Below are 72089 nucleotides of genomic sequence, written 5' to 3' on the forward strand. Positions count from 1 at the left end.
TGGAAACACAGGGAGGTTCTGCGATAAAGAAAAACGGCTACAGAGCGTTTTTTGCGGATCGTTTTTAGACGGTTGGTCACCTGGGTTGGGTTGGAGGAAGTCGGTGGTTCTGGACAGCAGCTCGTGAAGCATGTGGTGAATGACGGCGACGTTCTGCGTGAGGGAAACGAGAGTGAGATGGTAAAAGTGGGAGTCCAAATGTCTGTGTAATCCCCTCCCCCCCCTCAAGACGTACCGGTGGGAAACAGAACAAAAAAAGTATAAATACATAAATAAAGTTTAAGATGAGACAAACTGCCCTGTTGACCTTTTGTTTCTCTATTATTTTTTTCTGTCATCCAAATATGTTCTTGAAATACAACAGTAAAAATATACCTTAGTTTTGTCATGTTACTAAATTTTGAACTTTTTGGGGGGAGAATACAATGTAATTATCTAACAATTACTTCCTTGCCTGACTAATTTTGATTTAAATTCAGTTCTAAGAGAGCCCACATCTGTGAGAGAGATACTGACATTTTGGTCTGAATTGTCTGTTATTCTTTGACGTGTGGGATTCCCCAAGGGTCAGTCCTGGGACCTCTTCTGTTCAACCTCTACATGCTGCCGTTAGGTAACTCTAAACGCAGCAAAAATGTGTCCTACCTAAAAAAAAAAAAAAATCTAGAAAATGACTTGGTGGTCCAACAATTTTGATTTAAAGTCAGTTCTAAAACTATTCAGAAAAGGTCAAATGTTGTCCTTTTAATGCATTTTCCCCCTGTATCGACGCCAGTTTCAACACTAGATTTAGTATTTGGATATCAATACTTCTGACAGCTCAGTACTAAAAAAAATACAAACTCAAATGTGATATAAAGGGAGGGGCTCAAAACCCAATTTTGACACCACAATGCTAATTAAAATACTTGTTTGCAGCATAGAATAACAGCACTTTCTTAACGTCACCATGTTGTCATATACTGGAGCTTATACTGCAACTCTTCTCGTTGGGCTTTCCCTGTATAAATATATAAAATGAATGAATACCTATCCGTATAACGCTCAATATTATTCAAAATCTGTTTAGGAAAGGTCAAATTTTGTCTCGTCGTTGTGATTTTTTGTGTATCTGATTCACGAACTTACCCAGACCTTTTTGCATATCGGTAAAATACAAAGCGTGGAATGATTTGCTCACCAGGCTGAGTTCAAAGGTCATGAATAAACCCGACAGGCTTTTACCAGACACTTGCACTCAGAAGGTTTCGACCGCTCGTGTTTACCGTTTTCATTTGCAGGAAGTCTTGGTCCAGCTTGGTTCCCTCGGCTCCCATCAAGCGCTCGTTCAGCATCTGCAAAGTTTACGACGAGTTCAGAGCGACTTTTGAGACCGGGAAAATGTTTAAATACATCGTAAAAAAACACACAAAAGAAATCAACATTCAGTTCACCCTCTGTTTAAGGTCTTTGCAGGTTTTATAAACAGTAAGAAGACGACGCACATTCGACTGGATTTTTTTGTTCTCCGCAAAAGGAGCCAGTTGGACAAGACGGATTACATGTATAAACGCAAAGCAAACACTGCATCTGTGTACTGTACGGCGACGCTTTAAGGTCAAATTCTTTAAGACGATCTCACCCAATATGGACAGGCAAGAACAGACGTCTGCGTCACTGTAAATTTAAACAAAACTATAGAAAAACGCCATACTTTCCATATTCACTCCACTTTATTGATGTCGTATTGCGGATTTTGCAAACAAAACACGACAGAGTGCTGCAAAATATTGTCTATTTCTGTGTTTTTACTGTCTTTCTTTGTAATTATAAATGTTTATTTGTATATTGCCAATTCTAACTTGTTATTTCTTCTTGTTTTATTTGCGCAAAATTATCCTACAGAAACATTTTTAAGGATGTATAATGCAGTAGAATGGTCCGCTAAGGTCTTATTTAATAGTAATTTGTGTATTGTGTTGTGTTCAATGGCAAAGATTAATGGTCTGTCGTGTTTATGTTCAGGAAATATACATACTTTCAATATTATCCAATCAAATCCACTATTTATGTTATTATATAGTACATTTTCTGAACAAATCATGCTGCAAAATTATGACTTACTACTGTGCTATTACTAAGAGCAAATACATATTATAGAATATTTCAATTTCCATCCATTTCTAAACAGCAAAATCATCACTGCATTGTCTTTTCAAGTAACTAAATATGTCCATTTCAGAATAGAAAGCAATTCCTTTCCCACAAATGTCAATTTTGGAGATATAGTTTCATTTTCAGTTCATTTCAACTTAATTTACTGACATTCTTTGGCAAATTACGTACAAATAAAAACACACACGAATGAAAACATGGCAAATCGATCGCGTTATTGATCTTTCGAGTTCTTTTTAATCGATATAATGGCACAAAAACACAAAACTAGGCCATGTGTCGCAGTCAAACCTCAGAGAAAGAGGAAACGAGCTGTAAAATATTGACAAAACGACACGAAACTCCAAAAAAAGAACCCGCATCTTTGCACCGACCTGGCTGGCTTTGTGGAACTGCTTCTTCATCCCGGACACGGACATGGTTTCTACCCGGAGAAGGTGCGCGGTCGGCCGGGGAGGAGCAGCAGGACGAGGGGGGAGGACCGGGACCGGGACCAGGAGCGCTTCCACCGGGGCCAAAGGCGAACGAGACGCCTCCGCTGGACTATGGACGCCACAAACACATCGTAAATCACTATTATCTCAGTATTATCTCAGTATGTCGGGATTATCCAAGCAACGCGAGAGGAGGGAAGTAAACAAGGGGGGAAACGGGAGCGACGAGACTGTCAAAATAAGACTAAATGTGATGTTACGCGCTGTCAAAGTGCTCTAATATGTGCATAAAAAAAGCTCTAAAGTCTCGCCTCCTTCCTCCCGTCCCTCCCAAAAAGAATGCTAGAGAAGTGTTCGCCATGGCAACCTACGTACAATTCAATTCCCGCCGCCGCCATGTTGTGACTGCCAAATTACACTTTGTTTTAAATTATACATTTCGCTTACGTGACTATAAATTATGTACTTTCATAATTGGGCTTTGTAAACATGGACATATGCCGTAATACTAATAAATCTATGTTTTAACAGTAAGTAATGCAGTGGTATTTTATATTGATTTAAAAATTTCCAGATTTTTTCATTGATTTCAGCAAAAAATTGTCATACTTTTTATACCCATTCATAAAATATAATATTTGGTTTTAAAATGGTTAACCACTTAAAACCCGTGGATATGTGATATCTGAGGACGTTTTTTTCCCATTCAAAAACCTCTGAAATCCGTAGATTGGCAAGAATATTAATTTTCATAATTTGCAGAAAAAAGGCCTTATAAAGACAAGTAGAGTTCCCTGCATCAAAGAGACCACAAATATACCAATTAAATAAATGCAATGTCAACAACCGGCCCAATTATGATTGCATGTTTAAACGTACAAAACAGACCGAATTATGAGGATGAAATCGTCAAAAAGCGCCAAAATATTCCCCAAAACATGCTAAATGTTGCCTCTTTCCCGCATGTAATCCAAACCAGCCCGAAGCGGGACACGCGGGTTGCCAGATCAGAGAAGGGATTATCTGTATTTGTCACGCGTTTGGGTTTGATTTAATGTTAAAATGGCCTTGGATTCGAGTTCTTATCAATAAAATACGATGTAAAATCACTTTCAAGGCTTCTTAAATGGCATCAATACCAAACAGGCGCCAGTGGAAAGGTTTTATCAAACTGTTAACCTTGACATTTTCTGTTATTTGTGAGTGTCATGAACCTAAAATGAACAAAAAGTTGTGTAAATTACAATATATTGGAGCAAGGGATATAGTTGTATAGTTGGATATTTAAAGTGTCAATTCTAAGTACAATCTAATGTGGATAACAACTTGATCAAAGTATTTACGAGGTCCTCTGCACACGCTGTCATGGCAACACAATCACGCCTGCTTCAGCCGTTGGATTCAAATTTAACGTTACTTTGTGTACAGTTTGACACGAAAACACGATTTTAAAAAAATGAATATAATATATAATAAAATGAATGCCCGTGTGGAATAAAAAAAAAGACCGCAGCATTAGTTTGTACTGCAAACCGTTTAATCTTTTTCTGCCTTGGTTTCTTTTTGTCCGAGGCGACAGTCATCGCACTGCCCCTAAAAAACCGCCTTTGCTCTGCATCCCAGAAAATAGGTGGAGAAACTTCGCCATTGTCATTTTCCTCTACGTACGTCTCAATTTGTCATCATTTTTTCTACTTGTTGAATTTAACATCATTGAGAAAACTCGCATTAAATCTCCAAAGTGTGTTTTTTGTTTCTGCTCCAGCTCTAGAGTGATGCAAGTCTATTGTACTATATTATTGATCTGTTGTACCCATGTCTGCCTCTGTAATATTGGACCTATGTTTGTTGAAAATAAAAAAAAAAGTATTCTAGTATCGATCTTATGTGGGTTTGGAAAAAATGGTGTATTTTGGAGGACATTAGGATTCATCTCTCTCCAGATATCGATCATGTATGATTGATAGATTTACCAGTACTTTATGAGCTCGAGACGTCCAATGTCGGCCGAACATGTAAGTTACATTCTCCGCCACAGACAAGGGTTCCCTCAGAGTGGTTTGCGATCAGATCCACGACATCAGCATCGAAAGTGAGGTTGTTTCCCGGTGGAGCAAACCCCCCTCCTTTAGCTCACTTGGTTCATTCCGTGTGCGCGGTACATTTGATCTTTACCTGATTTCTGGCGTTATCGGATCATTAAAACGTTATGTAAACCGTTCCGAATAATCAAACAAGCCAATAATATCAAGTGGATTTTTAGAGTAACCATTGTATTTAGAAGACAATATAAAATCTATGGGTACATTTTTAACATTTTCTCTTTCATTTTTTTTGTCTTTGTCACATGAATTGGTCTTCTTTTTTATTGCATCTTTTCCTTGTCAAAACCAGCACAAATGGCGCTTTAAGAAGCCGACACAACTTTTGGACAGTAATTTGTTGGATTTTTGACAATTCCCTTTTCAAAGCTGAAGCCAATTTCACTAAAGATGAGGTTTAAGGACTTGTGGAGAACAAACTGACCCCAATTCATCCCAGAACGGTCGATTTGACTGAAAATAAGTTGCGTTATAGCTTTCTTTTTACGTTTTTAGTCCATTAATCGAACTTACAACAGGGAGAAAAAGAAGAACACGAAAAATCTTCAACTGTTGGTAATTATATCGTTTTAATTAAAAAAAAACATCACACTCATTTACAATGAGATAAATACTATTAAAACAGTGATTAAAACCCACAACATTAAAGACGAGACAAAAAGCAGACGAACAATCAAATGTCGTTAAAATAAACTTTGAACAACAAGTGCGTTAAATAGCAGGAAAAAAAACAAACAACAAACACATTTCCTCTGATCTGAAAAGTGTAAACAAATGCTTAGTAAATACCACAGTGATATAATACCCACGTTTAAAATGTATAAAACTTGAATGGTAAGCTGCTGGTCTCGAGTAGTCACCATTGTCGAGCGTTTAACCCGTCGCCGTTATTGTCCAATGGAGCGCAGCCGTGGACAGAAACTTAGTGTGTGAGAAATGTTATTTAATTGTGACTTATTTTGGCGGTACAGAACCTGTGGTAAATATGTATCATAGTTTTACTTCCGTTAAGTCGCAGTTTGTGAAGAAATGTCTTAAAATAAAAGCTTAAAATTGTAGGAAGTAGTGCCAAGATCGAAATCCCTCTGATGTCATCAATGTGCGACACTTTACGCTTAACTGACACACATTTCTGTCAGTTTAAATGATCATTCAATAAAATAAAGGTTTTATATTATATTATTGTTTGTCAAATCATAACTGTTGTCATTTATATGGATTTTGGCTCTTGTTTACAGTCTGGTTGCTAGGTAACAGTTGTGGAATTACTTCTACATATGGTCATATTTGCTGCCCGTGTCAAACCAGGAAGTACAATTATAAACTTTGTGAAAATTTTCACACAAAAATTGTGAAAATCTAGAAAAATGTTCGGTAAAATCTGAAATATAATTGTGTTCACGACGTTTTAGTGAAATGTGTCGTCTAAACTGTCAAAGACTTTAAGTTTCCCCCGAAAAACAAAATAAAACAGTTTGAATCATGACATCTTGACCATAAAACACACATTTTAAGTTAAAATACAAATCGCCATATTTTCAAGTGTTCGTAAGATTGTAGTTTAATTGTCATTATCATCATTACTTTGGTGCCAATTGAATATTACTATTATTATTATTATTAGGCCCGAGCGCCACAAGCTGGCGAGAGGCCTATTAATCTCGTAAGGCCGTGCGAAACACGGCTGCGAAAGTGCGCACGTAGTGCGCACGAAATCGAGCGCGAAGCGCTCGCCCACTTCCAAACACTCACTAACGCACTCCTTCACTCATGCACGCCCCGTGCATACTAATTAGTAGTAGGAAAATGGAACATTACCGTTGTAAACGGGCGAAGCCCGTGCAAAAGTGCACACTAAACGAGCACTTTACATTGAGATGACGACTGCGAAGCGGTCGTCATCCCCATATAAAGCACTCATTTGCGCTAAGTAGCTCACGAATACGTTCCCCATCTCTTGCATGTTCCGTGCATATAAGCAGGTAATGCAAAAATTGAACATTATTACTGTATAGAGGGCCAAAAACACAAAGTGGGCGGAGCCCACTCAAAATTAACGAAAGTACCCGTCAGTGACCAGGGACCCACACCATGAGGTAGGAAAGCGCGAGCGCTTTCCTACCTCATGGTGACCCTTTTTGGGTCATTTCCTGGGAAATGACCCAAAAAAAATCTGATCGTAGAATCATGAAATTTGGCGCAGAGGTAGATGGTGACAAGAGAAGTAAAAAATATTATTACGGCAACGCCGTCCGCCCAACCAAATGTCGGCCATATTGCTTCAAAAATGGCTAAACATGACTTCGGAGTTTTTCCAAACGTCGTACTTTTACGAACTCCTCCCAGGGCGTTGGGCCTAAAAAGCTGAAATTTGGTGAAAATGCTACTGAGGAGTGGGACATCAAAAGTTATCCAAATTACATTGATACCTCTCACGGTCTCTGTGCGGCGAAGCCGCAAACTGTAGCAAGAATTTCAGAAATCTCCCATATTTAAAATTTCTGCCGTTTGCGCAGATAAAGTCCGAATTGCGTCAAATTAGAATCAGTTGTTAAACTCTTTGCCCTAAACCTACTTGAAGTGAAATAAATTCATTTGGCGCCACAGCGCCCCCTACAGATTTTATATGGAGGTTAAATGTTTAGTTTTGCGAAATTATATGAAATTTGACACACAACTCAATTTTAGCATCCCCATCAAAAAAGTCAATGAGACCCATGTCATAATTGTTATGGCGTTGCCGTAACGATGACCGAAACCTTTCATGTTATTCCAATGGGGAAATCGCCAGAACATGTTTACACTTTAGACTTTCACAAACTCCTCCCAGGGCGTCAGCCCTATTAACCTGAAATTTGGTGAGACTCATCTTCAGGGGTGGACCATCAAAAGTTATCCACATTTTCATTCAAAGAGTCACGGTGTCTGTGCGGCAAAGCCGCACATTTTGCCAAGAATTCAAAATAAAATAGCTTTTTGATGGTAAAACAAAGGGGAGAAGATGTGACAGCGTCACAGATTCAGCAGTAGGCGTAATAAAAGGACAATTGGGGCGCGTTAGCGCCCCCTCCTCTTGCGGCGTGGCGGCGGTGTGGCGAGGGCCGATCATTGCCGCTTGCGGCTATATTTATTATTATTATTATTATTCACGATTATTTGAAAAAAAAAGTGCCTAAAGTGACGTAGACTCTGGCCTGTCACAATGACACATTTTGAAGTTTGAAAATTTCATGCAACACAAATAAAACTATTATAAACACGAGTTGCAATAAATAAACAGAAGGAAATACTTTAGTAAGTCATTTTGAATCATACACAATATTGCAACAGCTCAAATTTGATCATAAAACAATCCCCCACAAGTGCAAAGAAAAACATAGGTACAATAATATAATATAACTTAATAAAATGACAGTTCTTTTAATCATTTATTGAACGATGTATTGTAATTATTGTGACAGGCCTAATTAGAGGAAGTAGTATAATTGTTTTAAAAGCCGAGTAGATTCTACAAGTTGCAGAGCGACTGCACAAATTGTACAGAACTTACGGTAATTTAATCAGCCGTTCCGTTTATGCACATTTCTGAAATCAATTGGAGATATAGTTGTGAAGTAAAAGTACGATTTGATCAATCACACAATCTTACTCTTGTCGTGTCTTTAAACCCTCCATTTTGAAAAGTTACTGTGGTAAATAAAAGTGAATTGTTCGTACAAAACCTGAAGTCCCGTGTCCACAGCTGAGCTCCGTTAGCATGTAGCATTAGCCCGTTAGCTCGCAGTAAAAGGGAACTTGCTGTATCACTAGTGTTAAGACCGTTTGAAAAAGAGAGCAACGTTGTTATAAAGTGTCTATTACATCGCTACATTTGTAAATCGATAGATTAAAATAAAAACAAGATTTAAAGGACACGTTATGCATTCTTTGTGTTCTTATTGTCCTTTAAACATGCTCTTGTGCCTGTACTTTGGCATTTTTGGCATGTTTGAGAACTTACATTGAAGTATACATTGAAAACCACACATTACTTTCCATCAGTTAGGCGTTCCCTCATCAGATTTTGGTGTTAGCGCGCCGTCTACTGGCAACAGAGGGAATTACAGAGGAAAAATAAATAAATAAAAGCTAGCCATTTTATTGTGATTTGACGCAGAAATGCTCAGAACAAGTCCGGAGATGATTTATGGACTAAAAAACAGCTCAGCAGACCTTTGGGACTGAGTGTTTTCTGAGGCTCGGCGGGAGAGGTCCTCGTCATCAAGCGTGAATTAAGTTACCGTATTTTCCGGACTATAAGTCGCACCAGAGAATAAGTCGCACCAGCCAAAAAATGCATAATAGAGAAGAAAAAAACATATATAAGTCGCACTGGAGTATGAAATGTGTGAAAATAACAAATAATATCACATATAAGTCGCACCCCGGCCAAAACTATGAAAAAAGGTGCGATTTATAATCCGGAAAATACGGTAAATACAACCGCAGGTAAGATTCTGATGAGGGAATAACATTATACCATGGTTAAAAGCTCAAAAGAACAGTTCCATTTGCATAACGTGTGTCCTTAAAATGACTCGTTTTAGATAAACTGGATGATTTTCTCGAGTCACACGGACCGTAATGTAGTCGCTCGTCTTGTGCAAAAGAGTAAATGAGGTTTACTCGTCTCAGTGAGCACTTTAAATGAACCTTCTTCTGTTTTTAAAGTCCATTCACCTTCACTGGTCTCAGTACGATCGTTTTAGTGCTTCTTCTACAACAAACGGCGAATAAACCTGACTTTGACACCAGCAGCTAATACTCGTGTCGTGTCGCGCTCCCCGGTGTCGCCAGCAGAGGGCGCAGGAGCACAGGATCTTTCTAGTATTTGAAGTTAAAAGTGTCAATACTCCCACTCGTTTTGTGAATGTCGGTGGTGAAAATCCGGTCACGTTTTTAAGGCAGTTGCAGCTGTTTAAGATTATTATTATTTTATTCTTTTTTTAATCGTGATTGTTCAAAGCTTGATCACTTGTTCCCTAGAAAACACAATACGTACACTCGAGCCCTAAATTAAGTTGGTCTCCTCGTCTGTGTCCGTCGTCGTGGTAACCTTGGCCCGCTGAAACAAGATGGCGTCAAAGGCCTCGTCCCTGTGCGTCATCCCCCCGAAAACCAGCGGCTGAAAACAGGAAATGAATAAAGTACATTTTGTTTGATTTTTTGCACTATTTGGAAGCGATTGTGAAATATTTCTGATTACACCACTAAAGTTAGTTTTTGTAAAACCCGTGTGCAGTTTTCATGTCTTTGAGTTGCTTTTCAACAGCGCCACCGAGCGGCGTTTGTATTACAGCGTTTTCGTGCCTTTTAGAGAAACGGTTCCGCGTTTACAGAAAACGTTTTGTCTCGGCGTCGACGTGACCTCCTTCGTGACATGAATTAGTCGTGCTTTAAATACACACAATTTGCCATAATGTTGCCATAAAGAAATCAAAATTAATAATTAATAATAATAGTAATAATAATAATATTAAGAAGACGAATAAAAAAAGAAAAATAGTTAACAATAATAAGAGGAAGAGGAAGAAGAAAAAGATTAAAAAATAACAGTAATAACAGTTATAATAATATTAAGAATAAAATAATAATAATTGATACTAATAATATTATAAAGAAGAAAAAAATAAATGATATTATAAAGAAGAAGAAAAGAAAAAATAATAATATTATGAAGAGGAAGAAGAAAAAAAAATCAAATAATTAATAATATTAAGAGAAAGAAGAGACGAAGAAGAAAAAGAAGAAGAATTGAATGTGGAGGAGTTGCTCTCTCTCGTCCAAAGTTCAACAACTACAAATGTCGACTTTAGGAGTAATATTGCACCAAATACAGACATGACGACACAGAGGGGAATAAAGTGATCAAATAACCCACACTCTCGACCTTTAAATGTAAAAACCTGTTTAAATTAGAGCGTAAAAGCCTCACCTTCTGTGTGGTGGGCGTGGCTATCGAGATGCCCATCCCAGAACCAGGAAGAACAGACAAAACCTTGTACTGAGGAGAAGAGGAAACACACTTTAAAAAATCTAATCCAGCACACCGAAATATTACAATAAGTGAATAAGAATGCAACGTACTCCGTCTACCTTCTGGACTTCCGTGATTTCGTTCAACCTGATGACCTTGTTTCTTTTGGAGGGGCCCGATCGGGAAGTGGACACCTCAAAACACAAGTAGCTGCAACACAGAGAATGCACGTTATTGTCGCCGACACGTGCAAAAAACAGGGAAAAATAAAGGAAATGAAGACGAAAACAGTCGAGCTGGTGAAAATTAAACACAGAAACCTTCAGTGTAATTGTTCAGCATTTCTGAGCTTTTATTTTGTCGCCATTTCACTTCTGCCGTGGCTCTTAAGTCATTTACAGGCACGTTTTGGCACATTTTTGGGTCGATATCGTGCCTTACCTTGACCGAACGTCGGGCGACCGTACAATTTTGGGACGGTGCAATCACAGCTGCCGAGTAATAAAAAGTACGCATTGCTGCGGTCACAACATACCGTATTTTCCGGACTATAAGTCACACTTTTTTTTTCATAGTTTTGGCCAGGGTGCCACTTATACTTATATTTATAATTTTTTGTTTTTATTCTGTTTGTATTCATTTATTTATTTTTCATTGTATTTATGTTTTATTTATTTATTTTTTAACATATTTTACTTGTGCTTGTTTTGTACTCCGTGCAGCACTTTGGAGACTTTGTGTTGGTAAAATGTGCTGTACAAATAAAGTTGGATTGGATTATACTTATACTTATATACTTATACTCCGGAGCGACTTATGTGATATTATTTGTTATTTTCACACTTGCAACCGCATCTCATACTCCAGTGCAACTTATTTATGTTTTTTTCTTCTCTATTATGCATTTTTTTGGCTGGTGCGACTTATACTCCGGTGCGACTTATAGTCCGGAAAATACGGTAATAGTAAGAATGAGAACATTTTAAATCGTGCCCATTTTTGAACCAAAGTGAAATAAGTTTAAATGTATGTAAACAGACTTAACTTTAAATCTATTGTCCCAGAAAATAGACCCGAATATTAAGTACGTTTTTATCTGTCCGTTTTTGACACATTTAGATAGTTATTACTCGTTATGAACATATAACTGACCATGTGTCTGCGCCGTCCACAAATACAGACAACGTGACGGTTTTTATTTGCCGCCCCGTTAAATTGAATGGTTTGGAGTGTAAACACGAGTACCAGGCTGCGCACAGAACTCTAGAGGGTGAAATGTGGTGTGAAGCCGCTCACTTCTCCGTGATGAAGAGGACGCCGTTCCGGATGTAGTCTGTGGGCGTTTTCTTGTCTCGGTTGATGAGGCAGCAGCGCCAGCCGTTCTCACAAGCTAAAAAGAAAGGAAAACAACAACAAAAAGCAGACAAAGTACATCAGCATTTACCACAAAAGAAAAGATCACGACCGGCTAATTTGGTAAGTAAAAAGCAGGGCTGTTCAACAGAAGGCCCAGGGGCAAAACCCGGCCCTCCGAGCGATTTAATCCTGGCCGCGACCAATCATCCAAATATTGAGAAAGTAAAATGAATGTTAACTGGTTTATTTCTGGTTTAGCACGAGTTTAGACCTGGATTGGTCTTGGTTTAATCCCTGTTTGATTCTGCTTTGGACCAGTTTTGATTCTGGGTCAGTCCTGGGTCAGACTTGATTGGTTCTAGTCCTAGTTTACTTCAGGTTCAGTCCCGGATGAGCAGTTGTGTAATGTTAGTAAAGCATTTTGTACGTTATCTCTCACAAAAATCAAATCAGTATTTATTTTTCTGCATTAACTCAAATTGATTGAAATAGTGACGGGGATTTTTAGTGCAACTCAAAATGTAATGGTTTTTATTGACGCGATATTTAGCTCAAAATCACAATGAGAAAAAGGTTTATTGCCATTGTCAGTGAATGAAAACACAATTTACAAACTAGTAACTTTCAATAATATAATAGCAATAAATAAATAAATAAATAGCAAAAAAGTAAATGAAGTCACTGGCATATATTTTTATTTGTGAAATTCCTAAATGTGATTTTTGCCCAGTGGTTTAATGGGTAATTTCCTTGTGTGATGTCATCATATACAAACAGGAAGTGACATTAAAAAAAAGATGTGCTATTTTGACATTACATTTAAAGATAATCAAAATTAAAAATTATATTATCTTAACTGCATCTTAGTTCAACGAGTCGTCCGACAAATCAAGGCTAATTTAGACTGAATAAGGAAAATTATGAGTAAAACATTTTGTGATATCAATTATGGTATCAAGCCATTCAAATTTGTTTGTTTTTTTTGCGATAGGTTTCCCCAAACCGCAGTCCCCCTCCTCACCTGTCAGGGGGCGCTCCGTCTCCGGCAGGTGGAACACGTCGTGGAAAGGGCCCCGCTTGGTGCTGTGCGTTCGTCCCCGCTCGTCCTCGTCCCGGCTCAGTCCCGCAGGAGCCACCGCGACGTTATTGGCCCGACCCGAGCCGTACGTCACCTGAGGAAAGTCGTGTCGAATGAGCCGCAGTGGCAAAGTTTTACATTCAGAGTTTTGATTCGGTTTGGATTTATTTACCTGAAAAACCCATTTAATTATTTGACTTGTTTCTAGAACATTAATCATGTTTTTTACTATTTTTGAACTAGTTAAAGTGACGTATGACAATTTTGACTTTATTTGGTGTGTTTATACTTGTTGTACATATAAATTATAGTTTTATACCGATCGAGCAGGTATTTGTGGAGAAAAGTAGAAAAATCTGTAGAAAATGACAGGAAGTGACATCACAGCTGGGACACTCATTCCAGTCAAAGTTTATGCAGAATTTACACAAAGAAACAGCTTTTTTGACTCTCTAAACATTAACTCAACAAAATAAAGTTGTTTTCATATATTTTTAATTGTCAAATAAAAATATTACAATAGATGAAAAATATACTATTTCACTTCACAAAGAATATAATTAATTCATGGTCAAGTCTAAACTATTGTAGGCTCAACATTTCTGTAAGTCTTTGTTCAGTAAAACATTAATGCGAAATGCTAAGTGTGTATAATAAAGTTCCTGTTGAATAAACAAATTATGTAATATAAATAAAAAGTGAATGTGTTTAAACCAGAATCTGAGGTCACTCACATGTGTCGGGGCGATTTTAATTTTGAAAAAAAAATATTTAAATAAACATCTTGATTTTTCATATTTTGTGATATTCTGAGTTTAATTCCCAGTTTCTCCAGTGAAATCACATTATGTTCCACTTCACTTTAGTCTTCTGTTCATGAATTTAGAATGTTTCTGTTTACAAACTCTTAAAGACTCATTTAATTAATAAAAATACATTTGTTTGAAATGAATTATTTTTGTTATTGTTATTTTTGGAAATAAAAATAAATAAACAAAAAAAACCTGAAACCAGTGTCAATCACAAATATCTGAAAAAATAAAAAAATAAATATATCATTGGTTCAAACTAAATTATTTGACGAGTCAGACGCTTTGGGAAACAAGTTAAATAATTAATAAATCCAGCCCGGTCAAAACTATTCTGAATGTTCGTCTTTTCTGAAAAGTAGGAGTGAAAACAGCAGCAGCACAAATACAATCTGAGGTTTTTAGGGTTTGGCTCGTTCGTCTAGAGGGGCTAAAACGGCCGGGACGGGGGGTAAACACAGACATATCTCTAAGGTTAGAGTTTCAGTCCTACCTGTTCACACTCAGAGAGCTGAGAGGGGGAAACAGCAGCGTCCAATCAAAACAGGCTCCCAAGAATAAACAAATAGACATAAAAGCTGTGCGCGTCATCTTTGTTCCTCTACAAACGTCAGGGCTGTTCACATCTGTACACGACGCCTCCACTACACAAGATGTTTATGTCTCTGAAATACTTTAGAAACACAGTATTTGTCCTGAAATATGACGATGGATATGAAGTAAGATCCATCTAGATTACGGGAGGATTTAAACGTTAAAACTATGACTGCATTTAATCTCTGTTTGGGTTGAAAACAGTCAGCTTTAGTGGATAACGCTGGAATTGGGACATCAAAATAGTGATATCTGATGTCAAGAGTTACGATTATTGTGAGAGAGAAAAAAAAAAATCACAATTTAACGACGATTCGGCAGTGAAATCTTGAATTTTCGGTCATTCCCGCGATCTGACGTGCGACTGTTCCTCGAGTTTGAGAGCGGCTTCATGAAAAAATAAAGTTAAATGTGACAGAAACAGCAAGATAAAACGGTTACTTACGTTTAGATCGACTTTTTGGACGATAGAATGAACTAAAAACACTTTCATTTTGCTTCCGATTATTATTTTTTACGACCTTACGATTACGTTGTGACCTGAACAATCACGATTATCGATTAGCTTGATAATCTTCACATCCCTACTTCAAAACAACAGCCACCTCATGCTGATAACCAACGATTGGAGATGACCGACCGCGTCATATCAGCGGACGGGTGCCGTCTCTGTGTTTGTTCTGTGTGCGGGACTGACCCGGCGGCTGAGCATGCTGCTGCTGCGATCCTTCAGCTGCAGGTCCGTGGGCAGGTTCGTCCAGATCACGTACGGCGTGTCGAAGCGGCACCGGAGCTTGTGGCAGCGCTTGAAGAAGAAGTCGATGATGAAGAACTTGATCCCCGCGTACACGCCTGAGGAAGAGGAAGAAGAAGAGAGTGTTCAGAGAGAGTGTAGACGCCTGAGGAAGAGGAAGGAGAAGAGAGTGTTCAGAGAAAGTGTAGACGCCTGAGGAAGAGGAAGGAGAAGAGAGTGTTCAGAGAGAGTGTAGACGCCTGAGGAAGAGGAAGGAGAAGAGAGTGTTCAGAGAGAGTGTAGACGCCTGAGGAAGAGGAAGGAGAAGAGAGTGTTCAGAGAGAGTGTAGACGCCTGAGGAAGAGGAAGGAGAAGAGAGTGTTCAGAGAGAGTGTAGACGCCTGAGGAAGAGGAAGAAGAAGAAGAGAGTGTTCAGAGAGAGTGTAGACGCCTGAGGAAGAGGAAGAAGAAGAAGAGAGTGTTCAGAGAGAGTGTAGACGCCTGAGGAAGAAGGAGAAGAAGAAGAGAGTGTTCAGAGAGAGTGTAGACGCCTGAGGAAGAAGAGGAAGAAGAAGAGGAAGAAGAAGAAGAGAGCGTTCAGAGAGAGTGTAGACGCCTGAGGAGGAAGAAGAAGAAAGCGTTCAGAGAGTGTAGACACCTGAGGAAGAGGAAGAAGAAGAAGAAGAAGAAGAGGAAGAAGAGGAAGAAGAAGAAGAAGAAGAAGAGCGTTCAGAGCGCAAGTGTCTTGCGTTCTTCTGCGTCGCTTAGAGCCTAGAGCGCCCTCTTGTGGTTGTCAGTGTGAAAATAACTAATAATATCACATATAAGTCGCTCTGGAGTATAAGTCGCACCCCGGCCAAAACTATGAAAAAAGGTGCAATTTATAATCCGGAAAATACGGTACAAAGAAAATAATTGTTTGTTGGACTAATTGAAAAACATAATGGCTGTGATGAGACTCCACTCTGGCCCTGGGAGTGTAAAACATTTGACATCACGTGGAAAAGACATCATCTGTGACTCACCCACGATGAAGCCCAGGAGTTTGAACGGGAGGAAACACGTGGCGAGGAAGGCCACCCACAGGCCCACGTAGAGCTTCTGCGTCAACTCCGGCTGAACCCACATGAACAAACTGAACACAGAGAAGCGTCATCGCACACAAGTTTAGTTTACTTTTTTTCATTTTGGTGTAATCCCTCATTCATCCAGGAGTGTTCCATTGTAGAAAAAGATTGTCGTTTCATCTGGACTCTGTTTTAAAAAAAAAAACGATACGTTTCGACTCTCATCCAAGAGTCATTCTCAATCTGCGAATCAGGACCAGGAACTCAGATATTTATCCTACTCTGGGTAGGCCCTGCTCACCGGGCAGTATCACCTGATGAAAAGGTGTTATTGGTTTCGCTAGAAACTAAACCTCTTTGTTTTCTATCAAACTACCCTCTGTCTTTACTATCAGTCCTTTAATGGGCCATCAGCCTCCTAGTGTACCTGGCTCACTCTCTCTCTCTCCTCCCTGATTAACATCAGAAATTAAAAAAATAATAATAATATTTTTGCACACACACACACACACACTTATATAATTAAAAAAAAAAGTTTCATTTACTTGTTTTTTTAATCGAGGGCAATGCACATTACACAAAAGAACAAATATCAAAGTTGCTCTTTTCCGCCTGCGTACTGCGCTTTATTTTTTGATTTTTTTTTTCAACTTCAAGAAATTAGATATTCAAATTTTATTAAAGGCGCAATGGACGATTTTTCGGCGATTTGAGAACGCAGGTGGAAGTGCGCATGCCACTCCCCCGTGTGGACTGATACAACACACACGTGCGTTTGTTTATTAGCGAAACGGATCGCATCGCATCGCTCGTCTCCCGTAGATTTCAGTCTCTTCTGCGTCAGCTCGAACTGTCTTTCTCCGTCTTCATTTTGCCCCGTACTCTGAGGGAACTATATTATGATAGATCAATGCGCTTAGACACGCGGAACCGTGGGACGAGCCGCACGCGGCTGCAGGTGAGCGATAGGTGCGTTTTATGATCGATACGTGAGGAAATAAGACTCCATTCAACCTTTAAGATGATATATTAACGCTTTTTTATTTCACAGTGTCAGTGTTTTGCAGCTTATGTCCGTCATGTTTAGGTGGTTGTTTTTGACGTTTTTACTGTGCACTCTGAGGTGATTTTCAAACTACAAATGTCAAATAAACTAAACTAAAAGGAATTTACTGGGATTAAGAGTAAATTTATATTATAGATTATTGCAACGTTTTCTGTTCTTCAAAATGTGTTATTGTGACAAACTGAGCAATATTTGAGAATAGGAACTCACTTCTTAATCTTCTCCAGGACGTTGGCCATTTTCCCAAAGATATTCTGTAAAAGAAAGACATTATTTTGTTATTTTTTGTATTCGTGCACTATTTTCTGACCATATTTTAGCACCAATAAATAGATGACATGTTTTAAAGTCGACACAAATAACTGAATTTATCCTTTAAAAAGAACGTAAACACTTGAATTAACTCAACATTGTTTTGAATATTATTGTACGTATGAAAGTAAGGGCAGAATTGTTACCAAAAATATCTGTTTTTGGAGTGTTATTTTACTTAAAGTTCATATAAAAGGTTCTTATTTTGGCGGTACAGAACCTGTGGTAAATATCTTAGTTTTACTTCAGTTAAATTGCAATTTCTGAAGAAATTTAGAAAAATAAAAGTTTAAAATTACAGGAAGTAGAGTTCTAAAACAGAATCCCTCTGTGATGTCATCAACGTGCGACGTGCCGTTGAAAACACTTAACTGACACTATTCTGACAGTTTAAACCATCATTCAACAAAATAAAGGTGTTATATGGTATTATTGTTGGTCGAATCATACTTTAAATGTATTTTGCTCTTGTTTACACTCTGGTTGCTAGGTAACAGTCGTGGAATTACCTCCACTTATGTCATATTTGCTGCTCGTGACAACCAGAAAGTACAATAATGGTCAAACTGGGGATAAACCGGCAAAAGGTTTAGTAAAAGCTGAAATATAATTGTGTTCACAGCGTTTTAAAGAAAAGTGTTGTCTAACCCGTCATAAAGACTTTAAATTAATAAACATTTGTGGTCGTTAAACATTACATGAATTAAAAACTCAGCGTAGGTCTGACCTGAGCCCTCTGAGCGACATCCAGGACCAACTGGAACTTCTCTGAAACGGTTAAGTCTTCTTTGGGCGGCTCCTGGCAGAGAAAAGGGAAAACAAACACGACATTTGAATAAATAATAGAATTCTGTGGTTTGAAATGTGTCGATCGACCGCGACCAGTTCGATTCCTCACCACAGGTTCATAGATTTCAGGAACGATGGTCCACTGGATCCTCCACCCTCTGAGCGACAAGAAAACACACAAAAAAAAAAACAATCTTGCATCATTATGAAATGCTTTATCTGATTGGTCACTTGGCAAAACAGACTTCGACCGTATTTTCCGGACTATAAGTCGCACCTTTTTTCATAGTTTTGGCCAGGGTGCGACATATACTTATATACTTATACTCCAGAGAAACTTATATGTGATATTATTTGTTATTTTCACACTTGCAACTGTATTTCATACTCCAGTGCGACTTCTTCTTCTCAATCATGCATTTTATGGCTGGTGCGACTTATACTGCGGTGCGTCTTATAGTCCGGAAAATACGGTACTTCTTTTTTACGGATGCTTTTGCGGCGATTTACGCAAGTGGCACATGACAACACCACACAAAATTTAAACATTTAGTATCATTTTGAAGCAGAATGTTTGAGTTTAATGTTCATTTGTTGTTCATGTGTTGTTCATTTGTTGTTCATTTGCTGTTCATGTGTTGTTCATTTGTTGTTCATGTGTTGTTCATGTGTTGTTCATTTGTTGTTCATGTGTTGTTCATTTGTTGTTCATGTGTTGTTCATGTGTTGTTCATGTGTTGTTCATGTGCTGTTCATTTGCTGTTCATGTGCTGTTCATGTGCTGTTCATTTGCTGTTCATTTGCTGTTCATTTGCTGTTCATGTGCTGTTCATGTGCTGTTCATGTGCTGTTCATGTGCTGTTCATGTGCTGTTCATGTGCTGTTCATGTGCTGTTCACATTACGTCATAAGGCGCTGGTACAGCTGGCAGCCCGGTGTAAACGCTCTCTCTTCTTTCTCACACTTATTGTGCTTTATCTCCTATATTTTGTAAATATAGTTAGTATATTTTTTCTATTTTACTGTACGATAAGGACACGCGCTGTTTCAACTGTTTTTGACTTCTTTCGGCTGGATTTGAGCGTTTTTCGTTGCGTTCGTTGTGTTGTGACGTGAGCTAGCTCCAAGCGAGCCCACCAGCTCCGGCCGCGCTAAAGTACGGCGTGTCGTCGGTACACGTTTATATACACGTTTATATGAAAGAGGAACTTCACGAACGATCAGGACACGCACTGGAATCGCTTTAAATTAACTTGTTTTGACTTTATTCGGCTGGATTGAGTGTTTTCGTCGTTGCGATGTGTCTTGGCTCTGAGTCCCCCGGCTCCGGCCCCGCCCCCCGGCTCCGGCCCCGCCCCCCGGCCGGCGCCGTACCGCGTTTCCACAAAGGAGGAACTCATGAAACTGCGGAGAACAGTCGTCTTACCCGGAGATCGTCACGTTATCCCGTCGCAATACTGACCTAACCTAATACTGATGTGCAATTCTGTCATATGTGCAATTGCTGTTGGAATTCATGTGCAATCTATGTGCTGTCGTGACACATATTCATGTGCAATTACTGTCGGGATCACATGCAATGGTATTTATTTATTTATTTGTCTATGGGAGTTTTTATTTATTTATAGGAGATCTTCTACTGAAAGTGTTTTTCAGACTTCCTATAAGTGATCTGTTCTTCTGTATCTACCTCTGTATCTACCTGCGTTGCACCAATGAAATTTCCCCATGTGGGACAATAAAGGAATATCTTATCTTATCTTATCTTATGTGCTGTTCATGTGCTGTTCATGTGCTGTTCATTTGCTGTTCATGTGCTGTTCATGTGCTGTTCATGTGTTGTTCATGTGTTGTTCATGTGCTGTTCATGTGCTGTTCATGTGCTGTTCATGTGTTGTTCATTTGCTGTTCATGTGTTGTTCATTTGCTGTTCATGTGTTGTTCATTTGCTGTTCATTTGCTGTTCATGTGTTGTTCATGTGTTGTTCATTTGCTGTTCATTTGCTGTTCATGTCTTGTTCATGTGTTGATCATGTGTTGATCATGTGTTGTTCATGCGTTGTTCATGCGTTGTTCATGCGTTGTTCATGTGTTGTTCATGTGTTGTACATTTGCTGTTCATTTGCTGTTCATTTGCTGTTCAATTGCTGTTCAACAACAGTGGGTGGCGCTAAGTGCACCTTTTCAATTAGATGCCGACCGCCATTAGAAGCAACACAACAACAACATAACCGTTTTTTTTTGTTTTTATGGTATAGCGTAAAACAGATACTTTGAAGATGCAGAAGAAGAAAAAGAAGAAATAATAAGAAAAAGAAGAAAAAAAGAAAAGAAGAAAAGGAAGAGGAAATGTGCTGCTCTCGGATCCAAAACTAGCGTGCAAACGAGCTAAGACTTCACTCATAAACAGACACACATGTATCACCAGTTGTGTTTTTAACTAGAAGCTTGTGTAACGTATATAAAACACACACCACAATCACTTTGGAATCATCTGAAGATTTTAGTTCTCCAATTTGAAAAGAAAAGCAGAAGAGACATAAATAACAGTCACAGAACACGAGCAGCTCATGTGTCTGTAAAGTATCGCTCGGAGGAAGTACTTGTGCCACGCCCGGACTCACCTGGCAATGAGGTAATTCAAGGAGAGACGAACTATGGCCAGAAACAGGAACATGGGTATGGTCCAGCCGTACCACGCTGCGTACATGTACATCTGAGGGAGGGAGTTACACAGTTTGAGTCTTTTACCGTTGTTCGGCCTCAAAAATTGTGAATAAATCGATAAAACCTAAACAGACGCCCTTTTTAACTCGCAAATGATACAAAGTCGTAGTTGTGCGTTTACCAGAAAAGCTATGGCGGAAGTGTAGACCGAGTACCAGCTGGAGAGCGCCCGCACGTTTCGCTTGAAGTTGGACACGGGTCTGAATCCTCTCTCTGGAAAAAAATAATGCAGTTTTAGCTCTCAAAATCTACTAATATTGACATTCAAATAGAAAATGTGAACTCACTGAGGCGTCTCATGTTTTCTGTCAGCCTAATGAAGAAAAACAAATGTCATTCTATTATTACAGAATATTTGAAGGGAATTCTATGGTTTAATTTCTATATTTCACTCTAATCTTTTCTAGATTTTTTTAATATAATGTCTATATAATGTCCCAGTGACATTTGGACCTAATTTGAAGATGGACGAATGAGACAAACGTCTGGATCAGATGTTCACGGACAGTTTGTGCCAAAGCTTCTTTCTATGTATTTTATTTTCCTTTATTTGCTTTGCTTGTTTTGTTATGTCTATTTTTTATTCAGTTTATACACATTTAAAAACTGAATAATACTAAAATAATCATCATGATCATAAGAAAAAAAAAATATTAATACTTAAAAAAAATATATATATATATATATACCTCTTGGCGCTGAGTGGCTCCTCCGTCTCAACCGTCTCCTCTTCGGGCTGAAACCGGAAGTCTTCGATGTAATCCCCGAATCGGTCGTGAATCCATTTGAGGAAACGGTTGTAGAGCGACTCCCTCTGTTTCTCTGGAAGGACAAACGAGTAAAACGTGCGTTCTCTTGTGTCGTGCTGAGAATAACGTCACGTGTTTAAAGCGTTTTACCTGTGACTTCAGGCGCCGGCGCAACAGGAGCCGGGGCTCTTTGAGAGTGAGAAGGAGAGTCCTCTGGCCCTCTGAAAACAAAGAAGTAAATATAGAATGATCAAAGTGAAAAAGCCATTTAGCGGTAATTAGATGTTGAAAGACATAAATAATGAACACATTGGAGAGCTTGGAACAGATGAGACAGATACACAGAGGTTTTATTCTCTGGTTTGCACTACTCTTTTTCCTTTTATCCTTTACTCTCTGGTCTTTTTCTGTTTGTTCTGTTTTTTTGTGTATATGAATATCAAATTAGAGTCAAAATAAATGCTACTTCAGCACAATTCTTTATTAAATCAGGCCAAATGTAGTGTGGGGTTTATTTTTTTTTAAACATGCTTTATCCATCATAAGTATCAAGTCAAAACAAGACAACAACATTCATTTTGATAAAGAATTGTGCTGATTTGGTCAACAAAGGTCAATTTGATAACATTTCCAAACCGTTCCAGTAAATTATTAACCCGAGTCACGCCAGAATGAGCTGCTTTTCAGTCCAGTTCAAAGTTTTCAGAGTAGTTCAAAGAGTAGAAAGTTCAGACGCTTGCTCACAAATGTAGTGAAGGAAAAGTAACAAGTATCCAGTACAAAATGTACTTCAGTGCATTCGACAGGTCGTTAGGTTTTCTTTATAATTACTCGGTTTAGTCGGTTAGTCCCGGTGGTAAATCATTATCAGAGGTTTCACGTCAGTCAAGGGACAGTTTGTCAAGAAAACAGTGCAAATAAAAATGTTGCAGAATTCTAAAAACTGTGTCACCAATAAGCAAAATTCCAAAATGAGACAATTTACACACACTATGCCGACAGTTTAAACAATAATTTAACAATAAATAAAAGGTGTTGACCTGGATTTTTATTTGTTACATTAAAACTATTGTGTAATTTATATGGATTTTGGCCTTTGTTTACAGTATGGTTACTACTACTACAATTGTCAACTTGGGGGAAAATATGTTTTGTAATTTTAAATATAAAATTCAGATAGCTCAAAAAGTTAATAAAGTACAGTGCTTTTACTTTTATATTCATATTTCCCACCACTGCCTTCAACTACAGACAGCAGCTGCTTTTTAGTGTTGGCACTTCACATGAATGTTGAAATCACCCTGATCATCACTCGGCGCACGGGAAAGACAACGTGACAAACAAAGACAAACGCTACACAACGTACAAGCAGATTAAACACGTGACGCAAAATGAAACGTGGGTGAGTTTTAACCGCACTTGCTCTTGAGCGCCTCGTTGACTTTCTGTTCCAGCTCGATGCGTTTGAGTCGCTCTCGCTCCAGATCCTGCTTCAAAATGTCCACGTTCGTCTCGTCTTTGAGCTTCCTCAGCTCCTCCACTGGGAAACAAAAAGGCACAACCGAGGACGAAGTTAGACGGACGGAACGTGAAAATACAATTGAAAGTTGTAAAACCGGTTGACCGAATGGGCAAAAGATCTCGAAACCCTTTCAGTAGCTCAATGATCAGAAGACGTATCGGACCCAAACTGCACTCACAGGACGATAATCGCGTCGAGTTTATGCAAAAACAACTATTTACAGAAAAATGTACAATAAACTGTAGAAGGTAGGGTTCAAGCTTGTCATTATTTTGTTCTAAATACCGTATTTTCCGGACAATAAGTCGCTTTTTTCATAGTTTTGGCCGGGGTGCGACTTATACTCCAGAGCGACTTATATGTGATATTATTTGTTATTTTCACACTGACAACCACAAGAGGGCGCTCTAGGCTCTAAGCGACGCAGAATCGTCACTTCCTCTTCCTCTGGAGTTTGGAGTTGTTTAGAAGTGACACAGAGGAAGAAGAATTCAATGGATTTAGTGATTTGGGGTAAAACTGATGCTTTGGTAAACTTGTTAGCATGTTCTTTATGCTATAGTTATCTGAATAACTGTTAATATGTTACGTTAACATACCAGACACTTACCACAGTTCTGTCTGTGCCTCATGTAGCTGAAGGTGTTAGCGTTAGCATACGTACACCTATTCACCATGTTCTCTCATCTGTTATTATTTTAAACTGCATTTCAAGAGTAAATGTCTGTTCTTGGTCTTGGATTTTATGAAATAAATTTCCCCCAAAAATGCGACTTATACTCCAGTGCGACTTATTGTCCGGAAAATACGGTATAGTAAATTTAAATCCTGATGTGGACTTAGTTTTGTGTCTGTTCTCGTCCTTCTTTAGTCCTGATCTAGTCCTGGTTTAGCGTCAGGTTTATTCCTGGTTTAGTTCCGGTTTAAGTGTGAACATCGTCTCAAACACACTCAAATCTTCAGATCACTCCCTCTACACCTCGTTTCATTTCATTGCCGTCGTCCCATTTAAATCCCTGTAGATCTAAACAGTCGTCGAAAAACACATTTTGCTCGTCTAAAACACAATCAACTGAACGACTTAAGTCCGACGGCTTTACACGCAAAAAGGAAAGAGTTAAGTTTCCTCATTAAATTAATCATCACTAATCAAATATTGAGATAACTGAGCGAACAGCACTCTCAAACGTGTCGTGTGCGGAGAGAAGACTCGTACGACTCGAACGGAGCAGGAAATACATCCAAACGGCACGGGACCTAAGTATATCTCGTGTTTTTTTGATGAATCAATACATATTTTTGTCCGTCGACATGAGGATGTCGTCAAGCAGCTTCACTTCATCTTCATTTGTTTCTGAATTAATTTATAAGTTATACAAATGCATTTAAATGTAAAGTACTTTATTATCTGACTCTTTTGGTCACATTCACTTTTTTTGTCATTCAAAAAGTTGGATTTGATGAAAAACTTGAGGAACATGGACTCAATTAGCACAAAATATCCTGTCTTATTCTGCCAAACAACCTATAGTTAAGATCTGTTGTCAGATCGAGTTTGTCAGTTCTCCTGGAGGCGTTTAAAATATAATCGCAAATAGAACTTTTCCCCAAATGGTGCAGCCCTAATAGACAAAGTAAATGAAAGAAAATGAAAGATTCCACTGTTGTTTGTTCGTCAGGGTCTCAGTAAACGTGAATAATCGTTATAAACTAAACGTCGATATCATGCCATCCCTCCTGGTGCACAAACATGGAGCATTTTGACAACCGTCTGTAAACCATGTATACATATTTATTTAATACAAGCCTATTTTTACCTTATATAGTTAATCCTATTTTAAATTCATGCCCTATCAGCAGCTATTGTTTACTGTCTGAAAACTATCAATTCGACTTTGTCTTTACTTTTTCAACAATTACGGTAAATCAGCTGTAAAAACAAAGACCCAAAAGAAACAAAAAATAAGCCTGAGAAATGTCTATTTTTCCTGTTTTTACTCACGGAGGAAGTGTTTCTCCAGCAGAGCGATCTCCAGGAGCCCTTTGACCTCCGTCAGGTCCGTTCTGTCATCGAGAGCTGCGGAGAAGCCAGGACCAGCCTGACAACGCACGACACACAGGATATTAATATATAGAGTTTGTACTTGAGGGTCGATGGGATCAGGAGTGAGATCATCACAGGGAGATCTCACGGTGGCAAAGGCGGTTAGCGCTCTTGCCTCCCAAGAAGGAGATCATGGGTTCGATTCCCGGACCAGACCAACATCACATGATCTCTCTGGGTGGAGTCTGCATGTTCTCCCCGTGTTACCGTGGGTTCTCTCCGGGTTCCCCGGCTTCCTCCCACCATCCAAAGACATGCATGTGTTAGGTAAAATTGGTAACTAGTGAATGAATGTGAGCGTGAACTGTCTGTCTGTCATGTCTATGTCTCTGTGTTGGACCCGCGACCCCGAAAGGGAACAAGCAAAATGGATGGATGAATGTTTCCAGACTGAGATGTGGTGTGGTAAAATAAGACACAATTGTATTTCAGATTTTTACCAAACATTCGGCCCCATTTGTCCCCAGTTTGACCATTTTTGTAAAGTTTATAATTCAGTAGCGTGCAGGGGGACTCTGAACACTCTGAACACTGACCGGGGACTCTGAACACTGACCGGGCACTCCACTCTGAACACGGCCACAGACTGAGCAGCTGCGGGAGAAGAAGAACTAAGCTTCCTGCAGTACTGCTCAGCGACCTGTAGAGGCCACTAAAAGACACCTTGACTTCCAGCCAAGCTTCAGCAGCAGAAGAAAACTGGCTTATTTGGATATATTTTAGAACAATTCATATATAGTTGTGACAAACGATCATTTTAGAGGTTATTGGTCAATCACTGCTTGCCTTGATTGCCCTGACCGCACACCACTGTTATAATACTTCCTGGTTCGACATGAGTAGCAAATATGACGCAGGTAGAGGTAATTCCACAACTGTTACCTAGCAACCAGACTGTAAACAAGAGCCAAAACAATAATACCACATTACACCTTTATTTTGTTGAACGACGCTTTAAACTGTCAGAAAAGTGTGTCAGTTAAGCGCAAATTGGACCCAGCTTTTCATTTTAAACTTTTATTTTTCAAAATGTCTTCACAAACTGCAACTTAAAAGTAAAATCAAGATAAATATTTAGCACACGTTCTATCCCACCAAACTAAGTCACAAGTAGAAAAAGAAGAGAACATTCACATGGACTATAAGTAACGAAAACGTACTTCTCAGAGTAGTTTTCGGACTGCATACTTTTACTTCTACTTGTGTTAGAGCTGTGCAATCAATCGAATCTACTTTAGTAATAGTATTTGAACGTTAACATGAGTAGAATCTTTGGCTACTCTCGAGTCCTCAAAGCGCTGACAAAGGCCCATGATGTCAGTGTCTGTCACCTGGGCCTCGGAGAACAGGTCGGCCTCGGCGTCTCCGTCCCGCAGCTCCTCGGTCTCCCTGGCGACGCCCTGCACCTTTATGGGGACGTCCTCCACGCCCTCGTTGTCGGACGTGTTCGGCGACTCCGTGAAATCCACAAACTCCTCCCTCCTCGTGCCCCTGAAGCGAATCCTGTCCAGGCGCCTCAACATCCTGCGGCTGTTACCACGGCGACTCTACCACCACAACGAAAGCCACATGGTTCACTTGCTGCAGGAGAGAGAGAAAGATGTAGAGTGGGGATGTAAGGATTATGTGGTTTTAATTGATAATGGTGATTATTGAGGTCACAATATCATCTTAAGGATCAAAACATAATAATCGGAACAATTTTAGATGCAAAATTATGTCTTTTTTGTTCAATATACACTTTTCATCTGGCTGTTTTTGTCACATTTAACTTTATTTTGTTATTCAGAAAGTTCCATTTCATAAAGTCGGTCGCAAACTTGAGGAATAGCAACATATTATTATAGATTTAACTGTTGTTTTGTCACAATAATGGTGAATAAACGTATAATCGTGACTAAAATTTGATATTGTTATTGTTGTTATTGTCTAGATCACAGATTCTCAAACCTTATCTGGCGCCCCCTTGTGAGATAATAAATTATACATGCCCCCCACAGCCTCTGGGACGGCGCAGAATCGTCTCTTCACTGCAGTAAATACGGCGTTTCAAGGAGAAGACGCGCTCACATTACTTCTTGTTCACTGTGGATCACTTTTACCACTGCGGGTCCACGACTGCTTTCTGCGCGGAGCCGACTCGTACCGCTGCGTTTGTGCGTCATTGTGTTCAAAAGCGGAAAGGAATCGAATCCACGCACATTGAGAATGTTCAAAAGTTAGATTCTAAAAGGGGAGTGTAGCATCCAGCGATTAAATTAGTTTTTATTGTTTCCATCCCGTGTCATTCAACCAACCAGATCGCTGCATTTACTGTGATAGTTTGACAAATGAAGACGTCAAATGACACAAGTAGAGTTTTAACATTTTTCACGTTTCAAAAATAAAAAAGCATGTAAACGACAATCTGCTGCATGTCACGGCAAAATGACACTCAAAAGAGGCGGGGCTTATCAGTTTTGCAGTTTTTTTAACAGGAAGTCAATGGTATGAGTTCTAATATTAAGCCGTTTTGGATCAATATTTCAGGTTTACAATGAACAAAAGGTTTTAAATGATGACCTACGTATGTTATACCGTATTTTTCGGAGTATAAGTCGCACCAGCCAAAAAATGCATAATAGAGAAGAAAAAAACATATATAAGTTGCACTGGACTATGAAATGCGGTTGCAAGTGTGAAAATAACAAATAATATCACATATAAGTCGCTCCGGAGTATAAGTATATAAGTATAAATATAAGTATAAGTCGCACCCCGGCTAAAACTATGAAAAAAGGTGCGACTTATAGTCAGAAAAATACGGTAGTTCAAAATAAAGTACCTTGGGAAAAAACACTTTAAAAGACACATAAATATATACAATTAGGAGTGGAAGATATTTTTGGAGTAGCTCAATAACAATATTCCAACTACATTTTATCAATCCAACAGAAATGTGTCAAATCGCGTCTTTAAACCTATTAGAGGGCGTTTAAATATTGAGCAAATGAGAAATGGCTGTAAAATGAATCACAAAAGTGCAGAAATGATATCTAGATATTCAAATGTTACGTTACTAAACAGTACACAGTGGAAAGGGCCAATTACACCCTCTAAACAAATACGGATGCATTCCCTCTCTAGTACACTCAGTCTGCAGTAGTTTTGTATCCTTGGTTGACATTTATGACGTGTTTTGGGGAGTGTTTTGTCTGAACAGCAACTGAACAAACTGGTTTTAAAATTGACAACATACTATATAACAATTATTACTAAGTATTTTCTACACGTGATTCGATTTAGTAATATCAAGAGAGTGTATTTTCTGTTTGCAATTCTACTTACATTATTTGTTAATGATCTATTATTATTATTATTATGATGTTTTATTTGATTATATAAAATACCAATTTACAATCCGACACTAAAGAAACAACTGCAGCTTAGCCCGTTTTAAAATCAACAGTATTAAAAGGCAAGTCCAATGTTTGCAGTTAAAATGTAATTAATGCATGAAATTATCGGAAAACGTTTAAATCTCTATTTTAACTCTTTATTTTTAGCGGGAGACAAAAGTAAAGCCACAAGTGGAGGACAAAGCTTAAGACCTGAAGGAGCTCTCTCACCGCGATCCCAAGATGCAACTTTTCCCTCACGTTTTGGGCCAAAATCTTCACCAAACCGGCTCAAACTGCGCCGGCCTCTTGCCCAAACATTGCCGCACCAGCGTCTGTAGTCTGCAGATTTATTTGCGGCTTTAATTCCAGTATTTTCAGCTTCAAACAGAGAGAATGTGTCGCCCTTATCGCGGGAGAGGTTTAGCCGTGGGCGTGGTAAACAAGGAAGTGACGCCACCACGCACTTGACGTTCACACCGGAAACGGCAACAAGCAGACGAGCGGAAATAACTTTTGGCTCGTTTTGGGAAACTTTTGCGTTGTTTTGGCGCACAGGTGCGGTTAAAGTTGTAAAGTTAGTGCAAAGGGCGTGTGTTTAGTGACATATTAACCGGTTTAAAAGCTGCAGAGAGTGATTACGGAGGCGGAAATGGCCGAAACGATTGAAAATGCAGATGTGGAACAGGTAAATAATGACTGGTGGCGCAAAGAATTTCATAACACCATTAAATTAACAGAGACACACAAAAAAATCTGAATATTTGGCTTATTATCATTTATTTTTATTAATCTTTTTACTGTACAGAAGGAACTTTAACTATAGTAAATGTTTTAAGAGAAGTTTGATTATTTAAAAGAATCTCTGCTGCAGACGTGGGTAAATATTAATAACTAGTTCATCTTGGCTCAGCCCCATGATAGAAATGTTGTTATTACTGTCCATAATTGTGACTGCTGCAACAAATATGAGTCAGAAATACTTTAATTTATCCCCAGTGAAATTATTATCGTTACAGACATGCAACCGACTAGCAAAAGAGTTGTCAAAAGTAGTCAAATCTAAAATGTATTGGTATTACAGTAAGAGTAAAATACAATAAATCTGTATTTCTGGCAGCTAAAACAATGCATACACAATTAACTTCTGAATATTGCATTAACATATCTGGCCTTCTTGATGATCCAATTGAGTCTTTTACATGAATCTATTAAATTATCTAATATTATCTGGTCTTTTAGCGTCTCTCGCCCGCAGACTGCTGCTCAAGTGTTTTGCGCAAGGACACAACAGCGCAGTGTACACGGAATAAAGCAGAATCGACTGTAGAACCCTGAAATGGAAGGCAAAGTTGAAGTAGACCATGATGCACATTCAGCATCAGACGTAGCTGCTGATTTGTTTCCGTATTTTGAGCTACAATTTTGAGTTTCCGCAGTAGAAAAGTCAGTTACATTTTGCATTTCTGACGGTTTGTAACAGTTTTTTTCTCACCTCGAAAATGTACTGTAGCGTGAATACCAATAAAGTGTGTAATATATCTGTAGGTGAAATAAAACGATTGTGAGGTCAACATTTCTGTAAGTATTTGTCCCGTAAAACTTGAATGAAGTTAAAAAACGACGGACATTCAAACCAAAGTTGAAACTGGTTTGGATCCACAGTCTTCTCCCGGAAAGGCAGATTTTTAGACGGTTTATTTTTACATTTCCACTCGAGCCGACCAGTCCATAAAAAGGAAGTGGCTGTGAACTGGAGACCTGTATTTGACTGAACACGCGTACCAAAGCCTGGCAAACACTACTATTACAACCACTACTGCAACCGCTACTTCTATAATACTGGTACTGCTGCTGCTGATTATTGTACTTTTCTCATTTATTCACTTGGTACAACAATTATAATCGTGACTACTTCATGACTATTAAAAAAATACAATATTTTTTTAAATGTTACACTCTAAAATACATGCAAACAGATTATTTCTATTTATTCAGACACACAAATAAATTGACCATTTCTGATTTTCAGCAAAAGAACCCTTCAATTGTAAATATTCTCCATCCAGTAGACAGCAGTAACAATATTTTTCCTTTATCTGGATAAAAATGCATTTAAACATTTAGAAATAAACTAGTTGACGAATAGTAATTTTTTTACAAATCTTTGACTAGTTATTTATTTAGTTGCAGCCCCATAATAACATTTGACTCTTAAAAAAAAGAAAAAGGCAGGATTATAACAAGCTGTAGATCACAAAAAATGCTTGATTATGAGCCTAAATTAAAGGTTAAAAGTTATCAACTGCTTTAGTACGGGCAGTAAGTAGTAAGAGTTAATTTATAATACAGAATGTTGTCGAGTATTTGCAGTGTTCCTCATCAGACTGTGGCATGAAGCTGGTCAAATTAAATAAAACCTTGTTGGTCTTTTGTGTGCCGGGCTTTATGGGCGCGGTCAGGTTTTGGACGTGTGTTAAAAATAGTCAAATTTCTTTGTTTTCTTTCGTCCAGGTCGGCGCTGAGAATGCCCTGGTGATCGCCGTCTCGCACGACGCAGTGTTCGGAGATGACGACGGGGCGCTCAGCAGAGCCGGCGACGGGGCGGTCAGCGGAGCGGGCCTGGCCTTCCCGCTGCTGCAGGTCAGAGGTCAAACGCAGCGGGCGGAAGAAGGTTAAAATGTGGAACTTGAGTTGCGTCGTTATTGCTGGTTTAGCTTTACTTTTATGGCATTGATTATTCATCCTGTTGTCTTAAAACAACTGGCGACACTTTTTACTATTTTTTCACTTTTCTATTAATAAGATTAGAAAATATGGTGAATAGGTGTACGTATGCTAACGCTAACACCTTCAGCTACATGACGTATGCTAACGCTAACACCTTCAGCTACATGACGTATGCTAACGCTAACACCTTCAGCTACATGACGCACAGACAGAACTGTGGTAAGTGTCTGGTATGTTAAAGGTCCCATAACATGCGAAATTGACTTTTCAGAGCTTTTAACCTTCTTACATTGCTATTTGTGCTTCATATTTGTACCCAGAGTGTTTTTTTGATTGATTCCCGCAGTGTTTAGCGATATTACAGACTATCTCCTTTCCTCGAATCTCCAAACTGACGGGGGGTGGCTACAAGACCGCGTCATAACCACAGGCACACGTCATCATTCCTCAGCGTCACGGGTGGGCGGGGCACACACGCGCTCTGAGACTACGTCACAGGTGGGCGGGGCACACACGCGCTCTGAGACTACGTCACGGGTGGGCGGGGCACACACGCGCTCTGAGACTACGTCACGGGTGGGCGGGGCACACACGCGCTCTGAGACTACGTCACGGGTGGGCGGGGCACACACGCGCTCTGAGACTACGTCACGGGTGGGCGGGGCACACACGCGCTCTGAGACTACGTCACGGGTGGGCGGGGCACACACGCGCTCTGAGACTACGTCACGGGTGGGCGGGGCACACACGCGCTCTGAGACTACGTCACGGGTTGGGCGGGGGAGCCAGATCGCTCTTCGCAAGGGTGGGGGCGAATATCAAACCAAGCCGTTTGCATTTCCGGGTTGGTGAGGGGGTCCAAGGTCTGGGTGATATTTCTTAACTATTATGTTAAGGGTGTTGCACAACACTTATTATTATCAATTATACACTTAGGATAGACTACGAAACGTGAAAAAAGCATGTTATGGCACCTTTAACGTAACATATGAACAGTTATTCAGATAACTATAGCATAAAGAACATGCTAACAAGTTTACCAAAGCATCAGTTTTACCCCAAATCACTAAATCCATTGAATTCTTCTTTCTCTGTGTCACTTCTAAACAACTCCACAAACTCCACAGGTAGAGGAAGTGCAGATTCTTCTTCTGCGTCGCTTAGAGCCTAGAGCGCCCTCTTGTGGTTGTCAGTGTGAAAATAACAAATAATATCACATATAAGCCGGCCAAAACTATGAAAAATACGGTACTTGCTTATAATATTCATACGACTCATATTAGCCCTAACGTGTCACGAAACACACCGTATCACGACAAAAACGCATCTTCCCAGCCTTGATATTCTTACGTTCCTCCTGCAGGCGGTGCAGAGTGTGAACGAGCGCCTGTCGCAGCTGAATCCGCCCGACGACTCCGAGTCCGTGCGGCTGAAGGTGGTTCTGGTCTGCGCACACAGAGTCCAGCAGCAGCAGCAGCAGAAAGACCAGGTCCAGAGCAGGGCCAGATCCCACGGTAACCTGCGCCGCATCACTGTCACACAGGAGCGTTCAGCACCAGGACACGGGACAGCAATCAGAATAACGTACAGTCGACCTGAAACGAACACGGCGCGCGTTGTTTATGTGTAAAAGCTCTTCACGCTGTGCTTTAGACCTCTTCAGACGTGTTCTTGAATGAATTTGACTTTTATGTATCCATATTTCAGTCTCAAATGTACATCTTGAATCTTAGTTTGTCAATTTAATCTAATATGTCAGGAAGGGACATATTTTTCCCCCCAATTTTGAGCCGCAGAATATGCAAAAAATACATTTATTGCGGCAATATCCCGAAACAGTATGGCACCATGTCCAAAGTTAAATGGCGTTGTGCTAAAATTATTTGTCTTTTTGTAAATTAAAGTGACAGATGACGTGTTTTTACGATTGTGAACTTCATTTAGTGTGTTTATACCTGTTGTACATATAAATGATAGTTTCACACCAATCGAGCAGGTATTTGTGGAGAAAACGTTGAAAAATGTGTCGAAAATGACAGGAAGTGACATCACACCAGGGACACTCATTCCAGTTTATGCAGAATTTACACAAAGAAACAGTACGTTTTCCGGCGACTCTGCTCGACTCTTCATTTCATCTCGTTTCTCGTTTCAGGTTTGCAGATCGACCGCTTCAGCTTTCCCCGCAAGGACGACTTCGCCGACAGTTTAGTGGCGAACAAAGTCCATCTTTTCGTGACGACGAACGCGAGCGAGGCTACGCGAGCGGCGGACAGAGGTCAGGCTTGTTTTTGTCCGGAGACTGTCACGGTCGAGCCTTTCTGTGCGATGGTTTGTGCACTTCTGTGGGCAGACGTAGAAGATGAGCCTGTAGCACGTTAGAGCTCAGATAAATGTGTAAATATAGACAAAATGAGTCAATAAAGGTCTAGGCACTAAAACACTACTTTATCTACTTTTCCTGGTTTAGACCAGGGTTTGGTCCTGGTTTAGACCGGGGTTTGGTCCTGGTTTAGACCGGGGTTTGGTCCTGGTTTAGACCGGGGTTTGGTCCTGGTTTAGACCGGGCTTTGGTCCTGGTTTAGACCGGGGTTTGGTCCTGGTTTAGACCGGGGTTTGGTCCTGGTCCGGGTTTGGTCCTGGTTTAGACCGGGGTTTGGTCCTGGTTTAGACCGGGGTTTGGTCCTGGTTTTGACCGGGGTTTGGTCCTGGTTTAGACCGGGGTTTGGTCCTGGTCCAGGTTTGGTCCTGGTTTAGACCGGGGTTTGGTCCTGGTTTAGACCGGGGTTTGGTCCTGGTCCGGGTTTGGTCCTGGTTTAGACCGGGGTTTGGTCCTGGTTTAGACCGGGGTTTGGTCCTGGTTTAGACCGGGGTTTGGTCCTGGTCCGGGTTTGGTCCTGGTTTAGACCGGGGTTTGGTCCTGGTTTTGACCGGGGTTTGGTCCTGGTTTAGACCGGGGTTTGGTCCTGGTCCAGGTTTGGTCCTGGTTTAGACCGGGGTTTGGTCCTGGTTTAGACCGGGGTTTGGTCCTGGTCCGGGTTTGGTCCTGGTTTAGACCGGGGTTTGGTCCTGGTTTAGACCGGGGTTTGGTCCTGGTCCGGGTTTGGTCCTGGTTTAGACCGGGGTTTGGTCCTGGTTTAGACCGGGGTTTGGTCCTGGTTTTGACCGGGGTTTGGTCCTGGTTTAGACCGGGGTTTGGTCCTGGTTTAGACCGGGGTTTGGTCCTGGTTTAGACCGGGGTTTGGTCCTGGTTTAGATCGGGGTAAAATGTGCTAAAGTAAAGTACAGCTACAAACACATTTGACACAGATTTTCACCAGAATTGTACTAAAACATTCACATAAACCTTGAATCTGTCTGTTTATAATCCTGGTGTTTCTGTGGTAGGAGTTCTGTCCGCTCTGCTGGACCCTGTGTCGGCCTGTGGACCCCCAGAGCAGCTCAGAGTTATGTTCTGTGGAGACTCCATCATAGACCCCAAGAGTCACCAGGCCGCACAGGTAAACAACCAGGCAGCGCAGGTAAACAACCAGGCAGCGCAGGTAAACAACCAGGCAGCGCAGGTAAACAACCAGGCAGCGCAGGTAAACAACCAGCCGCACAGGTGAACAACCAGGCCGCACAGGTGAACAACCAGGCCACACAGATAAACAACCAGGCAGCGCAGGTAAACAACCAGGCAGCGCAGGTAAACAACCAGGCCGCACAGGTGAACAACCAGGCAGCGCAGGTAAACAACCAGGCCGCACAGGTAAACAACCAGGCAGCGCAGGTAAACAACCAGGCAGCGCAGGTAAACAACCAGGCAGCGCAGGTAAACAACCAGGCAGTGCAGGTAAACAACCAGGCCGCACAGGTGAACAACCAGGCCACACAGATAAACAACCAGGCAGCGCAGGTGAACAACCAGGCCGCACAGGTAAACAACCAGGCAGCGCAGGTAAACAACCAGGCAGCGCAGGTAAACAACCAGGCCGCACAGGTGAACAACCAGGCAGCGCAGGTAAACAACCAGGCCGCGCAGGTAAACAACCAGGCAGCGCAGGTAAACAACCAGGCAGCGCAGGTAAACAACCAGGCAGTGCAGGTAAACAACCAGGCCGCACAGGTGAACAACCAGGCCGCACAGGTGAACAACCAGGCCACACAGATAAACAACCAGGCAGCGCAGGTGAACAACCAGGCCGCACAGGTAAACAACCAGGCAGCGCAGGTAAACAACCAGGCAGCGCAGGTAAACAACCAGGCAGCGCAGGTAAACAACCAGGCAGCGCAGGTAAACAACCAGCCGCACAGGTGAACAACCAGGCCGCACAGGTGAACAACCAGGCCACACAGATAAACAACCAGGCAGCGCAGGTGAACAACCAGGCAGCGCAGGTAAACAACCAGGCAGCGCAGGTAAACAACCAGGCAGCGCAGGTAAACAACCAGGCAGCGCAGGTAAACAACCAGGCAGCGCAGGTAAACAACCAGGCAGTGCAGGTAAACAACCAGGCCGCACAGGTGAACAACCAGGCCGCACAGGTGAACAACCAGGCCACACAGATAAACAACCAGGCAGCGCAGGTGAACAACCAGGCCGCACAGGTAAACAACCAGGCAGCGCAGGTAAACAACCAGGCAGCGCAGGTAAACAACCAGGCCGCACAGGTGAACAACCAGGCAGCGCAGGTAAACAACCAGGCCGCGCAGGTAAACAACCAGGCAGCGCAGGTAAACAACCAGGCAGCGCAGGTAAACAACCAGGCAGTGCAGGTAAACAACCAGGCCGCACAGGTGAACAACCAGGCCTCACAGGTGAACAACCAGGCCACACAGATAAACAACCAGGCAGCGCAGGTGAACAACCAGGCCGCACAGGTAAACAACCAGGCAGCGCAGGTAAACAACCAGGCAGCGCAGGTAAACAACCAGGCCGCACAGGTGAACAACCAGGCAGCGCAGGTAAACAACCAGGCAGCGCAGGTGAACAACCAAGTAAACAACCAGGCCGCACAGGTAAACACCCAGGTAAACAACCAGGCCGCACAGGTAAACAACCAGGCATCGCAGGTAAACAACCAAGTAAACAACCAGGCAGCACAGGTAAACAACCAGGCAGCGCAGGTGAACAACCAAGTAAACAACCAGGCCGCACAGGTAAACAACCAGGCAGCGCAGGTGAACAACCAAGTAAACAACCAGGCCGCACAGGTAAACAACCAGGCATCGCAGGTAAACAACCAAGTAAACAACCAGGCAGCACAGGTAAACAACCAGGCAGCGCAGGTGAACAACCAAGTAAACAACCAGGCCGCACAGGTAAACAACCAGGCAGCGCAGGTGAACAACCAAGTAAACAACCAGGCCTCACAGGTGAACAACCAGGCCACACAGATAAACAACCAGGCAGCGCAGGTGAACAACCAGGCCGCACAGGTAAACAACCAGGCAGCGCAGGTAAACAACCAGGCAGCGCAGGTAAACAACCAGGCCGCACAGGTGAACAACCAGGCAGCGCAGGTAAACAACCAGGCAGCGCAGGTGAACAACCAAGTAAACAACCAGGCCGCACAGGTAAACACCCAGGTAAACAACCAGGCCGCACAGGTAAACAACCAGGCATCGCAGGTAAACAACCAAGTAAACAACCAGGCAGCACAGGTAAACAACCAGGCAGCGCAGGTGAACAACCAAGTAAACAACCAGGCCGCACAGGTAAACAACCAGGCAGCGCAGGTGAACAACCAAGTAAACAACCAGGCCGCACAGGTAAACACCCAGGTAAACAACCAGGCCGCACAGGTAAACAACCAGGCAGCGCAGGTAAACAACCAATTAAACAACCAGGCAGCGCAGGTAAACAACCAATTAAACAACCAGGCAGCGCAGGTAAACAACCAGGCAGCGCAGGTGAACAACCAAGTAAACAACCAGGCCTCTGATATAATTTAGTGGGAAATAGTGAGTTTCCGTCTCCTGATGCGTCTTTGATTAAACAGGATGCCAAAGTTCGCCTTTGTTTATTGTATGAAACATTATCATTTGGACCAGAGCTGGGCACTACTCAGTTACATTTACAGTACTCTGTTACATTTACACTACTCTTACATTTACAGGCCTTGACCCTCTTTAACCTCTTTGATTTCTGGCGCAGGTCTTTTGGTCTCGACTGGGTCAAATCCGTCAGAGGTTCGGCGTGGCCGACAGTCCTCTCTCTCTGGTCCTGCTCTCCTCACACGGTGGCATTAGCGGCTGCCGCGGCGCGCTCCAGTCGCTCCGGACCGTCGGCCTGAACGCGGACGAGGCGTACTGTTTAGGGGGGTCGCCGCGGAAACCCCTGATGTCACTGCTGCGGCCCCACTTCCTGCTCGGGGCGCCGGAGGAGTGAAGTCGCCGGGACGGAGTCGAGCGACGCCACGGTTACGGACGTCACGATGTTTTAGAGTTACGATTTTTCACCATTATTGAGACCAACGGTGAAATCTTTAATTTTCTTTCATTCTCGTGGTCTGACGTGACTCTGTTCCTCGAGTTTCTGACTTCCAGCTTTACCAAATTAAACTTTCTGAAAGACAAATTAAAGTTAAAAGTGACAAAAACAGTCGTTATCATTAATATCGACTCTAAACATTTAAAATAGTCGTGTTTTGATAATCGCTGTCTGGACTCTAAAAACACTAAAACACAGAAAAAGACCTTATAACAAAGGCAGTTGCATTAATGAATCAAAATATAATTCACTATTTCCAATTTTCAGCAATAATGCACTTTATTTGTGAATATTCTCCATCTGAAATCTTTCAGTCGTCATATTTGAACATTTATTTAGTTAAAAATGGATTCTAAAAGTCTCAATGCAATGATTTTTTTTAACATATCTGGACGTAAGAAAGAAAAGGCACAAATGATTACTATTTGAATGATATTTCATCTCATGCAATTATGCAAGTATAAATGTCACAATATTTCATCTCTAAGCAGTCATTTTTTATCAGTGTAGCTACTTTTATATGTTTATGATAGTACAATCAGCAACCAGGTCTAATTTGGTACGCCAATGTTTAGTCCAGGTTATTTTTATACAAATTTAGGGTATCCTTTAATGACAGAACATTAAAACCAAGTAAAATATAAGCTCAAATAAGTCAGTTTACCATAATAGTTTGTAGGGCTTTTTGATGAGTAACTTTTTGTTGTTGTTGTTGTAAACATGAGACTTGCGTGTACATTACCTGGTGCTTTGGTTGCAGAGAAGCTTTGTCCAGCAGAGGGCAGAATGTGAGCACTTTAAACTCATTGTTTTTACACAGAGATGATATAAAGAAAAGTGCAGGTCAAACATCAATTAAAGAGATTTGATACAAAAACAGTTGTCCTTATTACCTGTTTCTTTGTATGTCCTGGTTTAGGTCTTGTTCAGCCTGGGTTTGGTCCTGGTTTAGCCTGTGTTTGGTCCTGGTTCAGCCTGGGTTTGGTCCTGGTTTAGCCTGGGTTTGGTCCTGGTTTAGCCCGGGTTTGGTCCTGGTTTAGCCTGGGTTTAGTCCTGGTTTAGCCCGGGTTTGGTCCTGGTTTAGCCTGGGTTTGGTCCTGGTTTAGCCCGGGTTTGGTCCTGGTTTAGCCTGGGTTTAGTCCTGGTTTAGCCCGGGTTTGGTCCTGGTTTAGCCTGGGTTTGGTCCTGGTTTAGCCCGGGTTTGGTCCTGGTTTAGTCCTGATTTGGTCCTGGTTTAGCCCTGGTTTAGCCTGGGTTTGGTCCTGGTTTAGCCCGGGTTTGGTCCTGGTTTAGTCCTGATTTGGTCCTGGTTTAGCCCTGGTTTAGCCTGGGTTTGGTCCTGGTTTAGCCCGGGTTTGGTCCTGGTTTAGCCCGGGTTTGGTCCTGGTTTAGTCCTGATTTGGTTCTGGTTTAGCCCGGGTTTAGCCCGGGTTTGGTCCTGGTTTGGTCCTAGTTTAGTCCTAGTTTAGTCCTGGTCTAGCCCTGGTTGAGTCCTAGTTTAGTCCTGCTTTAGTAGTATTTTTAATTTTCTCTTTATTAATAAAAGTAACAGTTGCTTTCATACATTTCCTGAACACAAAAACTTTTAATTATTGCCATTTAACACAGACATTAACAAAAAAATGCCAAATGTCTTCCTCAAAATTGCTCCAAACACACTTTAACTGACAAAGTGTGAAGAGTGACACACAAACAAGTCTAAAGTCCATCCACTAAAGTGACCACAAGCTTCATGTTGATATTGTTAAATACTTTGAATAACTTTCCCGATGACGTTAACTTCGAACTAAAGTCAGACGTGGCTGTTCTAGAGCGTCTTTGTCACTTGTGGATTCTGTTGGCGTCGCCGCTCGAGGTCGAGAGCTGCCAACGCTCTCGACTGAAGGTCGACGAGAACGCTCAGGGCCCAACTTTAGGAGAGAGATTTTTCAACTGTTCAATTCAGATCGAGATTGAGTTCAGAGGCGGGAGAAGCAGGACACAGGAAACCAAAGTATTACATTTGTTGTTTTTGTATACCATATTTTTTTTTTAAAGTGAATATTTAGAATATTGTCTACAATTAAAACCGCTCATGTTGTTTCAAGTGTAAAATAATTATCAACGTACTTGGGGGGCTGTAGCAACATAGGTACTGGGAACATAGGTACTGGGAACAAAGGTACTGGGAACAAAGGTACCAGGAAACGTAGGTACTGGGAACAAAGGTACCAGGAAACGTAGGTACCGGGGAACATAGGTACTGGGGAACGTTGGTACTGGGGAACGTTGGTACTGGGAACATAGTTACCAGGAAAGGTAGGTACCTGGCAACATAGGCACCGAGGAACACGGGTACAGGGAACATAGGTACTGGGATCATAGGTACCGGGGAACATGGGTAAGGGGAACATAGGTACAGGGAACATAGGTACCGAGGAACATAGGTACTGGGAACATAGGCAAGGCAAGGCAAGGCAAGTTTATTTGTAGAGCACATTTCATACACAAGGCAATTCAAAGTGCTTCACACAGCAGGAAAAATGCATTCAAATCACAAAGAAATTACAGAAATACAATAAAATTAACTAAATTAAAAATTATCAATCCAACTGATTTTCTAAACTAATAAAATCACAAACAAAAGAGAAGAGTGCAAAGAAAAAATCCCTTCAGTCATATGCGCAGCTAAACAAAACTGTTTTTAGCTTAGATTTGAACATTGTCAGAGTTGAAGCCTGTCTCACATCTTCAGGAAGACTGTTCCAGATTTTAGCTGCATAAAACTGAAACGCAGATTCCCCATGTTTTGTCCTGACTCTGGGCACCAGCAGGAGGCCGGTCCCTGAGGTCCTCAGAGTCCGAGATGGTTCATATGGCACTAACATATCCAATATGTACTTTGGTGCTAGGCCATGGAGAGACTTGTACACAAGCAGAGCTGCTTTAAAGTCTATTCTCTGAGCCACAGGAGCCAGTGCAGAGACCTGAGAACAGGACTAATGTGATCATACTTCCTGGTTCTAGTCAGGACCCGAGCAGCAGCGTTCTGGATGTACTGCAGCTGTTTTACAACTCGTTTGGAGAGGCCAGTGAGCAGGCCGTTACAGTAGTCTAATCTACTGGAGACAAACGCATGGATAAGTCTCTCTAAATCTGGTTTTGACACTATATTTTTGATTTTGGCAATGTTTTTTAGATGGTAAAAAGCTGCTGATGTTATTGATTTGATGTGGCTATTAAAGTTCAAGTCTGAGTCCATTACTACCCCCAGATTTCTAATTTGGTTTGTAGGTTTTAGAGCGAGACTCTGGAGGTGACCGCTAACACTTTCTCTTTGTTTCCGTGGGCCAAAAACGATTATTTCAGTCTTGTCTGAGTTCAGCTGGAGAAAGTTGTTTTGCATCCACACACTGATCTGTTGGATGCAGTGACAGAGTGAATCTACTGGTCCATAGTCACCTGCCGATAGTGAAACATAGATCTGAGTGTCGTCTGCATAATTGTGATAGGACACATTTTCATTGCGTATCAACTGACCTAACGGCAGCATGTAGAGGTTGAACAGAAGGGGACCCAGGACTGACCCTTGGGGCACTCCACAGGTCAGGGTCATGTGGTCTGAGACACAGCTACCAATTTCAACAAAGTACTTCCTGTCTTCCAGATAGGACCTTAACCAGTTTAGGGCAGTGCCAGTGATGCCCACCCAGTCCTCTAGTCTCTGTAAGAGGATCCCATGATCGACAGTGTCAAAAGCAGCACTCAGATCTAACAGAATTAAGACTGAGGCTTTGCCCGTGTCAGTGTTCAGGCGGATGTCATTTGTCACCTTGACAAGAGCAGTCTCAGTGCTGTGATGAGGTCTAAACTTGACTGAAAAACATCAAATGAGTTGTTTATTAAGAGGAAATCTGTGACTGTTGTAAACAACCTTTTCAAGGACTTTGCCCCAAAATGTCAGATTAGAGATGGGCCGGTAATGACTCAGTACTGCGGCATCAAGACTGCTCTTCTTTAGGAGAGGCTTTATGACCACAGTTTTCAAAGACATTGGGAATGTTCCAGATTGAAGCGACATGTTAACTATGTGAGTGAATGGTGCTAACAAACTGTTCAGCACAGACTTTAGAAATCTGGTGGGTAACACATCAAGGCAGCATGTAGATGAACTCAGACTGGTGATGATCTCATGGACAGTTTTGTCAGTTACTGGTGCAAAGTGAGTTAGCTCTAAGTGTCTTGGTGGTTTTAGGGTAATTTTTTGCATTGTGGGATTTATAGCATTTTTAATGCCCTGAACTTTGTCATTAAAGAATAATGCAAACTCATTACACTTGGATGTGGAAATGAGTTCTAACGGCAGCTGAGCTGGAGGTTTTGTTAATCTGTTTACTGTGGCAAACAGGACACGCGAGTTGTTACTGCAGCTTCCAATTATTTCAGAAAAATATCTTTCTTAAATATCTCTTTTTGAACCTGGAGCTTTGACTTGCGCCATTTCCGTTCGGCCCTGCGGCACTCCCTTTTCTGTGCCCTGACCGAATCATCATTTCTCCACGGCGCCTTCTGCTTATTTTTAACCATTTTAGCCTTTATAGGGGCGATGGTGTCCAGAACATTCAAAACACTAGATGTAACAGAGTTCAACAAATCATTTACATTAGAACATGAGACATTTTCAAAGTTTATCATTTCCATAAACAGTGCACCTGTGCCATCACTTATGTGTCTCCTCTGAACAACTGCAGGACCAACCGGAGGTTGGGGAGAAACAGACAGGTCAAAGAAGACACAGAAATGATCAGACAGAGCAACATCGATCACATTAACATTTGAAATATTTACCCCCTTTGTAATTATGAGATCTAGAGTGTGTCCTTTGCTGTGGGTGGGGCCTCTCACATGCTGAGTAAGACTGAAGGTTTCAAGGACAGCATCAAGCTCTTTAGCGTTTCTGTCACAAACATTATCAACATGCACGTTGAAATCACCTGTAATGACCAAACCATCAAAGTCTGTGCATATGACTGAAAGAATCTCAGTAAAATCATCAATAAAACTTTGGCAGTGCTGGGGAGGCTTGTATAAAACAAAGAAGAGAATGGATGGAGACCGTTTTAGCTCCATTTTAAAGGATACATACTCAAATGATGAAAACACCCCAAAAGACAACCTGCGGGTCATTATTTCATCTCTAAAGACAGCACAGACTCCACCCCCTTTTTTGTTTTCTCGTGTTTCAGATTCAAACTTAAAGTTGGGTGGAGCAGATTCTATCAGAACTACATTTCCTGTGTTTTTGTCAAGCCATGTTTCAGTTAAAAACATAAAATCAAGATTATAAGAAGAAATAAAATTATTAATTAAGAGAGATTTGTTACATAAGGATCTGACATTTAGCACAGCAAGTTTCAGACTAGTTTCAGTGAGACTGGGCTTTATCTTTTCACAGGGAATATGAATCACATTTCTCAGATTGGGCCTGACTCGCATTTTGTTTTTCCATCTCTGTGATGATGTGACTACAGAAATAGCACTAGGGGGGGCTCTTTTTACATAGGGCCCCGGGTTGGTTTGATTTTTAATGTGACAATAAGTCACGGCAACGCTGAGACCCAGTGCATCCTAGCTATGGGAGATACCAGGTAAGGGGATCATAGGTACCGGGGAATATAGGTACTGGGAACATAGGTACCGAGAAACATAGGTACTGGGAACATAGGTATGGGGATCATAGGTACCGAGGAACATAGGTACTGGGAACATAGGTACCAGGGAACATAGGTACTGGGAACATAGGTATGGGGATCATAGGTACCGAGGAACATAGGTACTGGGAACATAGGTACCAGGGAACATAGGTACTGGGGAACATAGGTACTGGGGAACATGGGTAAGGGGAACATAGGTATTGGGAACATAGGTACTGGGAACATAGGCACCAAACACGCGACTAAAACGTGCTAAAACAAGCGCGTTCTGTTGTTGTTGTTGTTGTTGTGTTGGTGCTATTGTCAAACCACTCATTTTGTGTTAAACATGTTGAAGATCTCCATTGCAAAAGCACAGGTCGTTCGTTCAGAAATATAAATATTTAAACCAAGTTAACCCTGTTTTCAGCTCAGTATTGATTAAGGTTTGCGGCGACAGCGCTGACCTCCAGCACTCTGCCCCTTCTTCTTCACCTCCGCCTTCCTCCTCGCTGCTGCAAAAACAGAATATTTACACAACTCAAACCAATGTGGAGCGAGAATATTTGTTGGTTTGAGAAGTTTGATTCATTTACAGTTTGCATGTAGTCAATGTCTGTGTCTCACTGCTTTTCTGCATCATTTAAGTGCAATTTCATACCAAATTTCTTACATTTTTTTAAACCAGTCCAAAGATATAGACCTTCATATCCATAATCTGGGACATCGGAGTCGCATTCATGAGTTTGATGCTTGTGCAATGCCATGTGATCCTGACAGGATAGCACAGCATGAAATGAGGATGAGACTGAGGAATGACATACAGTAAATTGTCGCGAGCCAGATTCAAACCATGACACATTTGCTATTTACTCAACCACGACCGGCACTATTATTTATTTTATTTATTTTATTTATTTTATTTATTTTATTTATTTTATTTATTTTATTTATTTTATTTATTTATTTTATTTATTTTATTTATTTTATTTATTTTATTTATTATTGTTATGTTACTATTATTATTATTAATATTTATTATTATTATCTTTATTTATTTATTTAATACATTAATTGTTGTATTATTATGTATTTATTTCATTTTAGTATTATCATATTTATTATCATTATTATCATTATATTTATTTATGTATTTACTTCGTTATAATAATTTATTCATTTTATTCTTCTTTTTTCTTTGAAAAAAAATATATTGTTAATTTAATTGCACCACGTTTGTTGCATGGACTCCAGGAAGAAGAGCGGCTCTTTCACGGCTAATGGAAATCACAATAAACACATTTTCTTCCATATTTCTTCCACAATGCGCTCATTCTTTGCTTAAATGGAGACAATAACAATCAGCCTGATAATGGGCTTTCTAGGTCAACTTACAATGAGAAAGTCCTTTAACAGTCAAACAATAATATCTATTATGTTAACTGCTTCAGCGGGAAATACAATACAATACAATACAATACATTTAGCCGCTTTTATCTCCAGCGTGCGTTATTATCGTGATGCAGTGTGACTCGGTTTGTCTCTGCGAGTGACATGATTAAAGGCCTTCTAAATAAGACCATTAAAGGTCCCATAACATGCAAAATCAACTTTTCAGAGCTTTTAACCTTCTTACATTGCTATTTGTGCTTCATATTTGTACCCAGAGTGTTTTTTTGATTGATTCCCGCAGTGTTTAGTGATATTACAGACTATCTCCTTTCCTCCAATCTCCAAACTGACGGGCTACAAGACCGCGTCATAACCACAGGCACGCGTCATCATCCCCCCCTCCCCCCCCTCCCCCTCCACCCGCCTCCCGCCTGCCGCCTCCCGTCCCTTTCCCCCCGGCTCCGCGCTGCTCGTGTCTCCCTTCAAGCCCGGAGTTTTTCTGCTTCGATTTACGAGGAAACACGGCTCAAAGAGGCCCAAAACTTCATTAATGATATCACACTCTTTACTATTATCACAATGGTGAAGGTTTATGTGGCAGTTGATGCAGCAACCGGGACAATAAACGGAGAGAAGTTCTATCTGATACTGAAAAAAACAGGAAATAAGAGCGCGATGGACATAAGACTTGTGGGGGACACACTACGTCACGGGTGGGCGGGGCACACACGCGCTCTGAGACTACGTCACGGGTGGGCGGGGCACACACGCGCTCTGAGACTACGTCACGGGTGGGCGGGGCACACACGCGCTCTGAGACTACGTCACAGGTGGGCGGGGCACACACGCGCTCTGAGACTACGTCACGGGTGGGCGGGGCACACACGCGCTCTGAGACTACGTCACGGGTGGGCGGGGCACACACGCGCTCTGAGACTACGTCACGGGTGGGCGGGGCACACACGCGCTCTGAGACTACGTCACGGGTGGGCGGGGCACACACGCGCTCTGAGACTACGTCACGGGTGGGCGGGGCACACACGCGCTCTGAGACTACGTCACGGGTGGGCGGGGCACACACGCGCTCTGAGACTACGTCACGGGTGGGCGGGGCACACACGCGCTCTGAGACTACGTCACGGGTGGGCGGGGCACACACGCGCTCTGAGACTACGTCACGGGTTGGGCGGGGCACACACGCGCTCTGAGACTATGTCACGGGTGGGCGGGGCACACACGCGCTCTGAGACTACGTCACGGGTTGGGCGGGGGAGGCAGATCGCTCTTCACAAGGGTGGGGGCGAATATCAAACCAAGCCGTTTGCATTTCCGGGTTGGTGAGGGGGTCCAAGGTCTGGGTGATATTTCTAAACTATTATGTTAAGGGTGTTGCACAACCCTTATTATTATCAATTATACACTTAGGATAGACTACGAAACGTGGAAAAAGCATGTTATGGCACCTTTAAGTGAAAAAGTCTTCAAAATTTCACAAGTTCACCTTCAATCTTCTAAAAACTGGCATTAAAAACACCGGAACAGACTGAAAGCAACAACCGTTTTTGTGCCAACGTTACCGTATTTTCCGGACTATAAGTCGCACCGGAGTATAAATCGCACCAGCCTGAAAATGCATAATAGAGAAGAAAAAAACATATAAGTTGCACTGGAGTATGAAATGCGGTTGCAAGGGTGAAAATAACATATAATATTACATATAAGTCGCTCCGCAGTATAAGTATATAAGTATAAATATAAGTATAAGTCGCAACCCGGCCAAAACTATGAAAAAAGGTCCAGAAAATACGGTAATTACACTTTTGAACCAGCGTCGAAGGAAAGACTCAGACCCCATCTTCTTCTTTTGGTCACGCGCTTATTTTATTCACGCTGTGTCTTTTAATCTGGTTTGAACCGTCTGCGTTCTGTGCGTTAACCTCAAACACAGTTATTTGGATGTGATGTGTAAATAAAAGGTTATAATCACGCTATAGAACGTTCTTCACAGAGATCGACGCGTTCAGTTCCGTACGCAGCAACATTTCCATAGATACAAGCAATTCAAGGTAAGGACGATTTTAGAGTCGGCCCTGGAATAAAGCCGGTCAGACTCTGAAAAATGAAGTCTAAAGAATAAAGTCTGGTAATGTTACACTTGGACACCAACCGCCATAAACAACAACAACATTTCTTTGGGTGACGAGTGCTTTGTTTGATGTGAGATTTGGCTTCTGCTCCATAATTGTGGTTCTTGACAATAAATAAGAACAATTTCTGCTTCTGCTTTACTACAACTCACACTTATGTAATAGATAACTTTTTTTTTTTCTAATTGCATCTTTGCATTGGCTTTTTCTCACTCCACAGAACTGTCTACAACTTATTTAATACATTTAATTTAATATATTTCACATTTACTTATTCAGTTGTTTTGCTGAGTTTTATACTACCGTATTTTCCGGAGTATAAGTCGCACTAGTCCAAAAATGCATAATAGAGAAGAAAAAAACATGTATAAGTTGCACTGGAGTATAAGTCATATTTTTGGGGGAAATTTATTTGACAAAATCCAAGACTAAGAACAAACATTTCATCTTGAAATGCAGTTTAAAATAATAACAGATGAGAGAACATGGTGAATAGGTGTACGTATGCCAACGCTAACACCTTCAGCTACATGACGTATGCTAACGCTAACACCTTCAGCTACATGACGTATGCTAACGCTAACATCTTCAGCTACATGACGTATGCTAACGCTAACACCTTCAGCTACATGACGTATGCTAACGCTAACACCTTCAGCTACATGACGTATGCTAACGCTAACACCTTCAGCTACATGACGTATGCTAACGCTAACACCTTCAGCTACATGACGTATGCTAACGCTAACACCTTCAGCTACATGACGTATGCTAACGCTAACACCTTCAGCTACATGAGGCACAGACAGAACTGTGGTAAGTGTCTGGTATGTTAACGTAACATATGAACAGTTATTCAGATAACTATAGCATAAAGAACATGCTAACAAGTTTAGCAAAGCATCAGTTTTACCCCAAATCACTAAATCCACTGAATTCTTCTTCCTCTGTGTCACTTCTAAACAACTCCACAAACTCCAGAGGAAGAAGAAGTGCAGATTCTTCTTCTGCGTTGCTTAGAGCCTAGAGCGCCCTCTTGTGGTTGCCAGTGTGAAAATAACTAATAGTATCACATATAAGTAGCTCTGGAGTATAAGTCGCACCCCGGCCAAAACTATGAAAAAATGTATAGTCAAACAATAATAATCGTGACAATTTTAGAAGCAAAATTAAGTACGTTTCGTTCAATATTCTAGAGCCAAATCTGTTTTTTTTAGGGTCACATTTAAGTTTTTGTCTGTCAAGTCAATTCTATTTGTAGAGCACTTTTCATGAACTTTTCATGTACTTTAAGAGTACTTTAAACTCTATTAATACATACTACACACATTTATTAATAAATTAGACATAGGCAATGCTAAAAAGATGAGTTTTTCGTTTAGACTTAAAAATATTAGGCCTCATTTCATAACGTAGATCCTCTGGACGACACCACAAAAAGAGCAGTACCAGCAGATCTCAGGGGTCTACGGGGCCCATAAGGAGTCAGCAGGTCCCCCGGATACTTTGGACCTCTAGCGTTTAGCGATTTGTGGACAAATAAGAGGAGGAACTGGAAGTTAAATCTCATAAAGCCGCCCACAAACTTGAGGAACAGTGACATTTAGACCACGACAATGAAAGGGAACAAGAGATTCCTCGATAATAGCAAATAATCGTTAAATCGCGACGTTTTGTTCTGACACTCGCCTCGCCGGCCCCTCTCGCAGACCACTTACCGGACATGATTCAGTGAATGAGTTCGACACAAGGACCACGTTCGACCTGAAACATGAGCCCAAAGGACACGGCGTAGATTTACACGTAAACACCAGCGTCGACCGCACAACGCTGACTCCGGGGCCAAAGCACGTGATCAAGTGGAACTGAACCAGGTGTAGAACTAAACCAGGACCACGTGGGACTAACATGGACTGGGACTGAACCAGGTGTAGAACTAAACCAGGACCACGTGGGACAAACATGGACTGGGACTGAACCAGGTGTAGAACTAAACCAGGACCACGTGGGACAAACATGGACTGGGACTGAACCAGGTGTAGAACTACTAAACCAGGACCACGTGGGACAAACATGGACTGGTACTGAACCAGGTGTAGAACTAAACCAGGACCACGTGGGACTAACATGGACTGGTACTGAACCAGGTGTAGAACTAAACCAGGACCACGTGGGACTAACATGGACTGGTACTGAACCAGGTGTAGAACTAAACCAGGACCACGTGGGACAAACATGGACTGGTACTGAACCAGGTGTAGAACTAAACCAGGACCACGTGGGACTAACATGGACTGGTACTGAACCAGGTGTAGAACTAAACCAGGACCACGTGGGACTAACATGGACTGGGACTGAACCAGGTGTAGAACTAAACCAGGACCACGTGGGACTAACATGGACTGGGACTGAACCAGGTGTAGAACTAAACCAGGACCACGTGGGACAAACATGGACTGGGACTGAACCAGGTGTAGAACTAAACCAGGACCACGTGGGACTAACATGGACTGGTACTGAACCAGGTGTAGAACTAAACCAGGACCACGTGGGACTAACATGGACTGGGACTGAACCAGGTGTAGAACTAAACCAGGACCACGTGGGACTAACATGGACTGGTACTGAACCAGGTGTAGAACTAAACCAGGACCACGTGGGACAAACATGGACTGGTACTGAACCAGGTGTAGAACTAAACCAGGACCACGTGGGACTAACATGGACTGGTACTGAACCAGGTGTAGAACTAAACCAGGACCACGTGGGACAAACATGGACTGGTACTGAACCAGGTGTAGAACTAAACCAGGACCACGTGGGACAAACATGGACTGGTACTGAACCAGGTGTAGAACTAAACCAGGACCACGTGGGACTAACATGGACTGGTACTGAACCAGGTGTAGAACTAAACCAGGACCACGTGGGACTAACATGGACTGGTACTGAACCAGGTGTAGAACTAAACCAGGACTAAACCAAGAACTAAACCACTTCCGAAATTCAATTATACCAAGTACAAGGTTATAATATTTGAATTAAAGTGCCTCTGATTTTTTAAGAATGTATTTGCAAATAATGGTGGAAAATAAGTATTATGTCAACATCAAAGTTCATCTCGATACCTTGTGATATCCTTTGTTGGCAATGACAGAGGTCAAACGTTTTCTGTCTTCACGAGGTCGTTATCATTGTCTGAAAGACCCAGCCACGGTTCATCTTCAGTGCCTTTGCTGATGGAAGGAGGTTTGGTCCACCATTATTTGTCAATAAATTCTTAAAAAATCAGACAATGTGATTTTCAGATTTCTTTTCTCATTTTGTCTCTCATAGTTGAGGTCGACCTATGATGTAAACTACAGGCCTCTCTCGTCTTTTTAAGTGGGAGAACTTGCACAATTGGTGACTGACGAAATACTTTTTTCCCCCACTGTATGAATTATAGTTTTGCACCGATCGAGCAGGTTTTTTGACTCTCTACACATCAATTCTACAAAATAAAGGTGCTCTCATATATTTATATTTGTAAAAAATAATAATTTGACAATAGATACGTTTGGGCCCAGTGGTTGCTGGGTAATTTCCCCCGTGTGACGTCATCAGATATGCTATGCTTTAGTTTCATTTTGTTGGATGTCTAACCCAATTATTCATTTCATTCATGTTTTGTTTTTAGTTTTTTCATAGTTCTTTAAGTGTGAAAGATAAAAAAATCGTATTAAATAATAATAAAGCGGATGCCCTCCCACTGGTTTAATGAAGACCTTTAAAGGGGGAGGAGCCAGTCCGTGACCATAAATAAGGCTTTGAGGGTCAAATATGGCACAAACCGTGAACTGACCATAGCATTGACCAGAAGAGCAGAAACATCACTTCATAACCTCCTTTGGAAGATTACACAACACATTGTATTTCTAATTTGCAATGTATAAGTTTTAGTAACGATCAAAGCAGTTTAGTCTAAACAATATCGCAGCAAGTTATTGTCAACATGTTTTGGCTTTGTCGGTCAAATGAGGCTTTTTCAGACATTTCACAAAACTTTCATCAAAGCTTCTTCTACTTTCTCCTTCTTTTCCTCCAGTTATAATGAATCACGTGCTTTGATCCGGCGCGTCTCTGGATCTAAAGACGCTCCACGTCCTTGTCCCTTTCACGTCCGAGCCTCACGCGCGCTCTCTCGCCGCGCGCGCGCGGACACGCGGATGGACGCACGCGGCTCGCGCTGGATCTCGAAGGACACCGTGGCGCGCGGCTCATAAGCGGCTTTAATCGGTTAATTTGGCCGCGGTGCCCTTTAACGCGGCTGCTCAAAACTTGGACGAGGACATTCCACCTGAAGACATTGTTTTGTCCCGCTTTAAGGACTTTTTTTCCTCGTCGTTTCTCTGAAGGATAATATTCGCCTTCTCCGATGACCGCGTGAGTTTGGAGCGCGCGCGCGTCTGGTTCGCTTCGTCTCCGCGCGCGCTTTTTTTTTTGGCCGTGCGTGAAAAAAAAGCCGCATCCCGGGACTCGAACCGACGCCATGGCGGCACTGGGACCGGACCGGGAGCGGAGCTGATGCGCGCCGGCGAGGCGGGGGAGCTGCGGCGGAGATGGGCGCTAACGGGACCGCGGCAGAGGGCGCAGACGCGGAGTGGGCGCGCGCGGCGGCGGTGGCGGTGAGCGGACATAACGTGGCGGCGCTCGTCTTCGGGGTGCCGCTCATCGTCGTCATCGTCTGCGGGAACGTGCTCGTGTGCATGAGCGTGTTCTCGGAGCGCGCGCTCAAGACCACCACCAACTACTTCATCGTGAGTCTCGCGGTGGCGGACCTGATGCTCGCGGTGCTCGTGCTGCCGCTCTTCGTGTATTCGGAGGTGAGTGCGCGCGTGCCCCGCCCCTCCGTAAGGCGCTTAAGTGGGAGGTCAAAGGGCACGAGGGGATCGACCACCTGTGGCACAACTTTCTGTGGACGACCTGCGGGTCACTGATGCTATTAGAGCGTAAAGAGTCACACCACACCGCTGAGGTTAGGGCAGGTCTGCTCCGATTGACCGGTTGAAATGGACACAATAAAATATTAAAATAATAAAATACAGTTTATTAGAGGCTTAAAGAAAATTGACAACATAAATGGTAATAAAACGTGAAACTTATAAATGAAATGAGCATTTGTCACTGCAAACGATCATGTGAGTTTTCAGGCTGCGATGGTTTGGACATGATGAGGAGGAGACGGAGGAGGAGGAGGAGGAGAAGAATCAATGCAGAGGTCGAACCTCGGATTCAGGAGGAGCAGAGTGGTTTTCGTCCCGGTCGTGGAACACTGGACCAGCTCTATACCCTCCATCGGGTGCTCGAGGGTTCATGGGAGTTTGCCCAACCAGTCCACATGTGCTTTGTGGATCTGGAGAAGGCTTTCGACCGTGTCCCTCGGGGTGTCCTTTGGGGGGTGCTCCGGGAGTACGGGGTCCGGGGCTCTTTGCTCAGGGCTGTCCGGTCCCTGTATGACCGGAGCAGGAGCTGTGTTCAAATTGCCGGCAGTAAGTCAGACCTGTTCCCAGTGCATGTTGGACTCCGCCAGGGCTGCCCTTTGTCACCGGTTCTGTTCATAATTTTTATGGACAGAATTTCTAAGTGCAGTCAGGGGTCGGAGGGTGTCCGGTTTGGGGACCACAGGATCTCATCTCTGCTGTTTGCAGACGATGTTGTCCTGATGGCTCCATCAAACCCGGACCTGCAACATGCACTGGGACGGTTTGCAGCCGAGTGTGAAGCGGCTGGGATGAGAATCAGCACCTCCAAATCCGAGGCCATGGTTCTCGACCGGAAAAAGGTGGCTTGCCCTCTTCAGGAGTTCAAGTATCTCGGGGTCTTGTTCACGAGTGAGGGAAGGATGGAGCGTGAGATTGACAGGTGGATCTGTTGTGGTAAAAAAGGAGCTGAGTTGAAAGACAAAGCTCTCAATTTACAGGTCAATTTATGTTCCAACCCTCACCTATGGACCCGGGAGGACCCAGGACACGCTGGAGGGACTATATCTCTCGGCTGGCCTGGGAATGCCTCGGGATCCCCCCAGAGGAGTTGGAGGAAGTGTCTGGGGAGGAGGAAGTCTGGGAGTCCCTGCTTAGACTGCCGCCCCCGCGACCCGGCCCCGGATAAAGCGGAAGAAAATGGATGGGTACCACAGAGCAGATGTATCAATGCAGAGGAGGGCCACAGAGCAGATGTATCAATGCAGAGGAGGACCACAGATCAGAGGTATCAATGCAGAGGAGGGCCACAGAGCAGACGTATTAATGCAGAGGAGGACCGCAGAGCGGATGTATCAATGCAGAGGAGGACCACAGAGCAGATGTATCAATGCAGAGGAGGACCACAGAGCAGAGGTATCAATGCAGAGGAGGGCCACAGAGCAGACGTATTAATGCAGAGGAGGACCACAGAGCAGATGTATCAATGCAGAGGAGGACCACAGAGCAGATGTATCAATGCAGAGGAGGACTACAGAGCAGATGTATTAATGCAGAGGAGGGCCACAGAGCAGATGTATCAATGCAGAGGAGGACCACAGAGCAGATGTATCAATGCAGAGGAGGACCACAGAGCAGATGTATCTATGCAGAGGAGGACCACAGAGCAGATGTATCAATGCAGAGGAGGGCCACAGAGCAGAGGTATCAATGCAGAGGAGGGCCACAGAGCAGACGTATTAATGCAGAGGAGGACCACAGAGCAGATGTATTAATGCAGAGGAGGACCACAGAGCAGATGTATCAATGCAGAGGAGGACCACAGAGCAGATGTATCAATGCAGAGGAGGGCCACAGAGCAGATGTATCAATGCAGAGGAGGGCCACAGAGCAGAGGTATCAATGCAGAGGAGGGCCACAGAGCAGACGTATTAATGCAGAGGAGGACCACAGAGCAGATGTATCAATGCAGAGGAGGACCACAGAGCAGATGTATCAATGCAGAGGAGGACCACAGAGCAGATGTATTAATGCAGAGGAGGGCCACAGAGCAGATGTATTAATGCAGAGGAGGACCACAGAGCAGATGTATTAATGCAGAGGAGGGCCACAGAGCAGATGTATCAATGCAGAGGAGGACCACAGAGCAGATGTATTAATGCAGAGGAGGGCCACAGAGCAGATGTATTAATGCAGAGGAGGACCACAGAGCAGATGTATTAATGCAGAGGAGGGCCACAGAGCAGATGTATCAATGCAGAGGAGGACCACAGAGCAGATGTATCAATGCAGAGGAGGGCCACAGAGCAGATGTATCAATGCAGAGGAGGACCACAGAGCAGACGTATTAATGCAGAGGAGGACCACAGAGCAGATGTATCAATGCAGAGGAGGACCACAGAGCAGACGTATTAATGCAGAGGAGGACCACAGAGCAGATGTATCAATGCAGAGGAGGACCACAGAGCAGATGTATCAATGCAGAGGAGGGCCACAGAGCAGATGTATCAATGCAGAGGAGGACCACAGAGCAGAGGTATCAATGTAGAGGAGGGCCACAGAGCAGACGTATTAATGCAGAGGAGGGCCACAGAGCAGATGTATCAATGCAGAGGAGGACCACAGAGCAGATGTATCAATGCAGAGGAGGACCACAGAGCAGATGTATCAATGCAGAGGAGGACCACAGAGCAGAGGTATCAATGCAGAGGATGGCCACAGAGCAGACGTATTAATGCAGAGGAGGACCACAGAGCAGATGTATTAATGCAGAGGAGGACCACAGAGCAGATGTATCAATGCAGAGGAGGACCACAGAGCAGATGTATCAATGCAGAGGAGGGCCACAGAGCAGATGTATCAATGCAGAGGAGGGCCACAGAGCAGAGGTATCAATGCAGAGGAGGGCCACAGAGCAGACGTATTAATGCAGAGGAGGACCACAGAGCAGATGTATCAATGCAGAGGAGGACCACAGAGCAGATGTATCAATGCAGAGGAGGACCACAGAGCAGACGTATTAATGCAGAGGAGGACCACAGACCACAGAGCAGATGTATTAATGCAGAGGAGGACCACAGAGCAGATGTATCAATGCAGAGGAGGACCACAGAGCAGATGTATCAATGCAGAGGAGGACCACAGAGCAGACGTATTAATGCAGAGGAGGACCACAGAGCAGATGTATTAATGCAGAGGAGGACCACAGAGCAGATGTATCAATGCAGAGGAGGACCACAGAGCAGATGTATCAATGCAGAGGAGGGCCACAGAGCAGATGTATCAATGCAGAGGAGGGCCACAGAGCAGAGGTATCAATGCAGAGGAGGGCCACAGAGCAGACGTATTAATGCAGAGGAGGACCACAGAGCAGATGTATCAATGCAGAGGAGGACCACAGAGCAGATGTATCAATGCAGAGGAGGACCACAGAGCAGATGTATTAATGCAGAGGAGGGCCACAGAGCAGATGTATTAATGCAGAGGAGGGCCACAGAGCAGATGTATCAATGCAGAGGAGGACCACAGAGCAGATGTATCAATGCAGAGGAGGGCCACAGAGCAGATGTATCAATGCAGAGGAGGACCACAGAGCAGACGTATTAATGCAGAGGAGGACCACAGAGCAGATGTATCAATGCAGAGGAGGACCACAGAGCAGATGTATTAATGCAGAGGAGGGCCACAGAGCAGATGTATTAATGCAGAGGAGGGCCACAGAGCAGATGTATCAATGCAGAGGAGGACCACAGAGCAGATGTATCAATGCAGAGGAGGGCCACAGAGCAGATGTATCAATGCAGAGGAGGACCACAGAGCAGACGTATTAATGCAGAGGAGGACCACAGAGCAGATGTATCAATGCAGAGGAGGACCACAGAGCAGACGTATTAATGCAGAGGAGGAGGACCACAGAGCAGATGTATCAATGCAGAGGAGGACCACAGAGCAGATGTATCAATGCAGAGGAGGACCACAGAGCAGATGTATCAATGCAGAGGAGGACCACAGAGCAGATGTATTAATGCAGAGGAGGACCACAGAGCAGATGTATCAATGCAGAGGAGGACCACAGAGCAGATGTATCAATGCAGAGGAGGACAACAGAGCAGATGTATCAATGCAGAGGAGGACCACAGAGCAGATGTATCAATGCAGAGGAGGACCACAGAGCAGATGTATCAATGCAGAGGAGGGCCACAGAGCAGAGGTATCAATGCAGAGGAGGGCCACAGAGCAGAGGTATCAATGCAGAGGAGGGCCACAGAGCAGACGTATTAATGCAGAGGAGGACCACAGAGCAGATGTATCAATGCAGAGGAGGACCACAGAGCAGATGTATCAATGCAGAGGAGGACCACAGAGCAGATGTATTAATGCAGAGGAGGGCCACAGAGCAGATGTATTAATGCAGAGGAGGACCACAGAGCAGATGTATTAATGCAGAGGAGGGCCACAGAGCAGATGTATCAATGCAGAGGAGGACCACAGAGCAGATGTATTAATGCAGAGGAGGGCCACAGAGCAGATGTATTAATGCAGAGGAGGACCACAGAGCAGATGTATTAATGCAGAGGAGGGCCACAGAGCAGATGTATCAATGCAGAGGAGGACCACAGAGCAGATGTATCAATGCAGAGGAGGGCCACAGAGCAGATGTATCAATGCAGAGGAGGACCACAGAGCAGACGTATTAATGCAGAGGAGGACCACAGAGCAGATGTATCAATGCAGAGGAGGACCACAGAGCAGACGTATTAATGCAGAGGAGGACCACAGAGCAGATGTATCAATGCAGAGGAGGACCACAGAGCAGATGTATCAATGTGGAGGAGGACCACAGAGCAGATTTATCAATGCAGAGGAGGACCACAGAGCAGATGTATCAATGCAGAGGAGGGCCACAGAGCAGACGTATTAATGCAGAGGAGGAGGACCACAGAGCAGATGTATCAATGCAGAGGAGGACCACAGAGCAGAGGTATCAATGCAGAGGAGGACCACAGAGCAGATGTATGAATGCAGAGGAGGGCCACAGAGCAGATGTATCAATGCAGAGGAGGACCACAGAGCAGACGTATCAATGCAGAGGAGGACCACAGAGCAGATGTATCAATGCAGAGGAGGGCCACAGAGCAGATGTATCAATGCAGAGGAGGACCACAGAGCAGATGTATCAATGCAGAGGAGGGCCACAGAGCAGATGTATCAATGCAGAGGAGGACCACAGAGCAGATGTATCAATGCAGAGGAGGGCCACAGAGCAGATGTATCTATGCAGAGGAGGACCACAGAGCAGATGTATCAATGCAGAGGAGGACCACAGAGCAGAGGTATCAATGCAGAGGAGGGCCACAGAGCAGACGTATCAATGCAGAGGAGGACCACAGAGCAGATGTATCAATGCAGAGGAGGACCACAGAGCAGATGTATCAATGCAGAGGAGGACCACAGAGCAGATGTATCAATGCAGAGGAGGACCACAGAGCAGATGTATCAATGCAGAGGAGGACCACAGAGCAGATGTATCAATGCAGAGGAGGACCACAGAGCAGATGTATCAATGCAGAGGAGGACCACAGAGCAGATGTATCAATGCAGAGGAGGACCACAGAGCAGATGTATCAATGCAGAGGAGGACCACAGAGCAGATGTATCAATGCAGAGGAGGACCACAGAGCAGATGTATCAATGCAGAGGAGGGCCACAGAGCAGACGTATTAATGCAGAGGAGGACCACAGAGCAGACGTATCAATGCAGAGGCGGACCACAGAGCAGATGTATCAATGCAGAGGAGGACCAAAGAGCAGATGTATCAATGCAGAGGAGGACCACAGAGCAGACGTATCAATGCAGAGGAGGACCACAGAGCAGATGTATCAATGCAGAGGAGGACCACAGAACAGATGTATCAATGCAGAGGAGGACCACAGAGCAGATGTATCAATGCAGAGGAGGACCACAGAGCAGAGGTATCAATGCAGAGGAGGACCACAGAGCAGAGGTATCAATGCAGAGGAGGACCACAGAGCAGATGTATCAATGCAGAGGAGGACCACAGAGCAGATGTATCAATGCAGAGGAGGACCACAGAGCAGATGTATCAATGCAGAGGAGGACCACAGAGCAGATGTATCAATGCAGAGGAGGACCACAGAGCAGATGTATCAATGCAGAGGAGGACCACAGAGCAGATGTATCAATGCAGAGGAGGACCACAGAGCAGATGTATCAATGCAGAGGAGGGCCACAGAGCAGATGTATCAATGCAGAGGAGGACCACAGAGCAGATGTATCAATGCAGAGGAGGACCACAGAGCAGATGTATCAATGCAGAGGAGGACCACAGAGCAGATGTATCAATGCAGAGGAGGGCCACAGAGCAGACGTATTAATGCAGAGGAGGACCACAGAGCAGACGTATCAATGCAGAGGCGGACCACAGAGCAGATGTATCAATGCAGAGGAGGACCAAAGAGCAGATGTATCAATGCAGAGGAGGACCACAGAGCAGATGTATCAATGCAGAGGAGGACCACAGAGCAGATGTGTCAATGCAGAGGAGGACCACAGAGCAGATGTATCAATGCAGAGGAGGACCACAGAGCAGATGTATCAATGCAGAGGAGGACCACAGAGCAGAGGTATCAATGCAGAGGAGGACCACAGAGCAGAGGTATCAATGCAGAGGAGGACCACAGAGCAGATGTATCAATGCAGAGGAGGACCACAGAGCAGATGTATCAATGCAGAGGAGGACCACAGAGCAGATGTATCAATGCAGAGGAGGACCACAGAGCAGATGTATCAATGCAGAGGAGGACCACAGAGCAGATGTATCAATGCAGAGGAGGACCACAGAGCAGATGTATCAATGCAGAGGAGGACCACAGAGCAGATGTATCAATGCAGAGGAGGACCACAGAGCAGATGTATCAATGCAGAGGAGGACCACAGAGCAGATGTATCAATGCAGAGGAGGGCCACAGAGCAGACGTATCAATGCAGAGGAGGACCACAGAGCAGACGTATCAATGCAGAGGAGGACCACAGAGCAGATGTATCAATGCAGAGGAGGACCACAGAGCAGATGTATCAATGCAGAGGAGGACCACAGAGCAGATGTATCAATGCAGAGGAGGACCACAGAGCAGATGTATCAATGCAGAGGAGGACCACAGAGCAGATGTATCAATGCAGAGGAGGACCACAGAGCAGATGTATCAATGCAGAGGAGGACCACAGAGCAGATGTATCAATGCAGAGGAGGGCCACAGAGCAGATGTATCAATGCAGAGGAGGACCACAGAGCAGATGTATCAATGCAGAGGAGGGCCACAGAGCAGATGTATCAATGCAGAGGAGGACCACAGAGCAGATGTATCAATGCAGAGGAGGACCACAGAGCAGATGTGTCAATGCAGAGGAGGACCACAGAGCAGATGTATCAATGCAGAGGAGGACCACAGAGCAGATGTATCAATGCAGAGGAGGACCACAGAGCAGAGGTATCAATGCAGAGGAGGACCACAGAGCAGAGGTATCAATGCAGAGGAGGACCACAGAGCAGATGTATCAATGCAGAGGAGGACCACAGAGCAGATGTATCAATGCAGAGGAGGACCACAGAGCAGATGTATCAATGCAGAGGAGGACCACAGAGCAGATGTATCAATGCAGAGGAGGACCACAGAGCAGATGTATCAATGCAGAGGAGGACCACAGAGCAGATGTATCAATGCAGAGGAGGACCACAGAGCAGATTTATCAATGCAGAGGAGGACCACAGAGCAGATGTATCAATGCAGAGGAGGACCACAGAGCAGATTTATCAATGCAGAGGAGGGCCACAGAGCAGATGTATCAATGCAGAGGAGGACCACAGAGCAGACGTATTAATGCAGAGGAGGACCACAGAGCAGATGTATCAATGCAGAGGAGGGCCACAGAGCAGATGTATTAATGCAGAGGAGGACCACAGAGCAGACGTATTAATGCAGAGGAGGACCACAGAGCAGATGTATCAATGCAGAGGAGGGCCACAGAGCAGATGTATCAATGCAGAGGAGGACCACAGAGCAGATGTATCAATGCAGAGGAGGACCACAGAGCAGATGTATCAATGCAGAGGAGGACCACAGAGCAGATGTATTAATGCAGAGGAGGACCACAGAGCAGACGTATTAATGCAGAGGAGGACCACAGAGCAGACGTATCAATGTAGAGGAGGACCACAGAGCAGAGGTATCAATGCAGAGGAGGACCACAGAGCAGATGTATCAATGCAGAGGAGGACCACAGAGCAGATGTATCAATGCAGAGGAGGGCCACAGAGCAGATGTATCAATGCAGAGGAGGACCACAGAGCAGATGTATCAATGCAGAGGAGGACCACAGAGCAGATGTATCAATGCAGAGGAGGACCACAGAACAGATGTATCAATGCAGAGGAGGACGACAGAGCAGACGTATTAATGCAGAGGAGGGCCACAGAGCAGATGTATCAATGCAGAGGAGGACCACAGAGCAGATGTATCAATGCAGAGGAGGACCACAGAGCAGATGTATCAATGCAGAGGAGGGCCACAGAGCAGATGTATCAATGCAGAGGAGGACCACAGAGCAGACGTATTAATGCAGTGGAGGACCACAGAGCAGATGTATCAATGCAGAGGAGGGCCACAGAGCAGATGTATTAATGCAGAGGAGGACCACAGAGCAGACGTATTAATGCAGAGGAGGACCACAGAGCAGATGTATCAATGCAGAGGAGGGCCACAGAGCAGATGTATCAATGCAGAGGAGGACCACAGAGCAGATTTATCAATGCAGAGGAGGACCACAGAGCAGATGTATCAATGCAGAGGAGGGCCACAGAGCAGACGTATTAATGCAGAGGAGGAGGACCACAGAGCAGATGTATCAATGCAGAGGAGGACCACAGAGCAGATGTATCAATGCAGAGGAGGACCACAGAGCAGATGTATTAATGCAGAGGAGGACCACAGAGCAGACGTATTAATGCAGAGGAGGACCACAGAGCAGACGTATCAATGTAGAGGAGGACCACAGAGCAGAGGTATCAATGCAGAGGAGGACCACAGAGCAGATGTATCAATGCAGAGGAGGACCACAGAGCAGATGTATCAATGCAGAGGAGGGCCACAGAGCAGATGTATCAATGCAGAGGAGGACCACAGAGCAGATGTATCAATGCAGAGGAGGACCACAGAGCAGATGTATCAATGCAGAGGAGGACCACAGAACAGATGTATCAATGCAGAGGAGGACCACAGAGCAGATGTATCAATGCAGAGGAGGACCACAGAGCAGAGGTATCAATGCAGAGGAGGACCACAGAGCAGAGGTATCAATGCAGAGGAGGACCACAGAGCAGATGTATCAATGCAGAGGAGGACCACAGAGCAGATGTATCAATGCAGAGGAGGACCACAGAGCAGATGTATCAATGCAGAGGAGGACCACAGAGCAGATGTATCAATGCAGAGGAGGACCACAGAGCAGATGTATCAATGCAGAGGAGGACCACAGAGCAGATGTATCAATGCAGAGGAGGACCACAGAGCAGATGTATCAATGCAGAGGAGGACCACAGAGCAGATGTATTAATGCAGAGGAGGGCCACAGAGCAGATGTATCAATGCAGAGGAGGGCCACAGAGCAGATGTATCAATGCAGAGGAGGACCACAGAGCAGACGTATTAATGCAGAGGAGGACCACAGAGCAGATGTATCAATGCAGAGGAGGACCACAGAGCAGATGTATCAATGCAGAGGAGGGCCACAGAGCAGATGTATCAATGCAGAGGAGGACCACAGAGCAGATGTATCAATGCAGAGGAGGACCACAGAGCAGACGTATTAATGCAGAGGAGGACCACAGAGCAGATGTATCAATGCAGAGGAGGACCACAGAGCAGATGTATCAATGCAGAGGAGGACCACAGAGCAGAGGTATCAATGCAGAGGAGGACGACAGAGCAGACGTATTAATGCAGAGGAGGACCACAGAGCAGAGGTATCAATGCAGAGGAGGACCACAGAGCAGATGTATGAATGCAGAGGAGGGCCACAGAGCAGATGTATCAATGCAGAGGAGGACCACAGAGCAGACGTATCAATGCAGAGGAGGACCACAGAGCAGATGTATCAATGCAGAGGAGGGCCACAGAGCAGATGTATCAATGCAGAGGAGGACCACAGAGCAGATGTATCAATGCAGAGGAAGACCACAGAGCAGATGTATCAATGCAGAGGAGGGCCACAGAGCAGATGTATCAATGCAGAGGAGGACCACAGAGCAGACGTATCAATGCAGAGGAGGACCACAGAGCAGATGTATCAATGCAGAGGAGGGCCACAGAGCAGATGTATCAATGCAGAGGAGGACCACAGAGCAGATGTATCAATGCAGAGGAGGACCACAGAGCAGACGTATCAATGCAGAGGAGGACCACAGAGCAGATGTATCAATGCAGAGGAGGACCACAGAGCAGACGTATCAATGCAGAGGAGGACCACAGAGCAGATGTATCAATGCAGAGGAGGACCACAGAGCAGATGTATCAATGCAGAGGAGGACCACAGAGCAGATGTATCAATGCAGAGGAGGACCACAGAGCAGATGTATCAATGCAGAGGAGGACCACAGAGCAGATGTATCAATGCAGAGGAGGGCCACAGAGCAGACGTATTAATGCAGAGGAGGACCACAGAGCAGATGTATCAATGCAGAGGAGGACCACAGAGCAGATGTATCAATGCAGAGGAGGACCACAGAGCAGATGTATCAATGCAGAGGAGGACCACAGAGCAGATGTATCAATGCAGAGGAGGACCACAGAACAGATGTATCAATGCAGAGGAGGACCACAGAGCAGATGTATCAATGCAGAGGAGGACCACAGAGCAGAGGTATCAATGCAGAGGAGGACCACAGAGCAGAGGTATCAATGCAGAGGAGGACCACAGAGCAGATGTATCAATGCAGAGGAGGACCACAGAGCAGATGTATCAATGCAGAGGAGGACCACAGAGCAGATGTATCAATGCAGAGGAGGACCACAGAGCAGATGTATCAATGCAGAGGAGGACCACAGAGCAGATGTATCAATGCAGAGGAGGACCACAGAGCAGATGTATCAATGCAGAGGAGGACCACAGAGCAGATGTATCAATGCAGAGGAGGACCACAGAGCAGATGTATCAATGCAGAGGAGGACCACAGAGCAGATGTATCAATGCAGAGGAGGACCACAGAGCAGATGTATCAATGCAGAGGAGGGCCACAGAGCAGATGTATCAATGCAGAGGAGGACCACAGAGCAGATGTATCAATGCAGAGGAGGACCACAGAGCAGATGTATCAATGCAGAGGAGGACCACAGAACAGATGTATCAATGCAGAGGAGGACCACAGAGCAGATGTCTCAATGCAGAGGAGGACCACAGAGCAGAGGTATCAATGCAGAGGAGGACCACAGAGCAGAGGTATCAATGCAGAGGAGGACCACAGAGCAGATGTATCAATGCAGAGGAGGACCACAGAGCAGATATATCAATGCAGAGGAGGACCACAGAGCAGATGTATCAATGCAGAGGAGGACCACAGAGCAGATGTATCAATGCAGAGGAGGACCACAGAGCAGATGTATCAATGCAGAGGAGGACCACAGAGCAGATGTATAAATGCAGAGGAGGACCACAGAGCAGATGTATCAATGCAGAGGAGGACCACAGAGCAGATGTATCAATGCAGAGGAGGACCACAGAGCAGAGGTATCAATGCAGAGGAGGGCCACAGAGCAGATGTATCAATGCAGAGGAGGGCCACAGAGCAGATGTATCAATGCAGAGGAGGACCACAGAGCAGACGTATTAATGCAGAGGAGGACCACAGAGCAGATGTATCAATGCAGAGGAGGACCACAGAGCAGATGTATCAATGCAGAGGAGGACCACAGAGCAGATGTATCAATGCAGAGGAGGACCACAGAGCAGATGTATCAATGCAGAGGAGGGCCACAGAGCAGACGTATTAATGCAGAGGAGGACCATAGAGCAGATGTATCAATGCAGAGGAGGACCACAGAGCAGATGTATCAATGCAGAGGAGGACCACAGAGCAGATGTATCAATGCAGAGGAGGACCACAGAGCAGATGTATCAATGCAGAGGAGATCCACAGAACAGATGTATCAATGCAGAGGAGGACCACAGAGCAGAGGTATCAATGCAGAGGAGGACCACAGAGCAGATGTATCAATGCAGAGGAGGACCACAGAGCAGATGTATCAATGCAGAGGAGGACCACAGAGCAGATGTATCAATGCAGAGGAGGACCACAGAGCAGATGTATCAATGCAGAGGAGGACCACAGAGCAGATGTATCAATGCAGAGGAGGACCACAGAGCAGATGTATCAATGCAGAGGAGGACCACAGAGCAGATGTATCAATGCAGAGGAGGACCACAGAGCAGATGTATCAATGCAGAGGAGGACCACAGAGCAGATGTATCAATGCAGAGGAGGACCACAGAGAGCAGATGTATCAATGCAGAGGAGGACCACAGAGCAGATGTATCAATGCAGAGGAGGACCACAGAGCAGATGTATCAATGCAGAGGAGGACCACAGAGCAGAGGTATCAATGCAGAGGAGGACCACAGAGCAGATGTATCAATGCAGAGGAGGACCACATAGCAGATGTATCAATGCAGAGGAGGACCACAGAGCAGATGTATCAATGCAGAGGAGGGCCACAGAGCAGATGTATCAATGCAGAGGAGGACCACAGAGCAGATGTATCAATGCAGAGGAGGGCCACAGAGCAGATGTATCAATGCAGAGGAGGACCACAGAGCAGATGTATCAATGCAGAGGAGGACCACAGAGCAGATGTATCAATGCAGAGGAGGGCCACAGAGCAGACGTATTAATGCAGAGGAGGACCACAGAGCAGATGTATCAATGCAGAGGAGGACCACAGAGCAGATGTATCAATGCAGAGGAGGACCACAGAGCAGATGTATCAATGCAGAGGAGGACCACAGAGCAGATGTATCAATGCAGAGGAGGACCACAGAACAGATGTATCAATGCAGAGGAGGACCACAGAGCAGATGTATCAATGCAGAGGAGGACCACAGAGCAGAGGTATCAATGCAGAGGAGGACCACAGAGCAGAGGTATCAATGCAGAGGAGGACCACAGAGCAGATGTATCAATGCAGAGGAGGACCACAGAGCAGATGTATCAATGCAGAGGAGGACCACAGAGCAGATGTATCAATGCAGAGGAGGACCACAGAGCAGATGTATCAATGCAGAGGAGGACCACAGAGCAGATGTATCAATGCAGAGGAGGACCACAGAGCAGATGTATCAATGCAGAGGAGGACCACAGAGCAGATGTATCAATGCAGAGGAGGACCACAGAGCAGATGTATCAATGCAGAGGAGGACCACAGAGCAGATGTATCAATGCAGAGGAGGACCACAGAGCAGATGTATCAATGCAGAGGAGGGCCACAGAGCAGATGTATCAATGCAGAGGAGGACCACAGAGCAGATGTATCAATGCAGAGGAGGACCACAGAGCAGATGTATCAATGCAGAGGAGGACCACAGAACAGATGTATCAATGCAGAGGAGGACCACAGAGCAGATGTCTCAATGCAGAGGAGGACCACAGAGCAGAGGTATCAATGCAGAGGAGGACCACAGAGCAGAGGTATCAATGCAGAGGAGGACCACAGAGCAGATGTATCAATGCAGAGGAGGACCACAGAGCAGATATATCAATGCAGAGGAGGACCACAGAGCAGATGTATCAATGCAGAGGAGGACCACAGAGCAGATGTATCAATGCAGAGGAGGACCACAGAGCAGATGTATCAATGCAGAGGAGGACCACAGAGCAGATGTATAAATGCAGAGGAGGACCACAGAGCAGATGTATCAATGCAGAGGAGGACCACAGAGCAGATGTATCAATGCAGAGGAGGACCACAGAGCAGAGGTATCAATGCAGAGGAGGGCCACAGAGCAGATGTATCAATGCAGAGGAGGGCCACAGAGCAGATGTATCAATGCAGAGGAGGACCACAGAGCAGACGTATTAATGCAGAGGAGGACCACAGAGCAGATGTATCAATGCAGAGGAGGACCACAGAGCAGATGTATCAATGCAGAGGAGGACCACAGAGCAGATGTATCAATGCAGAGGAGGACCACAGAGCAGATGTATCAATGCAGAGGAGGGCCACAGAGCAGACGTATTAATGCAGAGGAGGACCATAGAGCAGATGTATCAATGCAGAGGAGGACCACAGAGCAGATGTATCAATGCAGAGGAGGACCACAGAGCAGATGTATCAATGCAGAGGAGGACCACAGAGCAGATGTATCAATGCAGAGGAGATCCACAGAACAGATGTATCAATGCAGAGGAGGACCACAGAGCAGAGGTATCAATGCAGAGGAGGACCACAGAGCAGATGTATCAATGCAGAGGAGGACCACAGAGCAGATGTATCAATGCAGAGGAGGACCACAGAGCAGATGTATCAATGCAGAGGAGGACCACAGAGCAGATGTATCAATGCAGAGGAGGACCACAGAGCAGATGTATCAATGCAGAGGAGGACCACAGAGCAGATGTATCAATGCAGAGGAGGACCACAGAGCAGATGTATCAATGCAGAGGAGGACCACAGAGCAGATGTATCAATGCAGAGGAGGACCACAGAGCAGATGTATCAATGCAGAGGAGGACCACAGAGAGCAGATGTATCAATGCAGAGGAGGACCACAGAGCAGATGTATCAATGCAGAGGAGGACCACAGAGCAGATGTATCAATGCAGAGGAGGACCACAGAGCAGATGTGTCAATGCAGAGGAGGACCACAGAGCAGATGTATCAATGCAGAGGAGGACCACAGAGCAGATGTATCAATGCAGAGGAGGACCACAGAGCAGAGGTATCAATGCAGAGGAGGACCACAGAGCAGATGTATCAATGCAGAGGAGGGCCACAGAGCAGACGTATTAATGCAGAGGAGGACCATAGAGCAGATGTATCAATGCAGAGGAGGACCACAGAGCAGATGTATCAATGCAGAGGAGGACCACAGAGCAGATGTATCAATGCAGAGGAGGACCACAGAGCAGATGTATCAATGCAGAGGAGATCCACAGAACAGATGTATCAATGCAGAGGAGGACCACAGAGCAGAGGTATCAATGCAGAGGAGGACCACAGAGCAGATGTATCAATGCAGAGGAGGACCACAGAGCAGATGTATCAATGCAGAGGAGGACCACAGAGCAGATGTATCAATGCAGAGGAGGACCACAGAGCAGATGTATCAATGCAGAGGAGGACCACAGAGCAGATGTATCAATGCAGAGGAGGACCACAGAGCAGATGTATCAATGCAGAGGAGGACCACAGAGCAGATGTATCAATGCAGAGGAGGACCACAGAGCAGATGTATCAATGCAGAGGAGGACCACAGAGCAGATGTATCAATGCAGAGGAGGACCACAGAGAGCAGATGTATCAATGCAGAGGAGGACCACAGAGCAGATGTATCAATGCAGAGGAGGACCACAGAGCAGATGTATCAATGCAGAGGAGGACCACAGAGCAGAGGTATCAATGCAGAGGAGGACCACAGAGCAGATGTATCAATGCAGAGGAGGACCACATAGCAGATGTATCAATGCAGAGGAGGACCACAGAGCAGATGTATCAATGCAGAGGAGGGCCACAGAGCAGATGTATCAATGCAGAGGAGGACCACAGAGCAGATGTATCAATGCAGAGGAGGGCCACAGAGCAGATGTATCAATGCAGAGGAGGACCACAGAGCAGATGTATCAATGCAGAGGAGGACCACAGAGCAGATGTGTCAATGCAGAGGAGGACCACAGAGCAGATGTATCAATGCAGAGGAGGACCACAGAGCAGATGTATCAATGCAGAGGAGGACCACAGAGCAGAGGTATCAATGCAGAGGAGGACCACAGAGCAGATGTATCAATGCAGAGGAGGACCACAGAGCAGATGTATCAATGCAGAGGAGGACCACAGAGCAGATGTATCAATGCAGAGGAGGACCACAGAGCAGATGTATCAATGCAGAGGAGGACCACAGAGCAGATGTATCAATGCAGAGGAGGACCACAGAGCAGATTTATCAATGCAGAGGAGGGCCGCAGAGCAGATGTATCAATGCAGAGGAGGGCCACAGAGCAGATGTATCAATGCAGAGGAGGACCACAGAGCAGACGTATTAATGCAGAGGAGGACCACAGAGCAGATGTATCAATGCAGAGGAGGGCCACAGAGCAGATGTATCAATGCAGAGGAGGGCCACAGAGCAGATGTATCAATGCAGAGGAGGACCACAGAGCAGATGTATCAATGCAGAGGAGGGCCACAGAGCAGATGTATCAATGCAGAGGAGGACCACAGAGCAGAGGTATCAATGCAGAGGAGGGCCACAGAGCAGACGTATTAATGCAGAGGAGGACCACAGAGCAGATGTATCAATGCAGAGGAGGACCACAGAGCAGATGTATCAATGCAGAGGAGGGCCACAGAGCAGATGTATTAATGCAGAGGAGGACCACAGAGCAGATGTATCAATGCAGAGGAGGACCACAGAGCAAATGTATCAATGCAGAGGAGGACCACAGAGCAGAGGTATCAATGCAGAGGAAGGCCACAGAGCAGACGTATTAATGCAGAGGAGGACCACAGAGCAGATGTATCAATGCAGAGGAGGACCACAGAGCAGATGTATCAATGCAGAGGAGGACCACAGAGCAGATGTATCAATGCAGAGGAGGACCACAGAGCAGATGTATCAATGCAGAGGAGGACCACAGAGCAGAGGTATCAATGCAGAGGAGGACGACAGAGCAGACGTATTAATGCAGAGGAGGGCCACAGAGCAGATGTATCAATGCAGAGGAGGACCACAGAGCAGATGTATCAATGCAGAGGAGGGCCACAGAGCAGATGTATCAATGCAGAGGAGGACCACAGAGCAGACGTATTAATGCAGAGGAGGACCACAGAGCAGATGTATCAATGCAGAGGAGGACCACAGAGCAGATGTATCAATGCAGAGGAGGACCACAGAGCAGACGTATTAATGCAGAGGAGGACCACAGAGCAGATGTATCAATGCAGAGGAGGACCACAGAGCAGATGTATCAATGCAGAGGAGGACCACAGAGCAGATTTATCAATGCAGAGGAGGACCACAGAGCAGATGTATCAATGCAGAGGAGGGCCACAGAGCAGACGTATTAATGCAGAGGAGGAGGATCACAGAGCAGATGTATTAATGCAGAGGAGGACCACAGAGCAGATGTATCAATGCAGAGGAGGGCCACAGAGCAGATGTATTAATGCAGAGGAGGACCACAGAGCAGATGTATCAATGCAGAGGAGGACCACAGAGCAAATGTATCAATGCAGAGGAGGACCACAGAGCAGATGTATCAATGCAGAGGAGGACCACAGAACAGATGTATCAATGCAGAGGAGGACCACAGAGCAGATGTATCAATGCAGAGGAGGACCACAGAGCAGAGGTATCAATGCAGAGGAGGACCACAGAGCAGAGGTATCAATGCAGAGGAGGACCACAGAGCAGATGTATCAATGCAGAGGAGGACCACAGAGCAGATATATCAATGCAGAGGAGGACCACAGAGCAGATGTATCAATGCAGAGGAGGACCACAGAGCAGATGTATCAATGCAGAGGAGGACCACAGAGCAGATGTATCAATGCAGAGGAGGACCACAGAGCAGATGTATCAATGCAGAGGAGGACCACAGAGCAGATGTATCAATGCAGAGGAGGACCACAGAGCAGATGTATTAATGCAGAGGAGGGCCACAGAGCAGATGTATCAATGCAGAGGAGGGCCACAGAGCAGATGTATCAATGCAGAGGAGGACCACAGAGCAGACGTATTAATGCAGAGGAGGACCACAGAGCAGATGTATCAATGCAGAGGAGGACCACAGAGCAGATGTATCAATGCAGAGGAGGGCCACAGAGCAGATGTATCAATGCAGAGGAGGACCACAGAGCAGATGTATCAATGCAGAGGAGGACCACAGAGCAGACGTATTAATGCAGAGGAGGACCACAGAGCAGATGTATCAATGCAGAGGAGGACCACAGAGCAGATGTGTCAATGCAGAGGAGGACCACAGAGCAGATGTATCAATGCAGAGGAGGACCACAGAGCAGATGTATCAATGCAGAGGAGGACCACAGAGCAGATGTATCAATGCAGAGGAGGACCACAGAGCAGATGTATCAATGCAGAGGAGGGCCACAGAGCAGACGTATTAATGCAGAGGAGGACCACAGAGCAGATGTATCAATGCAGAGGAGGACCACAGAGCAGATGTATCAATGCAGAGGAGGACCACAGAGTAGATGTATCAATGCAGAGGAGGACCACAGAGCAGATGTATCAATGCAGAGGAGGACCACAGAGCAGATGTATCAATGCAGAGGAGGACCACAGAACAGATGTATCAATGCAGAGGAGGACCACAGAGCAGATGTATCAATGCAGAGGAGGACCACAGAGCAGAGGTATCAATGCAGAGGAGGACCACAGAGCAGATGTATTAATGCAGAAGAGGACCACAGAGCAGATGTATCAATGCAGAGGAGGACCACAGAGCAAATGTATCAATGCAGAGGAGGACCACAGAGCAGAGGTATCAATGCAGAGGAAGGCCACAGAGCAGACGTATTAATGCAGAGGAGGACCACAGAGCAGATGTATCAATGCAGAGGAGGACCACAGAGCAGATGTATCAATGCAGAGGAGGACCACAGAGCAGATGTATCAATGCAGAGGAGGACCACAGAGCAGACGTATCAATGCAGAGGAGGACCACAGAGCAGATGTATCAATGCAGAGGAGGACCACAGAGCAGATGTATCAATGCAGAGGAGGACCACAGAGCAGATGTATCAATGCAGAGGAGGACCACAGAGCAGATGTATCAATGCAGAGGAGGGCCACAGAGCAGACGTATTAATGCAGAGGAGGACCACAGAGCAGATGTATCAATGCAGAGGAGGACCACAGAGCGGATGTATCAATGCAGAGGAGGACCACAGAGCGGTTGTATTAATGCAGAGGAGGACCACAGAGCAGACGTATTAATGCAGAGGAGGAGGACCACAGAGCAGATGTATCAATGCAGAGGAGGACCACAGAGCAGATGTATCAATGCAGAGGAGGACCACAGAGCAGATGTATCAATGCAGAGGAGGACCACAGAGCAGACGTATCAATGCAGAGGAGGACCACAGAGCAGATGTATCAATGCAGAGGAGGACCACAGAGCAGATGTATCAATGCAGAGGAGGACCACAGAGCAGATGTATCAATGCAGAGGAGGACCACAGAGCAGATGTATCAATGCAGAGGAGGACCACAGAGCAGATGTATCAATGCAGAGGAGGGCCACAGAGCAGACATATTAATGCAGAGGAGGACCACAGAGCAGATGTATCAATGCAGAGGAGGACCACAGAGCAGATGTATCAATGCAGAGGAGGACCACAGAGCAGATGTATCAATGCAGAGGAGGACCACAGAGCAGATGTATCAATGCAGAGGAGGACCACAGAGCAGATGTATCAA

At 44.0% G+C, this 72089-nt stretch overlaps 4 protein-coding genes across 7 annotated transcripts in view; 2 read left to right on the top strand and 2 right to left on the bottom strand.

Moving 5' to 3' along the window:
* Window positions 1–2625, bottom strand: part of sh3gl3b (SH3-domain GRB2-like 3b) — a 12276-nt gene extending 9651 nt beyond the window's left edge. Inside the window, exons 1-3 of the mRNA XM_072434834.1 lie at window positions 2529–2625; window positions 1266–1334; window positions 81–153 (exon numbers count right to left, since the gene is read on the bottom strand). Coding sequence (XP_072290935.1) covers window positions 81–153; window positions 1266–1334; window positions 2529–2573 — 187 coding nt within the window. The 5' untranslated portion in view covers window positions 2574–2625. The remainder of the gene's footprint in view (window positions 1–80; window positions 154–1265; window positions 1335–2528) is intronic.
* Window positions 2626–9662: 7037 nt separating this feature from the next.
* Window positions 9663–29418, bottom strand: LOC140349169 (GRAM domain-containing protein 4-like). Of its 4 annotated transcripts, none has more exons than XM_072435409.1 (20): window positions 29203–29418; window positions 26944–27193; window positions 25511–25607; window positions 23406–23526; window positions 22137–22207; window positions 21927–22059; window positions 21525–21550; window positions 21359–21450; window positions 21135–21226; window positions 18620–18668; window positions 18449–18520; window positions 17620–17663; window positions 16302–16411; window positions 15241–15395; window positions 14443–14460; window positions 13084–13234; window positions 12003–12096; window positions 10826–10916; window positions 10665–10733; window positions 9663–9854 (listed from the first exon to the last, which is right to left on the bottom strand). In XM_072435409.1, exons 2-20 carry the CDS (start codon window positions 27133–27135, stop codon window positions 9741–9743), a joined length of 1791 nt encoding a protein of 596 aa, XP_072291510.1. In that variant the 5' UTR covers window positions 27136–27193; window positions 29203–29418; the 3' UTR covers window positions 9663–9740. The 4 variants fall into 4 exon arrangements, with proteins under 4 accessions (XP_072291510.1, XP_072291509.1, XP_072291512.1 ...); XM_072435408.1 differs by having other exon boundaries at window positions 10817–10916; window positions 29203–29417; XM_072435411.1 differs by lacking the exon at window positions 14443–14460.
* Window positions 29419–29487: 69 nt separating this feature from the next.
* Window positions 29488–39038, top strand: LOC140349098 (cytosolic 5'-nucleotidase 1A-like). Its single transcript, XM_072435319.1, has 6 exons — window positions 29488–29677; window positions 31504–31632; window positions 33083–33233; window positions 33875–33997; window positions 35107–35219; window positions 37859–39038. The coding sequence occupies exons 1-6, from the start codon at window positions 29642–29644 to the stop codon at window positions 38090–38092; spliced, it is 786 nt and encodes a 261-aa protein (XP_072291420.1). The 5' UTR covers window positions 29488–29641; the 3' UTR covers window positions 38093–39038.
* Window positions 39039–51933: 12895 nt separating this feature from the next.
* Window positions 51934–72089, top strand: part of LOC140349454 (D(4) dopamine receptor-like) — a 72125-nt gene continuing 51969 nt past the window's right edge. Inside the window, exon 1 of the mRNA XM_072435789.1 lies at window positions 51934–52270. Coding sequence (XP_072291890.1) covers window positions 52007–52270 — 264 coding nt within the window. The 5' untranslated portion in view covers window positions 51934–52006. The remainder of the gene's footprint in view (window positions 52271–72089) is intronic.

Source organism: Eucyclogobius newberryi, unplaced genomic scaffold (genome assembly GCF_026437365.1).
Source record: "Eucyclogobius newberryi isolate DKJ021-1_F unplaced genomic scaffold, fEucNew1.0.hap1 SCAF_7, whole genome shotgun sequence".
In the NCBI taxonomy this organism is placed as follows: Eukaryota; Metazoa; Chordata; class Actinopteri; order Gobiiformes; family Gobiidae; genus Eucyclogobius; species Eucyclogobius newberryi.

Coding starts and splice junctions, on each gene's coding strand:
- LOC140349169 (XM_072435408.1), bottom strand. CDS start 27,135: ATGTTGAGGCGCCTGGACAGGATTCGCTTCAGGGGCACGAGGAGGGAG. Junction 22,060..22,136: donor GCCGGCGCCTGAAGTCACAG/GTAAAACGCTTT, acceptor TTGTCCTTCCAG/AGAAACAGAGGGAGTCGCTC. Junction 21,451..21,524: donor AGAAAACATGAGACGCCTCA/GTGAGTTCACAT, acceptor ATTTTTTTCCAG/AGAGAGGATTCAGACCCGTG.
- LOC140349098 (XM_072435319.1), top strand. CDS start 29,642: ATGGCCGAAACGATTGAAAATGCAGATGTGGAACAG. Junction 29,678..31,503: donor AAAATGCAGATGTGGAACAG/GTAAATAATGAC, acceptor TCTTTCGTCCAG/GTCGGCGCTGAGAATGCCCT. Junction 31,633..33,082: donor TGGCCTTCCCGCTGCTGCAG/GTCAGAGGTCAA, acceptor TTCCTCCTGCAG/GCGGTGCAGAGTGTGAACGA.